We start from the raw sequence: 72089 nt of genomic DNA on the forward strand, positions 1-72089 counted from the left end.
CCAACGCCGGACTGTATCCAAGCTCCAACGCCGGACTATGTCCGAGCTCCAACGCCGGATTGTATCCGAGGTGTCATAGATCACCTTGGTTCTAAAAAGTTGAAGGAGTTTAGCCGAGCTCAATGCCGGAAATGCCCTCTATGGAGCCTGCCACTGGCGCCCGAGCTTTATGCCGGACTGCTTCCGAGGTGGTGCACCACCCGACAGCGGGCTGATTTTTTGTGAAATTTTTTGATTGGTGCAATTTATTCTCTGCCGAGATATATAGCCAGTATATGTATACCAGTAGCCCTCAAGGTCTGTGTGTCGGTCTAAAATCCGAGATGCACCTGAAAGAAAATATGAAACCGCTCATCCTAGTAGCTTCTGAGACTCAGGTCGTGAAATCGGCCTGAGGATCAACTCCTAGCTCGGCAGCATACATAGGAATAAAGACGCAGTGTAATATATTAGAGATAATAGTGATCGGCGAACGGGCCCCTGAGAGAGGGTCATGAGAAGTCGCCGCAATATACTAGCTTGATGCCGGATAGGTCCATATGGTACCTATTATTGTCCGAAGACGCGTATGCGTGTAGTTCGCTCAAGCCGAACACTGAGCACTTTGAATTCTCTGCATTGAGTAAGCAATGCAGTAGCCCCCAAGACACTGGTCGGGTGGCAACACCAAATCAGGGGATCGATGTGCCCCTTTAATATTTATAAATAATGAGCACGAAGCCCAGTAGCCCCCGAGCCTTAATGTGGGCACGGGTGGCCGAATTAAGGATCGATCTCGAGAGTAAAATCACAGATTATGTGTAATGATTCTATGTGTCCAAGTACTTTACATCATTATTTTGACTCTATTGCGACCGTTTATCAGTTGAAAGTGGCCCATCGTCGGCTTCTACCCCTTGGTAGATACTACGCAGGGTGTTTCCGCACTAACAAAACAACCCTTAGCCGACGTCTCGGTGCCCGGAGGCGGTTGTGTTAGCAGAAATGAGGCAATCAGATATGCGGGCTTTATAACTTTCACTTAGTCGTAGGAGCTTAAATATGGAAGGCCAGTTACTAGCCTCCGATTAGTGTTCGGTAACAGTCGAGGTCAAGCCGTAAACACTTCGGCCAATATTATGAACGGCCCGTCATTTAACACAGTCATCGGATCGCTGACCAGTTTACGCTTATTGTGACAGTCAGTTTTCGGCTTTCTCCACTGAGGTGCTTAACCATGCTAGCTGGAAGCACAATCGCAGTGGTTCTCCCGTTGTGCACCTAGCTGAACAAAGCGGAATGTAGGAGGCAAGCATAGGAGCCGGGCAACCCAACTATTGACCAAAGACGCAATTCGAAACCGATGCATATACATCAATGTCCGAGAATGTTTTTGCAGAATCCCTAAAGGTGTCCGGCGCCGCACTACGAGACTAATGCTGGAAACACACAAATAGCTTAAAAGTGCCATAGGCTTGGAAAACCAAAAACTTCAGTAAAAACTGGACGCCCGAACTAGATCAAGTGTTTGGTGCCAAATCGGAAATTGGTCTTAGAAAAAGAAAATTGTGTTGCTGTCGTGCTTTACAATGACACATCCTATCTTAAGACTTCAAGCGGGTCAGCCTACGGCTTCAACCTCCTTATCCCGAAGGCGGAGTGCTTCTCCGAGGCTAGTTTCACAAACTAAGTTCGAGCGGCTTTAGAGAGAAGCAAGGCTATCTGGCTATTGACCACACACTTGCGTCGAGAAAGGAGTGATAAATAATAATAAAAAACTTTGCAACGACTAAGAAGAAGAACACTTATTATAAAACGGCTCATTTAAGAGTCCCCAAGTGACTTGGGTAATAGAATTCTATGTATAATGATTGTATGTACCGAAGTACTAATATCATATCTTTGTTCACCCGAACTTTAAACGCGTCTTAACCGACCGTCGGCTTCTCCCTCTTCGGTCAAGGACCGAAAAGTGTTATGTACTCCACCTGTCAAAAATATCGACGGTGTTTCCGATAACCAGGCAATTAGGCCATAAGGCTGTAACAGACAAAGCGCGCTCAGGGAACTTATGCTATATTACCGACGAAGTGTAAGAAGCATCTTCGAAGAAAATAGTACCCCCACCGGTACCTTTCTTCGGTTGCTCATTGTTACCATGAGACTTGTGCAATAGATTTTTTGTACTCATGAGTTCCGTTGTGTGCCGACCATAATTGGAAAGAATAAGAGCGCTAGCCTTCGGCTTCACCCAGTCTGAGGTCCGAGCTCGGATGACCCGATCGTGACAATCGCAGAGGTGCTCCCTTTACTCCCTAGCCGAACAATCGGGAACGTAGGGGTAAACACAGGAGCGAGGCAACCCAGCTTGCAAATCGCTTAAGTCAATATGGTGCACGTTGTGGCGTAATACACGAACAAGGAATGAAGCCGTACAAGTATAATCATATGCAAGAGGAAAGGCTTCATGAAGGAAGCCCCCAAGTGAACTGGGTATTTGAATTTGTGTGTCACAAACAAGGTTATGGCAAGGAATTTTTTCACAAACAACTTTTTGCCAAAAAGGTATAATGTGTAGGGCACGCGACAGAAAAAAAAAATCCGACCTACGCACCAGCCCAGGACCACTATGGAGACTGCATACATGGTTTGATCCTTTTCGTTACCGACTCGTAGCGCAGCGGGAAGTAGAGTCGATGACGATGGCGGTGCAGATCCCCGCAGCTAGGATTTACAACCTCCCAACCGCGAGGATGTATACCCTCATCTGCTCCTCAGACAGCCCTCTGGGAGGCGGTCGAACAGCCCCCCCCCCGGAGGGTGTCGCGGACAGCCCTTCGGGAGGACCTTCGAAACTCGAACGGTCACTCGGACAGCCCTTCGGGAGGACCTTCGAAACTCGGACGGTCACACGGACAGCCCTTCGGGAGGCACTCATGAACTAAGACCGAAACTATGATCTCTCTACAGAGTTGCACACATACGGTGTCATCTATCCGGCAGGGCTTCGCCGTCCAGAACTAGTTCCTGCCGGAACCCAGACAGCCTTACGGCCCTACGAAACTCTTTTCGTGGGAGGGAGAGAAGAAGCCAGATAATGCATGGCATGTGTATGAGAGCAAGGGATGAAGAGATGGCAGCCCTCACCTCCTCTATTTATAGGAAAACCAAGGGGTAGTGTGCCTCCACAAATTACCAAAAAACCCCATGCATTAGGTCACACATGAGGGTGTTAAGGACAAAATGGGATGCCATGTGGAGCTCCAAGGAGCTCCACCACCCATGGCCGGCCACCCCTAGGGGGCCCCCCAAATGGGGTTCCTTCCCTTGTAAGCCACTTCCTTCTAGAACTTTGACCAAGTCCAAAAAGGTGGCTCTCCAAAAATATCCCAAAAAGCACTTTCACTATTCATGACGACATTTTTCAGCGTCCGTTCGAACTGAAAATATTTATGTGGGCTTAGAACATTTCCAGTACCCACTAAAATGATTTTCAACGCGTTCCGAAACAATTCTGGTTTTAGTGATTTTCATCTGCGAAACGCATCTGAAGTGGCTCCGGCAGCTCCGGAACATTTCCGGTTTTTATCTCAGAAAATTCCAAAAAGCTTCCAGAATGATTCTGGCATCCTCCAAGAATTATCAGGCATGTGCCGAAACCAATTTGACTTAATGGTGTATCCCGAAACAACTTTTCAGTATCATCGAAACTTATCCGATGACCTCTCTCTGCGGTACGATTCCGCTGTCCGAAACTTTTTCGGTGATTTTCTCTCAGACTCCCTGTCTAGTATTCAGCAGATAGATGACCCTTAAGCGTGTGACCCTATAGGTTCGGTGAAGTATAGACATGACCCGGAACCCCTTCCGATCAATGATCAACATCAGAGCCGTGGACACCCATATTGACCCCTGTACCCACACGAATAAATATTCGAGTGAACCTCCAGCTGCCGTGTGCTATTCCTGTTGCTTCGCGATATGTTACAAATACCCGAGATGAGACATGTTGGCATTCCCGTGGATCAACAACTTGTCCACTATGCTAGTTACCTCGTTACTGGTTTTGTTCTCTTTTCTCGTTTCGTGTTCCGGCATCCCCGTGATCAAATCACAAAGTGTCTGGCCAGACGATGATGGACACCGTAACACCGAGAGGGCCCGAGTATATCTCTCCATCGTCGGAGGAGCAAATCCCAATCTCGAGCTGTCAAGTTAATTAACATACTTTCCCATGAACCCGTAAGCCGCCGTAATAGCCATCCAGTTACGGATGACGTTTAACAAACCCCAAAGTTCATGAAGCAAGCATGAAGAAACTCGATACTCTCATGGTCTAAGGAATTATGCAAACATTAACTATCTCTGTGTTATAAACCATTAACTTGTGACGAATGTATCTCATAGCATAACAACGAATGTATCTCATAGCATAACATCAATCCGGGTCGATTCAACACAAATGTTCTCTTAACATTGTGCCCTCAAAGTTGCTGGCATTGACATGCCCATGATCAGGAAAACAGAACCATCATGCAACACTTGAGCTAGTCTTAGAGGCCAGACTAAGAATACTTCTTACCGTTTATTATTCCACACGTGCATATGAGTCTTCCTCCGAGCCTCGTGTTATTGCAGACTCGAGAACCATAGTAGTTATATCATGGAACATAAACATAATTATGAACTTGGAGATAAATAATATCATTTATTATTGCCTCTAGGGCATATCTCCTACAGACTCCCACTTGCACTAGAGTCAATAATCTAGTTAATGCTAATCCACTTCACACCTGTGGCACACCGGTGTAAATATGCCTTGCTTGTGGTATAGCCTGATGTCCAACGGATCTGACGACTTCAGCTCCGTGTGTATCTTTGCATGTCCTCGTGTTTTCACGTTTTCACAAAATTCATATTTTGTGTGGACTTGGCTTTGTATGTATGTGAATCACAGGTCGAACCTGGATTCCTCAGACTGAGTTATGGAGCAACTACCTGCAGTAGTGTCCCATTGTCAGAAGCCATCTTGGAACCATACTAAGTTCATGAATGAACTATATGATTCAACATCTTCTTTGTCGCTTCTAAAGCGTCAACATACTTAGCCCTTGTTATAGAATTCGCCACAGTAACTAGTTTGAACAGATTCCAACTAACTGTGCCACCACATTGTGTGTTACACAAAACCCTTAATTTAAATCGAAAATCGCATGGAGAAAAGATGAAGACTGTATCGATGTAACATTTTACAACGAACTCTTCATGATCTCTGCTTGCGAGAAAACCATGTCATCAGTACTTACTCTAGTACTCTGTGACATCTTTCACTGTTGTCCCATGATCAGTAATTTGATCACTTTGGTATCCATACTCGCAACACCTTGGGAGTATCGGACATATCTGGTTGTTTTACATACCATGGAATACATGATTAATCCAAACACAAAAGTGTGTGGAATCTGCATCATGTATTTTGCTCATCAGTGTTTTGGGACACCGAGTCTTGCAAAAAACTCTTCCATGTGACTCCGGCAAGAATCACTCCCTGGAGGTTTTAAATGCTAAAAGGTTTTAGCATCTTGTCAATATGTATTCATTGCTTAGCCCTATTAGGTAAATCTATCTCCATAGATCATTATGCCTAATATTGAGGCTATTTAGCCTAAGCACTTCATCAAAAAACTATTTTCAAATGAAGTCCTAATTCGTGTCAAGAAATTTATTTCCAATTAACAATGTGTCAAGCACACAAGGTTTTTAGAAATATTATTATGCTCCCACTTACTTTCTTGAATTACAAGCATCTTCATTACCCATTGATGAAGTCAAACCCCTTTGACCATTTCATCAAAGCACGAAGATTCCAACTCCATTTTGCTCTCTTCTGTCCATCGCTGGAACTCTGAAGTTTGCACCCTTACTAGCATCCTCTGGATAGACAAAATGCCTTGGACTATAACACATGCAAGTCCTTGGTTTCATTTCCATCAGATGGAAATCCTATTGTCATCCATGTTTCATATCTCATGATTGAAATATGTATTAATTGCTAGTTCAACCCGAACCGACTTTAAGCATCGCTACGATGAAAACAACCTCATCGTAGTCAACTCTTGAACTTGTCATTTCAACAAGTCGAGCTTTATGGATAAATCATTTTCATCTGTATCAGTTTTAAGTTCCATAAATATTCCTTAGACTCTAAGTTTGCCGAAAGGTGTATCAAGGTTTTAATCTTGAATCACTTATATGGAAACTAACTCGGGTTGTATTGGTATTTAGCCAATTCCGGAGTCAGGGCCCATCAACGCTTCCTTGTGTATCGTAGGTATAATGTTGTCTAACAACAATATCTCGTTTGCGCACCTGAGAGGTTTGCACGAGCCTTGCCTACGTGGTTTAGCTGCAAGTTCGACCGAAGTTCATACATTTTATTGTAGAGACTTCTGTATCAGTCGCAGTAGGAAACTCTGGAATTTCTTCCAAGGTCTCTTTCCTTTGATCTGATGAAGATACTGTTTATCTTGTCGAGTTGCACTATTCTCCCACTCACCTTTTAGAAAGAACCATTCTCTTTTAAAGCATACCATTCTTTGTGGCAAACCTATTTGCCTCGGTATAGTGAGGGAGGAATACCCAATGACTTGGGATAATGGCAAATTTATTTATGTCATCTTTGATCTTACCATGTCATAAATGGTCCGATTACATCTTCACGGACTTTCCACTTGAAGTGGTGTTCCGGGAGGTGCAATTTTATGAAACCCCTTTCACAACTCATTAGACATTCGCTAAACTTGTAACTCAAACTTTCCTTTCTGCAATCGAATTGTAGAAACATAAACTTCTTGTTACAATAACTTCTACTTCATTTTTGAAAACCTTTCGAATGATTTCAAAAGATCCAGACTTACGTCTCATCAAGTAAATATCCATATATCTACTTGAGTCATTTCTGAAGATAAATAAATCCACCACTAACAACACTTATCGGACTACACACATCAAATGTATGATCACTAATAAGTTTGTTATTCATTCCTTATGGCCTGTGAACGGTATTTTAGTCACTTCACTTTTCGGAGGAAAGTTGCAAGTGTCAGATGATTCAAAATCAAAAAGACTTCAAAATCCATCATAATGGAATTTTCCATGCGGGTTTCTCCTATGTGACCAAATGTAGTGCCACACTTGTGTGGTATTCTTTTAGTCTTGCGACATTTAGCGTCAGTGTTATGGATGTATCATATTACCATCAATATTCATAACATACATGCCATCTTGGATGGAAGCATGGCCCTTCATGTTATTCATAATACTTAACAACAATTGTTGTTTTTATGAACAACTCTTTTGCAACAAACATTGTGCAATGGGCTAGAGTGTATGAAACTCTAAAATGAATTATGAAAGTAAACCCAGAGGTATTGTATTATTATCAATATTCATAACATACATCTCATTCATAATGAAAGTATGGCCCTTGAGTTATTCATAACATCGAACATAAAAGGTTCTCTTATGAACAACCTTCTTGCAAGATACCTTATGCAATGGGCTAGAGTTTGTAAAACTCTAAATGAATTATGAAAATAAATACAGACGGCAATACACCGATGGAAGGTATAGTAACATTTACTATGTTCCCTGTGTATACCTTAACCTCATTTCTGGCTAGTCTTTTTAGGCCATAGTAGCTCTTACAGTGATTCACAATTGAATGCAATCGAGCAGGTATCTTTGTGATTAACTCACAATACCCAAGAATTAGTGATTAACATGTTTAACCGTAATTCCCAAGAACTATATCTTTGACCAGCCTACTATACATCAAAAACTTGTATGACATTCATACATGAGCTGGATATTCCATTCATCTTTCTTTCTGCCTTTATACTTCTAACAGTTTAACTTTTAGTATTTCTCCTACTCGCAAAAGAAGCACCCAACTTAAGAGTGGCGTTAGCCCCGGACTTCCTAGGCGTGTAAGTCATACTAACACCGTTTGGACACTTCCTTTCTCTTTAAGTTGTTGTTTTATTCATCTTTCATTATATGACAGGCGCTCTTCTGGATCCCTTTCCTAACAGTCAAATGCATAGTAAACACTTTTACTAATACTTGCAAACAAACATTGCTTTGTTTGTATCTGAAAATAATTTTCAGTTCCATGAATATCATATAACTATCCCAACTTTCGAAGTTTGGGTTTCATGGAAGCAAACATATTCTACTTGACCGTAACAGAATTCTAGCTTTTGGATCGAAGGACGAGAGTCACATGATCCATAGCATTAGCGAGAGGATACGGAAAGCATGCGATAGGACAAAGTTCTTCTCGGCACTTTTGAGGACAATCCTCATATTACGTTACCAATCATAAAGTTTTAACCAGATATTTAACAGCTATTCAATTTTAACAGGGAAGGTGGAAACGCGAGCCATTATTCTACAACTATTTTGCAAGAAACACTTAGACAGTGTTCATAATTAATTGCACTGAGAATTAAACATGTTAATTCAACAGTGCGCTCCCACTCAAATCAATATCTCTCATAATTAATTTTGAGTGATACAAGATCCATATTTCTATTCGATGCCATTGACGGGTTCATCACTGATGACACGAATTTCAATCAGTAGGCCAACTTGCCGATCACATCTCTATGTGATTCTTGTTCATCTTTCGATGGGCGTGCTCCGAGCTCGGGACTCTCCTGCCTGAACGTCAAAGACAACCAAGTGATCTTGCTGCGAGGTCTGACCTCACCCGCCTCATTCCTCTCGATTCGTTCGTGCTCATGTGTACATGGCGCACCCCAAAAAGATACGAATTTCAGACGGTGCTACACTTGGGTGAACACTAACTACTTTGATATTTTAAGTGAGAGATCACCCTAATCAAAAGAGACTACCGCGCAATCAAGAAGGGTGCATCATAAGGGATAAAGATCTCAGGCAATTCATAATAGCATGATATAGTATAGCCCTTCCTGACGGAGAAGTATTTCATTTCTTCGTCTTCGGCATTCGCGTCAGTGTTCACCTTCACGAAGATTGCCACCACCCTGTTGATGCACCAGATAATATTGCTATCTCTATAGCTAATAAAATAAGTGCATTACTTAAGGTTGACACGCAGGTCATTAAAGTGACAATCATATGGCTCCAGCCATCATGCCGAATCATGACACGCAGGTCATGTTAATTACATCATATAGTCATCTCATACATAATCAAATTGAATATGAGCATTGCTATACCACATCACATGCATATCCTGCAAAACCAAGTTAGACGCCTCTAATCGGTTTATGCAAAATTTTATTTTTCGTGGCTTCTAAGGTTTTGACTTAAACCACAGCTACCAACGTTTTATCATCAAGTATGATTATTCAAGTTGCTAGATTAACATCTCGGAGTGTATGAAACACGAGATAATTAAATCTCGAGCCCCATACTAAACTTCGTCATACGCATGACCCCCGTGCAGATCATATCTGCAATGCCCTTTCATCTGCGAATTTCATCTTTCTTTTGACTACGGCAGAACCCAAAGAACTGATAGCACTTCCATGATCAATCAGGATCACGGATTGCCAGAACTTTGTCAAATTCCACCATGCTGTCTCGAGATTGAGCAAACGCAAATTCTAGGGAAGCAACAAGAACATCGGGTAACAAATTTCATCTGTCACCCGCATAAATAATTTTCAGCAATAGATCTCATCTACTACCTAATTATATTATGCAATACCCATACATCTCTATGTATTCTAGATCGCAACCTGCATCTACGCATAGCACGGCTCATGATGCCACTGTAGGGCACGCGACAGAAAACAAATTTTTTCCGACCTATGCACCAGCCCAGGACCACTATGGAGACTGCATACATGGTTTGATCCTTTTCGTTACCGACTCGTAGCACAGCGGGAAGTAGAGTCGATGACGATCGGCGGTGCAGATCCCCGCAGCTAGGATTTACAACCTCCAAACCGCGAGGATGTATACCCTCATCTGCTCCTTAGACAGCCCTCCGGGAGGCGGTCGAACAGCCCCCCGGACGGTGTCGCGGACAGCCCTTCGGGAGGACCTTCGAAACTCAAACGGTCACTCGGACAGCCCTTCGGGAGGACCTTCGAAACTCGGACGGTCACACGGACAGCCCTTCGGGAGGCACTCACGAACTAAGACCGAAACTACGATCTCTCTACAGAGTTGCACACATACGGTGTCATCTATCCGGCAGGGCTTCGCCGTCCAGAACTAGTTCCTGCCGGAACCCAGACAGCCTTACGGCTCTACGAAACTCTTTTCGTGGGAGGGAGAGAAGAAGCCAGATAATGCATGGCATGTGTATGAGAGCAAGGGATGAAGAGATGGCAGCCCTCACCTCCTCTATTTATAGGAAAACCAAGGGGTAGTGTGCCTCCACAAATTACCAAAAACCCCCATGCATTAGGTCACACATGAGGGTGTTAAGGACAAAATGGGATGCCATGTGGAGCTCCAAGGAGCTCCATCACCCATGGCCGGCCACCCCTAGCCCCCCCCCCAAATGGGGTTCCTTCCCTTGTAAGCCACTTCCTTCTAGAACTTTGACCAAGTCCAAAAAGGTGGCTCTCCAAAAATATCCCAAAAAGCACTTTCACTATTCACGACGACATTTTTCAGCGTCCGTTCAAACTGAAAATATTTATGTGGGCTTAGAACATTTCCAGTACCCACTAAAATGATTTTCAACGCGTTCCAAAACAATTCCGGTTTTAGTGATTTTCATCTGCGAAACGCATCTGAAGTGGCTCCGGCAGCTCCGAAACATTTCCGGTTTTTATCTCAGAAAATTCCAAAAAGCTTCCAGAATGATTCTGGCATCCTCCAAGAATTATCAGGCATGTGCCGAAACCAATTTGACTTAATGGTGTATCCCGAAACAACTTTTCGGTATCATCGAAACTTATCCGATGACCTCTCTCTGCGGTACGATTCCGCTGTCTGAAACTTTTCGGTGTCCGAAACTTTTTCGGTGATTTTCTCACAGACTCCCTGTCTGGTATTCAACAGATAGATGAGCCTTAAGCATGTGACCCTATAGGTTCGGTGAAGTATAGACATGACCCGGAACCCCTTCCGATCAATGATCAACATCGAGCCGTGGACACCCATATTGACCCCTATACTCACATGAATAAATATTCGAGTGAACCTCCAGTTGCCGTGTGCTATTCCTGTTGCTTCGCATATGTTACAAATACCCGAGGTGAGACATGTTGGCATTCCCGTGGATCAACAACTTGTCCACTATGCTAGTTACCTCATTACCCGTTTTGTTCTCTTTTCTCGTTTCGTGTTCCGGCATACCCGTGATCAAATCACAAAGTGTCTGGCCAGACGATGATGGACACCGTAACACCGAGAGGGCCCGAGTATATCTCTCCATCGTCGGAGGAGCAAATCCCAATCTCGAGCTATCAAGTTAATTAACATACTTTCCCATGAACCCGCAGACTCGAGAACCATAGTAGTTATAGCATGGAACATAAACATAATTATGAACTTGGAGATAAATAATATCATTTATTATTGTCTCTAGGGCATATCTCCTACATAATGCTAGGTCGAACCGAACACAAGTGAAAAATTTAAAACTTTGAGCATGAAGGCAACTTAGCTGGTTAATGTGTTTGACATTGATGACGCGGTCCGAGCTTGATGCGGGACAAGGTTCCATCCCCCAAGCCGGTCCTGAGGTGGCGGAGCGAAGAGCTCGGCACTCCGAAGTGGTGACATAGCACGGCCAATGCAGGCCGACAGAGTGACGCCGAAGTCCCCGGCGTGGGGTAATGAAGTGTTGACGAAGCCCCCCGTCCAGCCAAGGTGACGTGGTATGTCAGTACACCGAGTTGACGATACTGCCCGACCCAGATCATTTTCCTGTGCACAAAAAATAGTGCAAACCGGAGATAATAGTAATAATAATAATTAAAAAAATCGTTGCATAATAAATAATTTATGCAAAGTGAGTAATAAAAGAAAATATGGCCTGCGCGCCGAAGTGAATGTCGATGCAGGGAGTCAGCGTGATGCGGTAAAGGCGTGGCAAAGCCTGAATTCATAGGTCGGTCTGAGTTCTGACTATGTACGAAACCTGACCGAACCCCTATGCGACCGTCGTTAGTGCGAACATCATTCGATAGACCTGTCTACAGATGATGGAACAAACTAGAGTAATAATTTCTTGGGAAAAATAAACCCAAACAAGCAAAATTTACTAGGATTAATAGCACCTGGTTTATTTGTTGTAGCAATCCGAAGAAAGGTGACTCCCAAAATTGGGAATCGATCCGCACACCCATTGCCTGATGGGCGATAAAGCGACGGCATGGCGATGCTGGCAAAGGTTGGCTTGCTGAGGCAAAGCCCTCGGTCCAGCTAATGTGACGAAGCTGGTCGGCTAGTGACGCTGAAGTCTCCGGAGTAGGTTAATGAAGAGATGGCGAAGCCCCCGGTCCAGCCGAGATGTCGAAGCCTCGATGTCAGCCAATGAGTCGAAGTAGGTCGGCGTGATGGACATCGGCTTGAAGAAGCAACAGTGCGGCCCCGCCGATGCCGGTCGTGACGTGGTCAATGCCGGCTTGATGAAGTGACCGTGCGGCGATGCCGGTATGCCTGCTCCGTGTAATCCGTGGGGCGGCGATTTTGGTGACGATTTATCCTTCGCGATGCTGAACTCTTGTTTGGCTTGCCGAGATGATGATCCGAAGAAGTTGAGCTTGGCTCAATAAAGTGACAACGTGTCTAGCGCAGGTCAGCAGCCGTAGAGCAACGTTGTCGGGCTGGTTTGACACCAGCGCGATGGTGAAGATCATATTGGAAAAGACTTCAAAATTAGCAGGATGTGTTTGGGAACAAAACACAATACCCCATACAAAACTTCCTTCAAAAAGGATGTCCGAAATCCCGTTCATAAAAAAGATGAATTCGGGTCGGATTCATTCTCGCGCAGAAAACAGATCCGAAAAGTGATGCACTAATCGGAAGGTTCCCGGAGTTTGGACGGTCAGATCGAGCTGAAATTTTGAGGGGTGCTAGATATAGGAATTCCGCAGCCGATCAATGGTTGGATCTTCCAAAGGACGTCCGAGCTAGAAGCTGGACAGCACGCCCTAAACTCGTCTAGATTTGACAGGGCTCTGGTATATCGTGGACCGCCAGAGATTCCTCCATCGGAACTCGACGAAATTTTCCAGGGTTGTTGTAGACTCAATTCCGCACAATTCCATCAAAGCAATCGTTAAAACGACACTTGAGGAGGCGGTGGCGGAGGATAGAAGTTCGCTGTCCAGAAAAACAGCACGGTCGCCTGAGGGCAATGTTGACGTTGAGCCTCCGGGCTCCCTGGATGATTCCTCCATGATCTTGATAGAGATCGGAGTTGATGTTGATGAAGGCCCTCCTCCGAACATGACGATCGGAGGTAGGGCGCAGTCCTCGGTCCAGCCAAGGCAACCAGTCGAGCTGGTGACGAAGAAGCCGACGTCGCAGTTGATCTGCAGTCGAGCCATTGATCCTTTTGCCGATCACACAGCGGAACTCTCAATGAAAGCACCAATGTAGGTGTCAAAACCGGAGGATCTCGGGTAGGGGGTCCCGAACTATGCGTCTAAGGCTAATGGTAACAGGAGGCGGGGGACACAATGTTTACCCAGGTTCGGACCCTCTCGATGGAGGTAATACCCTACTTCCTGCTTGATTGATCTTGATGATATGAGTATTACAAGAGTTGATCTACCACGAGATCGTAGAGGCTAAACCCTAGGATCTAGCCTATGATTATGATTGTTTATATCTCTATCGACTAGCCTGGCCTTGGTTTATATAATGCACCAGAGGCCTAGGATAACAAGAGTCCTAGCCGAATACGCCAGTGGGGAGGAGTCCTTGTCTTGATCACCAAGTCTTGTGGAATCTTCCTTGTATGCGGCAGCTGTCCGAACTGGCCCATGAGTATACAGCCATGGGGGTCCTCGGCCCAATCCAACTGATCGGGAGACGACGTGATGAGTACCCCCTAGTCCAGGACACCGTCAGAGCCCGCCACCCCCAAGTCCAACCTTTGGTCGGCCTGCCCGATCACTTTTGATCGCAGAGATCACCCGACTAGTATCCGGCACAGAGGATCGGCTGCCTTGGTACTAGACCCAATAATTGACGGATACCATCTCACCCGAGTCCATATGGACGGCGGCAGTAGTCTTAATCTGATATATCAGGACACAGTCCGCAAACTGGGGATAGACCCGACAAGAATCAGCCAAAGCAATACTATCTTTAAAGGAGTAATACTAGGCCCAGAGGCCCGCTGCACGGGCTCTCTAGTACTAGAGGTTGTATTCGGCTCTCCCGACAACTTCCGAAGTGAAATGTTAACCTTCGACATCGCTCCATTCCGAAGCGGCTATCAAGCACTACTCGGAAGAATGGCCTTTGCTCGTTTTCATGCAATACCGCATTACGCTTATCTTAAGCTTAAGATGCCCGGTCCACGTGGCATCATCATAGTTAACGGAAACACAGAGCGTTCCTTACGTGCGGAAGAATGTGTGGCGGCTTTAGCAGCCGAACACTGAACGACCTCTCCAACCAGAGCAAATGACCGGCCGTCAAGACCGCGGACACGGCTAGACGAGTCCGGCGCACCACTAGTTGTAACAGCTCAGATAAACCTGAGATTGGGTCGATGGATATACCCCCATAGGTGGTGCTAGGGGCTTCCCGCATGTAAAAAGAACTACAGTTCAGCTATAACTTATTTAGATTGAATTTTAACGGTTTATTAAGAATAACCAATTTTTCGCATGAAAACTTTTACCTGGGTTTTTTTTCTTTTACAGATGATAATCGTGCTACACCCTTCCAGTATACGGCACAACGGAGACACAGGTGCAGACGTGCAGCAGGGCCCCGCTCAAAGGTTTCTTTTTAGAGTAAGACCCTGTGTAAACCTTTTTTACTGTCTCTTGTTGCTTCACACCCTCCGGATACTCAACATAGCCAAGAGGGATGCTGGTGTTATTGGCATTTCATCACGTCAGACTAATGCACGTACCTGGAGATTTAGGGCTTATTATCGAGGGCGTCACTCAGCCCAGTATAAGTTGTAAAGACCGAATACCTTAGGGAGTGTTCGGCGTCGCGAGTTTGGCCTTATATGCATCAGCTCTGAATCATGTCTTTGGTCAATAGTTGGGTTTGCCCGGCTCCCGTGTTTTGCTACCTTATGTTCCGCTCTATCGGCTAAGGTGGCACCGGGAGAACTACTGCGATTGTGCCCTCGTTCATCTGGACGAGCACCTCAGTAGAGAAAGCCGAAAACTGACTGTCATGATAAAGCACGAGACTGGTCAACCACTATATAGTAGCCCCACCGTCAAACTCCTATGGCTAAGTGAAAGTGTTAAAGCTATATAGTCTGATTGCCTTGTTCGCCGCGCCATCACCTCCTTAATGGACCAAGACGTTGGATCAAGTGTGAATACGCGCTTTTCCGAACACCCCCGCATTATATGTATGGGGGCTGAAGCCGACGACTGCAAACTTTCAGGTTATATACATACATAAACGGCCGCACAGGAGGCATCATAATACTTTCAGGTAAAAGTATAAACACATCCTTTATAATCCAAATAGCATTGTTTTTACAATTGGGATGCATGTCACTCGAACATGATACTCTTCGAGCACTGAGCCTCTATTAAACGAGTGCCTTCTAGGACTTCTTCAAAATAGTGCTCGGCCAAGACCTGGCCTACGGCCGGACCCCGGGTTGCAATAGCGGTGGCATCCATCTCTGCCCAGTATGTCTTAACACGGGCAAGAGCCATCCGCGCACCCTCTATGCACGCCGACCTCTTTGCAGCGTCGATATGCGGCACATCACCAAGGAATCGTTGCACTAAACCAAAATAACTATTCGGCCTTGGCCCTTCCGGCCAAAGATGATCCACAACAGACCTCATGGCAAGCCCGGACAACCTATGGAGCTCAGCCCACTCGGCCATTTGCTCATTTAATAGCAACGGACGCGTTGGAGCACTGAACTGTGACCAGAAGAACTTTTCCACTTCGTGATCTTTTTGATCTTTGAAAAAATCAGTCGCATCAGCAGCACTCGTTGCCAAGTCCAAGTACGCGTCTGCAGCACTCCATAATTGATCTAGAGGGGCATACTTCGGATCTCCAAACTTCGTCCGCAATAAAAAGGGCTTCCCAGCCGTGATATCTCCGGCTTGACGAAGCTCCTCCTTCGCCGCTCTGATTTTAGAACGGGTTTCCTTGGCGGCTACCATGGCTTTCTTCAGGTCCACCACCTTCGCTTGGCTTTCCTTTTCAAGAAGCTCATACCGGTCGGTGGCATCCTTCAGCTCAACAGCCATCTTGGCTATTTTATCTTCGCTCTGGCGATGAGCAGCCTGTTCGGCTCTTAACTCTTCAGCCGCCTTTAGGGCGGCCGCATCACTTCTCCTGGCTTGTTCCTTGGCTCGGGCAAGTTCCGCCCGAAGGATCTCCACGGCAGCAGCTCCATCTGCAATCACAGCATATGACAGATACTAGCATCATGCTCCTCTTAATATCTGTTGACCACTGGAGAATACATACCCTGTGCCTCATCAAGCCGCTTGTTTACAAGCACGATGTCGGCATCTGCCGCATCAAGTTGCCGCCTCAGTTCGGCAAACTCACCAGTCCGGCCAGCCACCGGACCCTCAGCCACCTGCACATGAAAGCAGCATGATCATTACCTGGGACTATGATCCTCTATTTGCTGCCTTTGGACAGCAACCAGAGTCTTAGGGGCTACTATCTGTATAGGGCACATCTAGCGTGTGTGGTACCGTCAAAAATATATATATTTCTTTGCGTACCTCAAAGCCTTTTAGCAGGCTCATAAAAGCTTCATGCAACCCACTTTTGGCGGATGAAATCCTTTCAACCACCGTACCCATTAAAGTACAATGCGCCTTTGAGATAGCCGCTTGCTCCAGAAGACCCATCAGTGCGTCCGGTCGTGCACCGGACAGTCCCGGACTCTTTCTGTTGCTCTCCTTAGGAGCCGAATACTCCGGACTTCGGGTGGCCGAAGGGTTACCTTCCGGCCTTGGCGGATCAGGAGAAATCCTCCGTGACGACACCTCAGGGTCGTCCACCTCATGAGGCGAGGAGATGGGGGGAGGCGTTTCGCTCTCCATCATCTCCGGAAGAAGATCCCGCGAAGACGAACTCTGTCGAGAAGGGCTACGATCCGAACTGCAAGACATACGTCTCGGTTATTATCCTCGGAGATGAAGCAGGATATATTTACCAAAAGTACTCTTGTTCACTTACAGCTCGGTGGAAGGGCTGATCCCCTTGAGGGCACTGTGCGGTAAGGATGCCCTCCGGGGCAGGGCCCCCTGGCGAAGGTTTCTTCCCTCGTTTCCAAGTCTTCAGAGGCGGTCCTCTTCCTTCCTTGGGGAGAGGGAATTTTAGATTCTTCTCCCCGGTTATCCTCCTTCGTAGAGACACTAATTCCCCTGGTTTGAATGAGTAATGCGTGAGGCCCGCTTTCGGCTTCTTTATTCCTCCCTTTATCTTCCTCTGATGGCACTTGATAAGGTGCATGCTCAAGCATCCTGGTTATTACAGGATCCTGCGAGCCTTCGGGAAGGGGGGCCGAACACCTGATCATCTTCGCCTTTTTTATCCAGTCCTGGTCAAAGAGCGATTTTTCAGAATGATGTTGTGATGAATAAAAAGACAGCATTTTCGGCCGCAGAATTACTTACGTGGGTATCTGGACGATTGCAGTTCAGGCCCGCATCCTCGGTGGTGTCCGGACACTTTATTCGTGATCCGAAGAACAATCCATACATCTCCTCGAGCGTCACGCCAAAGAATTGTTGAATAGTTTGCGGTCCTTCCGGGTTGAACTCCCACATACGGAGAGGTCGACCTTGGCATGGCAGGACCCGACGAACTAGCATGACTTGTATTACCTTGACAAGGCTGACATCTCTCTTGAGGAGATCTTGGATACGACTCTACAATGTCGGCACGTCATTAACTGGCCCCCAGTCCAGCCCCTTGTTGACCCATGACGCCAGTTGTGGCGGGGGGCCCGAACGGAAGACGGGGGCAGCTACCCACTTAGTACTTCGGGGAGCTGTGATGTAAAACCACTCCCGCTGCCATAAGTTGGACATCTCCGGGAAGGAACCCTTTGGCCATGGAGCATCGGCGCCTTTGCTTATTATGGCACCTCCGCATTCTGCGTGTCGCCCATCGATCATCTTCGGCTTCACATTGAAGGTCTTGAGCCATAAGCCGAAGTGTGGGATGATGCGGAGGAAGGCCTCACACACGACGATGAACGACGAGATGTGAAGGATGGCATCCGGAGCCAGATCATGGAAATCGAGCCTGTAATAGAACATAAGCCCTCTAACAAAGGGATCAAGACTAAAGCCTAGCCCTCGGAGGAAGTGGGAAACAAATACGACACTCTCGTTGGGTTCGGGAGTGGGGATGACCTGCCCTTGAGCAGGCAGCCTGTGCGAAATTTCGGCGGTCAGATACCTGGCTTCTCTTAGCTTCTTGATGTCCTCCTCTGTGACAGAGGAGGCCATCCACCGGCCTTGAAGGTTGGATCCGGACATGATTGAAGGTCCGACGCGCTTAGCCTGAGCCTTGGGTGTTGGAATTCGAGGTGGGGGAAGGGAAGGATTCGATTGAGCGCGAGAAGAAAAGGACATGCCTTGGCCCCTTTATAAAGAGGGTGAATATCAAGCGTCCTCCGCGTGGCCGTTTGGAACTTGCCCAAAATCGAGGAGTCATACCAGCGGGCATGATTGGGGTACCCACACCCGTATTGATGAGAATCCCGTGATAAGGGGAACACGATCTCTGCTTCGACAAGGCGTGCCAAGAAAACTGCCCCGCAACACGTGCGGTGGCAGGCTGGTTGAGAAAATGGTTCGAATAATGACCGGGCCATGGTGTGATGTCACGTTATGAAAAGTTGTCAGCAGATTAGATTTGTGGAAATATTATACTCTCTATGTTGGTATGTGGAATTTGTTTTGCAGAGCCGGACACTATCCTTGTGTTCAAAATCTTCTATGGTGTATTCGGAGGAAGAACCCGCCTTGCAATGACGAAGACAATCTGCGCGCCGGACTCATCGTCATTGAAGCCTGGTTCAGGGGCTACTGAGGGAGTCCTGGATTAGGGGGTCCTCAGACAGCCGGACTATGTACTTTGGCCGGACTGTTGGACTATGAAGATACAAGATTGAAGACTTCGTCCCGTGTCCGGGTGGGACTCTCCTTTGCGTGGAAGGCAAGCTTGGCAATTCGGATATGTAGATCTCCTCCCTTGTAACCGACTCTGTGTAACCGTAGCCCCCTCCGGTGTCTATATAAACCGGAGGGTTTAGTCCGTAGGACAACAACAGACAGAATCATAGGCTAGCTTCTAGGGTTTAGCCTCTACGATCTCGTGGTAGATCAACTCTTGTAATACTCATATCATCAAGATCAATCAAGCAGGAAGTAGGGTATTACCTCCATCGAGAGGGCCCGAACCTGGGTAAACATTGTGTCCCCCGCCTCCTGTTACCATCCGCCTTAGACACACAGTTTGGGACCCCCTACCCGAGATCCGCCGGTTTTGACACCGATAGTAACCCTTTACGACGAACTTTTTGTCACCTCCATAACCGAGAAACATGTCCTTATTCCACTAAGGATAATTTTGACCGCTGTCCAGTGATCCACTACTGGATCACTATTGTACCCTCTTGCCAAACTCATGGTGAGGTACACAATAGGTCTGGTACACAACATAGCATACTTTATAGAATCTATGACTGAGGCATAGGGAATGACTTTTCATTCTCTTTCTATTTTCTGCCGTGGTCGGGTTTTGAGTCTTTACTCAACTTCACACCTTGCAACATAGGCAAGAACTCTTTCTTTGACTGTTCCATTTTGAACTACTTCAAAAACTTGTCAAGGTATGTACTCATTGAAAAAATTTATCGAGCGTCTTGATCTATCTCTATACATCTTGATGCTCAATATGTAAGCAGCTTCACCGAGGTCTTTCTTTGGAAAAATCCTTTCAAACACTCCTTTATGCTTTCCAGAAAATTCTACATCATTTCTGATCAACAATATGTCATGCACATATACTTATCAAAAAGGTTGTAGTGCTCCCACTCACTTTCTTGTAAATGCAGGCTTCACCGGAAGTCTGTATAAAACTATATGTTTTGATCAACTTATCAAAGCATATATTCCAACTCCGAGATGCTTGCACCAGTCCATAGATGGATCGCTGGAGCTTGCATATTTTGTTAGCGCCTTTAGGATTGACAAAACCTTCTGGTTGTATCATATACAACTCTTCTTTAAGAAATCCATTAAGAAATGCAGTTTTGACATCCATTTGCCAGAATTCATAAAATGTGGCAATTGCTAACATGATTCGGACAGACTTAAGCATCGCTACGAGTGAGAAAATCTTATCGTAGTCAACCCCTTGAACTTGTCGAAAACTTTTTGCGACAATTCGAGCTTTGTAGATAGTAACACTACTATCAGCGTCCGTCTTCCTCTTGAAGATTCATTTATTCTCAATGGCTTGCCGATCATCGGGCCAGTCAAATCAAAGTCCATACTTTGTTCTCATACATGGATCCCATCTCAGATTTCATGGCCTTAAGCCATTTCGTGGAATCTCGGGTCATCATCGCTTCCTCGTAGTTCGTAGGTTTGTCATGGTCTAGTAACATGACTTCTAGAAAGGATTACCATACCACTCTGGTGCGGACCATACTCTGGTTGACCTACAAGGTTCGGTAGTAACTTGATCTAAAGTTTCATGATCATCATCATTAGCTTCCTCACTTAATTGGTGTAGGAATCACTAGAACTGAATTCTGTGATGAACTAATTTCCAATTCGGGAGAAGGTACAATTACCTCATCAAGTTCTACATTCCTCCCACTCACTGCTTTCGAGAGAAACTTCTTCTCTAGAAAGGATCCATTCTTACCAACAAATATCTTGCCTTCGGATATGTAATAGAAGGTGTACCCAACAGTTTCCTTTGGGTATCCTATGAAGACGCATTTCTCCGATTTGGGTTCGAGCTTATCAGGTTGAAACTTTTTCACATAAGCATCACAGCTCCAAATTTTAAGAAACAACAGCTTAGGTTTCTTGCTAAACCACAGTTCATATGGTGTCATCTCAACGGATTTAGATGATGCCCTATTTAACGTGAATGCAGCTGTTTCTAATGCATAACCCCAAAATGATAGTGGTAAATCGATAAGAGACATCATAAAACGCACCATATCCAATAAAGTGCGGTTATGATGTTCGGACACACCATTATGCTGTGGTGTTCCAGGTGGCGTGAGTTGCGAAACTATTCCACATTGTTTCAAATGAAGACCAAACTCGTAACTCAAATATTCACCTTCATGATTAGATCGTAGAAACTCTATTTTCTTGTTACGATGATTTTCCACTTCACTCTGAAATTCTTTGAACTTTTCAAATGTTTCAGACTTATGTTTCATCAAGCAGATATACCCATATCTGCTCAAATCATCTGTGAAGGTTAGAAAACAACGATACCCGCCGCGAGCCTCAACACTCATCGGACCGCATACATCAGTATGTATTATTTCCAACAAGTCAGTTGCTTGCTCCATTGTTCCGGAGAACGGAGTCTTAGTCATCTTGCCCATGAGGCATGGTTTGCAAGCATCAAGTGATTCACAATCAAGTGATTCCAAAAGCCCATCAGCATGGAGTTTCTTCATGCGCTTTACACCAATATGACCTAAATGGCAGTGCCACAAATAAGGTGCACTATCATTATTACTTTTCATCTTTTGGCTTCAATATAATGAATATGTGTATCGCTACGATCGAGATTCAATAAACCATTTACATTCAGTGTACAAAGAAGGCTTTATTCATGTAAATAGAACAACAATTATTCTTTGACTTAGATGAATAACCGTATTGCAATAAACATGATCCAATCATATTCATGCTCAACGCAAACACCAAATAACATTTATTTTAGGTTCAACACTAATCCCGAAGGTAAAAAAGGAGTGTGCGATGGTGATCTTATCAACCTTGGAATCATTTCCAATACACATCGTCACCTCGTCCTTAACTAGTCTCTGTTTATTTTGCAACTCCCGTTTCGAGTTACTACTCTTAGCAACTGAACCAGTATCAAATACCGAGGGGTTGCTATAAACACTAGTAAATTACACATCAATAACATGTATAGCAAATATACCTTTGTTCACTTTGCCATCCTTCTTATCCGCCAAGTATCTAGGGCAGTTCCACTTCCAGTGACCATTTCCTTTGCAGTAGAAGCACTCAATTTCAGGCTTGGGTCTAGCTTTGGGCTTCTTCATGGGAGTGGCAACTTGCTTGCCATTCTTCTTGAAGTTCCCTTTCTTTCCCTTGCCCTTATACTTGAAACTAGTGGTCTTGTCAACCATCAACATTTTATGCTTTTCTTGATTTCTACCTTCGTCAATTTCAGCATCACGAAGAGCTCGGGAATCATTTTCGTCATCCCTTGCATATTATAGTTCATCACGAAGTTCCAGTAACTTGGTGATAGTGACTAGAGAACTCTATCAATCACTATTTTATCTATAAGATTAACTCCCACTTGATTCAAGTGATTGTAGTACTCAGACAATCTAAGCACATGCTCACTGGTTGAGCGATTCTCCTCCATCTTGTAGGCAAAGTACTTGTCAGAGGTCTCATACCTCTTGACTCAGGCATGAGTCTGAAATACCAATTTCAGCTCTTATAAAATCTTATATGCTCTGTGGTGTTCAAAACGTTTTTGAAGTCCCGGTTCTAAGCCGTAAAGCACGGCGCACTAAACTATCAAGTAGTTATCATACCGAGCTTGCCAAATGTTCATAATGTCTGTTATCTGCTCCTGCAATAGGTCCATCACCTAGCGGTGCATCAAGGACATAATTCTTCTATGCAGCAATGAGGATAATCCTCAGATCACGGACCTAGTCCGCATCATTGCTACTATCATCTTTCAACATAGTTTTTCTCTAGGAACATATCAAAAAATAAACGGGGAGCTACATCGCAAGCTATTGATCTACAACATAGATATGCAAAAACTATCAGGACTAAGTTCATGATAAATTAAGTTCAATTAATCATATTACTTAAGAACTCCCACTTAGATAGACATCCCTCTAATCATCTAAGTGATCACGTGATCCAAATCAACTAAACCATGTCCGATCATCACGTGAGATGGAGTAGTTTTCAATGGTGAACATCACTATGTTGATCATATCTACTATATGATTCACGCTTGACCTTTCGGTCTCAGTGTTCCGAGGCCATATCTGCATATACTAGGCTCGTCAAGTTTAACCCGAGTATTCTGCGTGTGCAAAACTGGCTTGCACCCGTTGTATGTGAACATAGAGCTTATCACACCCGATCATCACGTGGTGTCTCGGCACGACGAACTATCACAATGGTGCATACTCAGGGAGAACAATTGTACCTTGAAATTTAGTGAGAGATCATCTTATAATGCTAGCGCCGTACTAAGAAAAATAAGATGCATAAAGCATAAACATCACATGCAATCAATATAAGTGATATGATATGGCCATCATCATCTTGTGCCTTTGATCTCCATCTCTAAAGCACCGTCATGATCACCATCGTCACCGGCATGACACCTTGATCTCCATCGAAGCATCGTTGTCGTCTCGCCAACTATTGCTATCACGACTATCGCTACCGCTTAGTGATAAAGTAAAGCAATTACATGGCGATTGCATTGGATACAATAAAGCAACAACCATATGGCTCCTGCCAGTTGCCAATAACTCTGTTACAAAACATGATCATCTGATACAACAATTTATATCATCACGTCTTGACCATATCACATCACAACATGCCCTGCAAAAACAAGTTAGACGTCCTCTACTTTGTTGTTGCAAGTTTTACGTGGCTGCTACGGGCTTAGCAAGAACCGTTCTTACCTACGCATCAAAACCACAACGATTTTTCGTCAAGTGTGCTGTTTTAACCTTCAACAAGGACTAGGCGTAGTCACACTCGATTAAACTAAAGTTGGAGAAACAAACACCCACTAACCACCTGTGTGCGAAGCACGTCAGTAGAACCAGTCTCGCATAAGCGTACGCGTAATGTCGGTCTGAGCCGCTTCATCCAACAATACCGCCGAATCAAAGTATGACATGCTGGTAAGCAGTATGACTATTATCGCCCACAACTCTTTGTGTTTTACTCGTGCATATAACATCTACGCATAGACCTGGCTCGGATGCCACTGTTGGGGAATGCAGTAATTTCAGAAAAAAATTCCTACGCACACGCAAGATCCATCTAGGTGATGCATAGCAATGAGCAGGAGAGTGTGTCCACGTACCCTCGTAGATCGAAAGCGGAAGCGTTTAGTAACATGGTTGATGTAGTCGAACGTCTTCACGATCCGACCGATCCAAGCACCGAACGTACGGCACCTCCGAGTTCTGCACATGTTCAGCTCGATGACGTCCCTCGAACTCTTGATCCAGCAAAGTGTCGAGGGAGAGTTCAGTCAGCACGACGGCGTGGTGATGGTGATGGTGAAGTAGTCCGCGCAAGGCTTTGCCTAAGCACTACGTGAATATGACCGGAGGCGTAAACTGTGGAGGGGGGCGCCGCACATGGCTAATAATGTTTATTGTGTGTTCTAGGCGCCCCCTCCCCATGTATATATAGGTGGGAGGGGGAGGGGAGCAGCAAGGGCGCGCCCAAGTAGGAGGAATCCTACTTGGGGGCCTTGTCCAATTCGGCCTCCCCCCTTCCAAAAGTGTTGGAGGGGGAAGGAAAGAGAGGGGGAGAGAAGGGAAGGGGAGGCCGAATCTTCCTCTTTCCTTTCTCTCTTCCCCTCCTTCCTTCTCCTCCTATTCGGAACATATGGGGCGCACCAGCCCACTAGGGGCTGGTCTGTCCCGCCCTTGGCCCAATAAGGCCCATATCTTTGCCGGGGGGTGCTTGGAACCCCTTCCGGTGACCCGATACGTACCCGGTACCCCAGAACAGTTCCGTGTCCGAATACTATCGTCCTATATATAAATATTTACCTCTCGACCATTTTGAGACTCCTCGTCATGTCCGTGATCTCATCCGGGACTCCAAACAACATTCGGTCACCAAATCACATAACTCATATAATACAAATCGTCATCGAACGTTAAGCGTGCGGACCCTACGGGTTCGAGAACTATGTAGACATGACCGAGACACATCTCCGGTCAATAAGAAATAGCGGAACCTGGATGCTCATATTGGCTCCTACATATTCTATGAAGATCTTTATCGGTCAAACCGCATAACAACATACGTTGTTCCCTTTGTCATCGGTATGTTACTTGCCCGAGTTTCGATCGTCGGTATCATCATACCTAGTTCAATCTCATCACCGGCAAGTCTCTTTACTCATTCTGTAATGCATCATCCCGTAACTAACTCATTAGTCACATCGCTTGCAAGGCTTATAGTGATGATCATTACCGAGTGGGCCCAGAGATACCTCTCCGATACACGCAGTGACAAATCCTAATCTCGATCTATGCCAACTCAACAAACACCATCGGAGACACCTGTAGAGCATCTTTATAATCACCCAGTTACGTTGTGACATTTGATAGCACACAAGGTGTTCCTCCGGTATTCGAGAGTTGCATAATCTCATAGTCAGAGGAACATGTATAAGTCATGATGAAAGCATTAGCAATAAAACTATACGATCATTATGCTAAGCTAATGGATGGGTCATGTCCAACACATCATTCTCTAATGATGTGATCCCGTTCATCAAATGACAACACATGTCTATGGTCAGGAAACTTAACCATCTTTGAGTAACGAGCTAGTCTAGTAGAGGCATACTAGGGACACTTTGTTTTGTCTATGTATTCACACATGTATCAAGTTTCCGGTTAATAAAATTCTAGCATGAATAATAAGCATTTATCATGATATAAGGAAATATAAATAACAACTTTATTATTGCCTCTAGGGCATATTTCCTTCATTAGCATACAAACAACTCTCCATCATATGTCTTCGTGAAGAGAGTGGGATCTAGAGAACCAGGTTTGAAGCCGCTGCTCTTCAGGAAGTCTTTGAGCGTGTCATACCAAGCATGAGGTGCTTGTTTGAGGTCATACAGTGCCTTGTTGAGTTTGTAGACCATATCAGGACGCTTTGGATCTTCAAAACCGGGTGGTTGAGCTACATACACTTCTTCAATTTGATACAGAAGAATGTTGTTGTGGTTAGCATAGGCTAGCAGTATACGAATAGCTTCAAGCCTAGCCACAGGAGCAAAGGTTTCATCGAAGTCAATTCCTTCCACTTGTGTGTAATCTTGGGCAACAAGACGAGCTTTGTTTCTGACAACTTGACCATGCTCATCTTGCTTGTTGCGATAGATTCATTTGGTGCCAATAATATTATGCTTGCGAGGATCAGGACGTTTGACTAGCTCCCAGACATTGTTCAGCTCAAACTGTTGAAGCTCTTCTTGCATAGCTTGAATCCATTTAGGTTCCATGAAGGCTTCATCTACTTTCTTGGGTTCAGATATTGAGACAAATGCAAAGTGTCCAACAAAAAATTGCTAGTTGCGTAACTCTTGATCGAGTAAGAGGACCAGGTGCATTGATGTTATCGAGAATCTTCTCAATTTGAACTTCATTGGACATGTGAGGATGAGCAGGGCGAAGACTCTGCTGTTGCTGATTGCTATCTTCATCTTCAACATTGTCTTCAGGCTGAGCATTGTCTTCATGTTGATTAGGTGCTGAAATGATGATTTCCTCTTCAGCATGTTCCTCGGTGGGTATGATTTCTCTAGTACCCATTAGCTTGATAGATTCACTAGGAGAAGCTTCATCTAGCACATTTGGCAGGTGCTCTCTTTGCGAGCCGTTAGTCCCATCGAACCGCACATCTACAGTCTCAACCACTTTATAGTGAAAGAGGTTGAAGACTCTGTAGGTGTGTGATACGTCTCCAACGTATCTATAGCTTTTGATTGTTCCATGCTATTATACTATCTGTTTTGGATGTTTTATATGCATTAATATGTTATTTTATATGGTTTTCGGGACTAACCTATTAACCTAGAGCCCAGTGCCATTTTTGTTTTTCCTTGTTTTAGAGTTTCGTAGAAAAGGAATACCAAACGGAGTCCAAACGGAATAAAACTTTGGCGGTGATTTTTCTTGGACCAGAAGACACCTAGGAGACTTGGAGTGCAAGTCAGAAGAGCCACAAGGCAGCCACAAGGGTGGAGGGCACGCCCAGGGGGGTAGGGCGTGCCCCCGACCTTGTGGGCCCCTTGGTGACCCCCTGACCTAGATCTTCCTCCTATATATATTCTCAAATACCCCAAAAACTTCCAGGAGAGCCACGAAACCACTTTTCCACCGTCGCAACCTTCTGTACCTGTGAGATCCTATCTAGGGGCCTTTTCTGGCATCTTGCCGGAGGGGGATTCGATCACTGAGGGCTTCTACATCAACACCATTGCCTCTCTGATGAAGCATGAGTAGTTTACCACAGACCTACGGGTCCATAGCTAGTAGCTAGATGGCTTCTTCTCTCTCTCTTTGATTCTCAATACAAAGTTCTCCTCGATGTTCTTTGAGATCTATTCAATGTAATACTCTTTTGCAGTGTGTTTGCCGAGATCCGATGAATTGTCGATTTATGATAGCTTATCTATGAATATTATTTGAATCTTCTCTGAATTCTTATATGCATGATTTTATACCTTTGCAAGTCTCTTCGAACTATCGACTTGGTTTGGCCAACTAGATTGGTTTTTCTTGCAATGGGAGAAATGCTTAGCTTTGGGTTCAATCTTGCGGTGTCCTTTCCTAGTGACAATAGGGGCAGCAAGGCACGGATTGTATTGTTGCCATCGAGGATAAAAAGATGGGGTTTTCATCATATTGCTTGAGTTAATTCCTCTACATCATGTCATCTTGATTAAAGCGTTACTCAGTTATTTATGAACTTAATACTCTAGATGCATGCTGGATAGCGGTCGATGTGTGGAGTAATAGCAGTAGATGCAAATCGTTTCGGTCTACTTGACACAGACGTGATGCCTATGTTCATGATCATTGCCTTAGATATCATCATAACTTTGCGCTTTTCTATCAGTTGCTCGTCAGTAATTTGTTCACCCACCGTAATAATTCCTATCTTGAGAGAAGCCTCTAGTGAAACCTATGGCCCCCGGGTCTATTTTCCATCATATAAGTTCTGATCTATAATTTTAGTTTCCTATTTACTTTCATTGCAATCTTTTACTTTCCGTTCCATAAACCAAAAATACCAAAAACATTACTTTACTGTTTATCTATCTTTATCAGATCTCATGTTGCAAATAACCGTGAAGGGATTGACAACCCCTTTATCGCGTTGGGTGCAAGTTGGTGTTTGTTTGTGCAGGTATTCGGTGGCTTGCGCATTGCCTCCTACTGGATTGATACCTTGGCTCTCAAAACTGAGGGAAATACTTACTCTACTTTGCTGCATCACCCTTTCCTCTTCAAGGTAAAAACCAACACAAGCTCAAGAGGTAGCATGAAGAATTTCTGGCGCCGTTGCTGGGGAGATCTACGCCAAGCTAAGACATACCAAGTACCCATCATAAACTCTCATCCCTCGCATTACATTATCCGCCATTCGCCTCTCGTTTTCCTCTCCCCCACTTCTAAAATGATTTTCGAAAAGATTCGCCTTTTCTTCACCCCTCTTCCGTTTGTTTCTTTTGTTTGCTTCTTGTGTGCTCGTATGTTGGATTGCTTGCTTTGTCGCGATGGCCCAAGATAATACCAAATTGTGTGACTTTTCCAACACCAATAACAGTGATTTTATTAGTACTCCGATTGCTCCCGATGCTAATACGGAATCTTGTGAAATTAATACCGCTTTGCTAAATCTTGTTATGAAAGATCAATTTTCCGGCCTTCCCAATGAAGATGTCGCATCCCATCTTAATAATTTCGTTGATTTGTGTGATATGCAAAAGAAAAAAGATGTGGATAATGATATTTTTAAATTGAAGCTATTTCCGTTCTCACTTCGAGATCGTGCTAAAACTTGGTTTTCATCTTTGCCTAAAAATATTATTGATTCATGGAACAAGTGTAAAGATGCTTTTATTTCCAAGTATTTTCCTCTCGCTAAGATCATCTCCCTTAGGAACGATATTATGAATTTTAAGCAACTTGATCATGAACATGTTGCACAATCTTGGGAGAGGATGAAATTGATGATTAGAAATTTCCCTACTCATGGTTTGAATTTGTGGATGATTATACAAAATTTTATGCCGGATTGAATTTTGCTTCTAGAAATCTTTTAGATTCGGCCGCGGGAGGCACTTTTATGGAAATTACTTTAGGAGAAGCTACTAAACTCCTAGATAATATTATGGTTAATTATTCTCAATGGCACACCGAAAGATCTTCCACTAGTAAAAAAGTGCATGCAATTGAAGAGATTAATGTTTTGAGTGGAAAGATGGATGAGCTTATGAAATTGTTTGGTAATAAGAGTGCTCCTATTGATCCTAATGATATGCCTTGAAAACAATAATGAATCTATGGATGTGAATTTTGTTGGTAGGAACGATTTTGGTAATAACGCGTATAGAGGTAATTTTAATCCTAAGCCGTTTCCTAGTAATTCCTCTAATAATTATGATAATTCCTACAAGAATTCTTATGGAAATTATAATAAGATGCCCTCTGATTTTTAGAATAGTGTTAAAGAATTTATAAGTTCACAAAAGAATTTCAATGCTTTGATTGAAGAAAAATTGCTTAAGATCGATGAATTGGCTAGGAACGTGGATATAATTTCTCTCGATGTTGATTCTTTGAAACTTAGATCTATTCCACCTAAGCATGATATCAGTGATTCTCTCAAAGCCATGAGAATTTCCATTGATGAGTGCAAAGAAAGAACCGCTAAGATGCGTGCTAAGAAAGATTGGTTTATAAAAGCGTGTTCTTCTAGTTTCCGTGAAAATAATGATGAAGATCTTAAAGTGATTGATGTGACTCCTATTGAATCTTTTTTTTCCAATGTAAATCTTGATAAAGATGGGACTAGAGATGAGTCAACTTTAGTTATAAGGCGTCCCAATGATTTGGAGTTTTTAGATCTTGATGCAAAAGTTGATAAAAGTGGGATTGGAGAGGTCGGAACTTTAAATAGCAATGAACCCACTCTTTTGGATTTCAAGGAATTTAATTATGATAATTGTTCTTTAATAGATTGTATTTCCTTGTTGCAATCCATGTTGAATTCTCCTCATGCTTATAATCAAAACAAAGCTTTTACTAAACATATCGTTGATGCTATGATGCAATCTTTTGAAGAAAAGCTTGAATTGGAAGTTTCTATTCCTAGAAAACTTTATGATGAGTGAGAACCTGCTATTAAGATTAAGATCAAAGATTATGAGTGCCATGCTTTGTGTGATTTGGGTGCTAGTGTTTCCATGATTCCAAAAACTTTATGTGATGTGCTAGTTTTCCGTGAATTTGATGATTGTTCCTTAAATTTGCATCTTGCGGATTCCACTATTAAGAAACCTATGGGAAGGATTAATGGTGTTCTTATTGTTGCAAATAGGAATTATGTGCCCGTAGATTTCATTGTTCTCGATATAGATTGCAATCCTTTATGTCCTATTATTCTTGGTAGACCTTTCCTTAGAACGATTGGTGCAATTATTGATATGAAAGAATGAAACATTAGATTTCAATTTCCGTTAAGGAAAGGTATGGAACACTTCCCAAGAAAGAAAATTAAATTACCTTATGAATCTATTATGAGAACCACTTACGGATTGCATGCCAAAGATGATAATACTTAGATCTATCATGTTTTATGCCTAGCTAAGGGCGTTAAACAATAGCGCTTGTTGGGGGGCAACCCAATTTTTTTTGTTTTTGCTTTTTAGGTTCTGTTTTGCAATAAATATATCATCTAGCCTCTGGTTAGATGTGGTTTTGTGTATAATTAGTGTTTGTGCCAAGTAAGACCTTTGGGATAGCTTACGGTGATAGTTGATTTGATCTTGCCCAAAAACAGAAACTTTTGGGCTCAGGAAAACAATTCTCAATTTTAGAAGAAGCGTGATAAAATATCGATTCTTTTTCCAAAAGATTGATAAACAAATTTCTTAGGTTGTCCTTATTTTTCAGAATTTTTGGAGTTACAGACGTATTTGAAATATCCAGATTGCCACGGACTGTTCTGTTTTTGACAGATTCTGTTTTCTATGCATTGTGTCCTTATTTTGATGCATCTATGGCTAGTATCGGGGGGGTATGAACCATGGAAAAGTTGGAATACAGTATATATTACACCAATATAAATAAATAATTAGTTCACAACAGTACCAAAAGTGGTGATTTATTTTCTTATACTAACAGAGCTTACGAGATTTTCTGTTGACTTTTGTGTTGTGAAGTTTTCAAGTTTTGGGTAAGGATTTGATGGACTATGGAATAAGGAGTGGCAAGAGCCTAAGCTTGGGGATGCCCAAGGCACCCTAAGGTAATATTCAAGGAGGACAAAGGGCCTAAGCTTGGGGATGCCTTGGGAAGGCATCCCCTCTTTCGTCTTCGTCTATCGGTAACTTTACTTGAGGCTATATTTTTATTCACCACATGATATGTATTTTGCTTGGAGCGTCTTGTATGACTTGAGTCTTTGCTTTTTAGTTTGCCACAATCATCCTCGCTGTACACACCTTTTGGGAGAGACACGCATGAATCGTGATTTATTAGAATGCTTTATGTGCTTCACTTATATCTTTTGAGCTAGGCAATTTTGCTCTAGTGCTTCACTTATATCTTTTTAGAGCACGACGATGGTTTTATTTTATAGAAATTGATGAACTCTCGTACTTCACTTATATTATTTTGAGAGTCTTTAGAACAGCATGGTAATTTTCTTTGGTTATAAAATTAGTTCTAATATGATAGGCATCCAAGAGGGATATAATAAAAACTTTCATATAAAGTGCATTGAATACTATGAGAAGTTTGATTTCTTATGATTGTTTTGTGATATGAAGATGGTGATATTAGAGTCATGCTAGTAAGTAGTTGTGAATTTGAGAAATACTTGTGTTACGGTTTGTGAGTCTCGTAGCATGCACGTACGGTGAACCGTTATGTAACGAAGTTGTAGCATGAGATGTTTTTTGATTGTCTTCCTTATGAGTGGCGGTCGGGGATGAGCGATGGTCTTTTCCTACCAATCTATCCCCCTAGGATCATGCGCGTATTACTTTGTTTCGATGACTAATAGATTTTTGCAATAAGTATGTGAGTTTTTTATGACTAATGTTGAGTCCATGGATTATACACACTCTCACCTTTCCGCCATTGCTAGCCTCTCTAGTACCGCACAACTTTCACCGGTACCATAAACCCACCACATATCCTTCCTCAAAACAGCCACCGTACCTACCTATTATGGCATTCCCATAGTCATTCCGAGATATATTGCCATGCAACTTTCCACCATTCCGTTTATTATGACACACATCATCATTATCATATTGTTTGCATGAACATGTAGTTGACATCGTATTTGTGGCTAAGCCATCGTTCATCATTTTTTTATACATGTCGCTATTGATTCATCGCACATCCCGATACACCGCCGGAGGCATTCATATAGAGTCATATTGTTCTAGTATCGAGTTGTAATTTTCAAGTTCTAAGTAAATAAAAGTGTGATGATCTCCATTATTAGATCATTGTCCCATGTGAGGAAATAAAAAAAGAAAGAGAAAAGGCCAAATAAAAAAAGGAGAAGGCCCAAAAAAAGAGAAAGAAAAAAAGAAAAAAAATGAGAGGAAAAGAGAGAAGGGACAATGTTACTATCCTTTTGCCACACTTGTGCTTCAAAGTAGCACCATGATCTTCATGATAGAGAGTCTCCTATGATATCACTTTCATATACTAGTGGGAATTTTTAATTATAGAACTTGGCTTGTATATTCCAACGATGGGCTTCCCCAAAACGCCCTAGGTCTTCATGAGCAAGCAAGTTGGATGCACACCCACTTAGTTTTCTTTTTGAGCTTTCATAAACTTATAGCTCTAGTGCATCCGTTGCATGGCAATCCCTACCCACTCACATTGATATCTATTGATGGGCATCTCCATAGCCCGTTGATACGCCTAGTTGATGTGAGACTATCTCCTTCCTTTTGTCTTCTCCACATCCACCGTCTATTCCACCTATAGTGCTATGTCCAGGGCTCACGCTCGTGTATTGCGTGAAAGTTGAAAAGGTTTGAGAACATCAAAAGTATGAAACAATTGCTTGGCTTGTCATCGGGATTGTGCATGATTTGAATATTTTGTCTAATGAAGATGGAGCATAGCCAGACTATATGATTTTGTAGGGATAAGCTTTCTTTGGCCATGTTATTTTGAGAACACATAATTATTTTGTTAGTATGCTTGAAGTATTATTGTTTTTATGTCAATATTAAACTTTTGTTTTGAATCATACGGATCTGAACATTCATGCCACAATAAAGAGAATTACATGGATAAATACGTTAGGTAGCATTCCACATCAAATATTCTGTTTTTATCATTTACATACTCGAGGACGAGCAGGAATTAAGCTTGGGGATGCTTGATATGTCTCCAACGTATCTATAATTTTTTATTGTTACATGCCATTATATTATCTGTTTTGGATGTTTTATATGCATTAATATGCTATTTTATATGATTTTTGGGACTAACCTATTAACCTAGAGCCCAGTGCCAGTTCCTGTTTTTTTAGAGTTTCGCAGAAAAGGAATACCAAATGGAGTCCAAACGAAATAAAACTTTCGCGAAGATTTTTCTTGGACCAGAAGACATCCAGGAGACTTGGAGTGCAAGTCAGAAGAGCCACGAGGCGGCCACAAGGGTGGAGGCCGTGCCAAGGGGGGTAGGGCGCGCCCCCCGACCTTGTGGGCCCCTCGGTGACCCCCTGACCTAGATCTTCCTCCTATATATATTCTCAAATACCCCAAAAACTTCCAGGAGAGCCACGAAACCACTTTTCCACTACCGCAACCTTCTGTACCCGTGAGATCCCATCTAGGGGCCTTTTCCGGCATCCTGCCGGAGGGGGATTCGATCACGGAGGGCTTCTGCATCAACACCATTGCCTCTCCGATGAAGCGTGAGTAGTTTACCACAGACCTACGGGTCCATAGCTAGTAGCTAGATGGATTCTTCTCTCTCTTGGATTCTCAATACAAAGTTCTCCTCGATGTTCTTCGAGATCTATTCGATGTAATACTCTTTTGTGGTGTGTTTGCCGAGATCCGATGAATTGTGGATTTATGATTAGCTTATCTATGAATATTATTTGAATCTTCTCTGAATTGTTATATGCATGATTTGATATCTTTGTAAGTCTCTTCGAACTATCGATTTGGTTTGGCCAACTAGATTGGTTTTTCTTGCAATGGGAAAAGTGCTTAGCTTTGGGTTCAATCTTGTCGTGTCCTTTCCTAGTGACAGTAGGGGCAGCAAGGCATGTATTGTATTGTTGCCATCGAGGATAAAAGATGGGGTTTTCATCATATTGCTTGAGTTAATTCCTCTACGTCATGTCATCTTGCTTAAAGTGTTACTCCGTTCTTTATGAACTTAATACTCTAGATGCATGCTGGATAGCGGTCGATGTGTGGAGTAATAGTAGTAGATGGAGAATCATTTCGGTCTACTTGACACGGACGTGATGCCTATGTTCATGATCATTGCCCTAGATATCGTCATAACTTTGCTCTTTTCTATCAATTGCTCGTTATTAATTTGTTCACCCACCGTAATAATTCCTATCTTGAGAGAAGCCTCTAATGAAACCTATGGCCCCTGGGTCTATTTTCCATCATATAAGTTCCGATCTACAATTTTAGTTTCCTATTTACTTTGTTTGCAATCTTTTACTTTCTGTTCCATAAACCAAAAATACGAAAAACATTACTTTACTGTTTATCTATCTTTATCAGATCTCACGTTGCAAATAACCGTGAAGGGATTGACAACCCCTTTATCGCGTTGGGTGCAAGTTGGTGTTTGTTTGTGCATGTATTCGGTGGCTTGCGCGTTGTCTCCTACTGGATTGATACATTGGTTCTCAAAACCGAGGGAAATACTTACTATACTTTGCTGCATCACCCTTTCCTCTTCAAGGAAAAAACCAACGCAAGATCAAGAGGTAGTAGTGTGTGAATCCTTTCCGTAACCAAGCATAAATCCTTCATGTGCTTTCGGTGCAAAATTTAGAAGTGTGATGTGGATCCTTGATCCAGCACCTGGTACCGAAGACTTTGAAATAGCTAAAGTTTGGCTTCTTACCAGTCAGGAGTTCATAGGATGTCTTCTTGAAGAACTTATGAAGATAAACTCTGTAGATGATGTGGCAAGTAGTATCAATGGCTTCAGGCCAGAACTTTCTTGCAGTCTTGTACTCATCAAGCATCGTACGTGCCATCTCAATGAGGGTTCTGTTCTTGCGCTCCATGACGCCATTCTGCTGAGGTGTGTATGGAGCAGAGAGCTCATGAGTGATTCCCAATGTATCAAGATAAGTGTCGAGGCCAGTGTTCTTGAATTCTGTGCCATTGTCACTCCTGATGTGCTTGATCTTGATGCCATAATTGGTCATGACACGGTTGGCGAAGCGACTGAAGACATCCTGCACTTCAGTCTTATAGAGAATTATGTGCATCTAGGTGTATCTCGAATAATCATTAAGAATAACGAAGCCATAGAGATGTGCAGTGGTAGTAAGGGTAGAGTACTGAGTAGGGCCAAATAAGTCCATGTGTAGCAGCTCGAAGGGGCGTGATGTAGTCGAGGGATGCTTGGCCCTAGTCATCTTCCCAGCTTCACAAGCACCACATAGATGATCCTTCTTGAACTTGACGCCCTCTATGCCAATGATATGCTTCTTCTTGACGAGAGTGTGCAAGTTCCTCATGCCCGCATGTCCTAGCCTTCGATGCCAAAGCCAACACTCTGAAGCTTTTGCTAGAAGACATACGTACATCAAGTTGTGGTCCTGCGGAGAAATCTACCGTATACCGATCACCTCTTCGATAACCTTCGAAGACTAGAGATTTGTCAGTTTCCATTAGCACAAGGCAACAATATTTTCCAAATATCACAATCATGTTCAGATCACAAAGCATTGAGACAGACATTAAGTTGTATCCAAGGGATTCAACAAGCATCACTTTATCCATGTATTTATCCTTTGAGATAGCAACTCTACCTAGGCCCAATACCTTGCTTTTACCAGTGTCAGCGAACGTGATGTGGCTTTTAGTGGATGGACGTAGGGTTGAATCCGTGAGAATACCTCGATCACCAGTCATGTGGTTAGTGCATCCACTATCCATTATCCACTCAGTAGCTTTCGGAATCGTACCCTACAGTGCAGTTAGCAGGATAGGCTTCACCAAGAGTATTGTGAAGCACAAACATATAACGAAACAAGCATATTATCAAAGTTAAGATTCTTGTTTGGTAAGATATGATGCTCGTCAAGAAACCCTGGGACGAAATACATGGTAAGACCATTTTGGCACTTCATCTTGCATCCCATAAGATGTTTTAGGTCCCCAGCATTGTCTTCAGAAGTCTATGATTTCTGGCTGGAGACCTTTCCCTGCAAGAGAATTTAATTCTTCTTTACCACCCACATCTTAAGGGGTGGCTTAGAAGCAATAAGTCTAAGTGCAGCATCTGATAATTTTGGCTTTGAAGCCCTAGCAAATAGTTTTACAGGAGGTGTATAGTACTCAAAAGAATATGCAGAAAAATTCTTTGATCTGTGAACATAGCGGTTAGATGAAATACACTCATATTCAGGAGTCTGATGATAATTTCCCTGCAAAACATTGGCGTTAGAGTGACCTTGTGAGGTCCTCTATCAGTATGAAGCCTTTGGGCCATATGAAGCCTTTGGTCTGGGGTTTGTCTTCTTCCCTGGTGGTGTCATGATGAAATTCACAGGAATCTTCTCAAGACAACTTTTAGGGACCCAGATCTTCTTCAAAGGTGGCCTATTCCTGCAGTTAGTACCAATAAACCTGGCAAACACTTCACCATTCTGATTCTTAAATAGCTTACAATTGGCATCAAAGGACTCATCAACGATAATGGGATTAGCACAAGTGAAGCCAGATAAAGTCGATGAGTCCACTAAAGGGGCCTTTGCAGCAACCCATGTGGTTTTGGGGTACTGCTCAGGCTTCCAGTAAGAACCATAAACATTCATTTTCCTCTCGAAACCAACACCCTCTTTCCTAGGGTTTGGGTTCAGAATCTGTTTCTTGAGGACATCACATAGTGTCTGATGCCCTTTGAGGCTTTTGTACATGCCTGTTTCAAGCAATGTCTTCAATCTAGCATTTTCATCAGCAATAGTAGTGGTATCCTCAAAAGAGGGGTTAGTTACCACATCAGCAGTTGAAGATATTGCAACATCAGAGGCAGTAGAACATTCAGCAATAGAGACAGTATTGTCACGCTCAAGGAATTTCAAACATGGTGGCACAAAATCTTCCTGAGCGGAACTGATCTATTGAGCGAGTAGTGAATCCTTCTCTTTTTGAAGATCTTCATGAGATGCTCTCAGTTTCTCTAGATCTTGCTTCCTTTGAAGATAATCGTAGGAAAGCTTCTCATGAGTGGCTGAGAGGGCTTCATGACGACTTTCAAGTTCCTCATACTTAACACGAAGATTTTTTATGTCTTCGATTAAGGACTGAGTTCAATTCATTTCCTCGTCCAACATGTCATCACTTTTGTCTAGCAACTTTTGAATATGTTCCATAGCAGTTTGTTGTTCAGTTGCAATTTTAGCACGAGTCTTATAGCTAGGTTTGGATTCACACTCAGAGTCGTCTTCACTAGAGGTTTGAAAGTAAGCATCGCGTGAGTTTACCTTGGCACCTCGTGCCATGAAACAGTAGGTCGGAGCAGAGTCATCCTCATCATCGGCTTCAGCGTCAGCGGCGTGACCGTTGTCTTCAGTGTTGAAGATGGACTTGGCGACGAATGCCAAAGCTAGAGCTAGGCTTGCCACACCTGAATCAGATTCCTCCTCAGACTCCACCTCCGCTTCCTTAGAAGCAGATTCCTCCTCTGAATCCATCTCCTTGCCAATGAATGCACGAGCCTTGCCTGTCGTGGACTTAACACGATAGATGTCCTAGCGAAAGGACTTAGTCATGGAGCCATCGCAACTAGGTTATCTTGAAGGGGTTAAACGGGACAAAAGGACACACAGAGTTTACCCAGGTCCGGCCCCTCTCAACGAGGTAAAAGCCTACTCCTACTTTGTGTTGTATTGCTAGGGTTTCGATTACCAGGGAGTGAATACGCTTGACCTAGCTCTCGATTGTTTGTTACTTGTCCCTAAACCGCCGCCGGGTCGTCCCTTTAAATACACAGGTTGACGCCCGGCGGCTCACAGAGTCCCGGCCGGCTCATACACAGCTTGTCCGGCTCGGTGACTAACTACGCTTGCCTTACAAAACAAGTTACACATATGGCGGTTCATCCTCTTGGGCCTCAAGTCGCCTCTGAGTCTTGGACCGTCAACGGGCTTGTATGAGCCACCATCTTCATTGATAAGTCGCCAGTGGTATGACCCGGCCCCTCCTGGGCGGTTCATACGCAGTAGTTATATCCCCAACATTAGGCCCCAGGTTGATTTGAACTTGTTCATATCAATCTTCAATACCTGACTTGTCAACATCTTGCATCGCTTGTTTGATAAACCTTGCTGTAACCCGCCATGACGTCAGCTCACAGAATCTTCTTAAACCGCCATGACGTCATTTCGTATTTATTTCGCACGGGGCCCAGAATATCTTTAACTGATCCTTATCTTAATGACCATCCCAAAAATCGAGGCATCCATATAGCCACATGATGATTTCGGCCTCCTCAATTCCCGCGCATGCCTTGTATCCATCCTCTTATAAATAGGGGCGGGGGTCTTTTTCATTTTTCCCCCTTGCCTCATCGCCTTCGTCTTCCTCTTGCGTCTCCTCTGCCGCGCGAGCTCCGCTGCCGCGACCTCCGACCGCTGCATCAATCTAACCAAACCAGAGAACTCCGGCGCGCCACCACTGTCCCTCATCACCTGTAAGTGCTCCTCTCGTTTTACCTCAGATCTGCATTAGGGTTTCCTCTATTCGTCGGTGTTCTTCGCTGTTCTTCGTTTTATCCTTCAACTCAAGTAGCTTTTAATCTGAGTAGGTCATGAACCTTGTGCGGTAGTAGTTTAGCATTCATTTTTATCATCAGAATAGCATATCTCCATAGAAGATCTCATGGGAGCACCCAAACTTTTCTGCTGCTGCCACCTTAGGTTTTAGAATTTCTTGCCTTTTCTGAACTGTTGTAGATCCAAAATTATAGCTCTAGTCTTTGAAATATGTTTGTCCCTTAGCAAAAAATTTGCTGATAAATTTGAAGTACCATAACTGCCATGGCGGCTTATAGCATAAACTATGGTCCATCATATACCATTAGACCCTGTTTAAGCCGCCATCATTTGCTTCATCACTTATATAACCCAAAAATGTTCTCCGGCTTAACCATGCTTGCTTATTCATCTTCACAATTTAGTTCTGCACAATGTACTTTGACTTTTAAACTCTGGCCGGCTTAACAGCATAATCTTAACCCGGCTGGCATCATTAGTCCTCGTTAAACCGCAAATATGAATATGCACTTAGTTTAGTATTCATCTTTCGGCTTAACACATTAACCGTTCATAACACTTTACTTTTGAACCATTGCCCCGGCTTGTCAGTTGAATCTTAAACTGGGAACATTTCTTTCTTTCAGGCTTTTCCCCTCAAAAATGGGCAAATCTTTCACAGCCTGCAACTGGGTCGTTTCCCGGGTCACCGAGGAAGATCTGAACGGATATGTTCAGACTGGCGTCCTAGCCAAAAAAGATGTCATTCACTGGAGGGTCCCAGGCACTGAATTTCCTCCTGAGCCCAAGGATGGTGAAGTTGTTGTTTTTACTGACCATATGGTCCGTAGCTTCAGCCCTCCCGGCTCAAAATTCTTTCGTGATGTGCTGCACCTTTTCAAACTCCATCCACAAGACACCGGACCAAATTCCGTTTCAAACATCTGCAACTTTCAAGTATTCTACGAGGTGTACCTTCAACAGGAGCCCACCGTAGAACTATTTACGGAGTTTTATTATTTAAACCGGCAGAATGAATTCACAAATGGGCCCAGTCTAGAGTTAGGCGGTATTTCTATACAGCGACGGAAAGAAGCCACTTTCCCAGCCGCCTCTCCGCCCAGTCATCCCAAAGACTGGAATCAAACTTGGTTTTATTGCAACGATACTTCTCCAGAAGGAGAAAATCCTATGCCTGGCTATCGTTCTAGCCGGCTCAGCAACAAACATCCTCTTCCGGACCACATCAGTGCAGTAGAACGAAAGAAGTACATGCCAGTCTTTTCAAAGATCCAGGCCTTGATGGCCAACAGCTTAACTGGAATTGATCTGGTTCGATGATGGGTCGCCTGGAGAATCCTACCCTTAAGCCACCGTCCCGGCTTGATGTATGACTACACTAGCGAATTGAAAGATCCTCAACGCCATTGTCAAATTGAAATGACTGACGAAGACATCAATAACATGACCAAATCTCTGTTAAATGAGAGCATGCAAGATTGCAGTAAAGTCGGATTGAATCCTTTCTACGTTCTGAACAAGCCGCCAGCTGTAAGCTTTTAATCAAGTTCACGCTTGAATCATGTTTTTCACTTGTACTGCCTGTTCACACTCATTCAATTTTCGCAGGCCAATTCACCTTTTTGGACCAAGAAGCTGCAGGATAAACCGGTCAAGAAGACCCCGTCAAAGAGTAAAGTTATCAAGAAGCATGCCAAGAAAAAGACCAATCCCGCCGAGTTATTTAACTTGGATGATAATGATGATGATGAGTCGGAGGTAGAACTTGATTCCCTTGGCTTGTTTTTTGTACATCTTATTGACAATGACCATTATCAGGATGATGCGGAGGCCAGCCGTGTAGATGATGAAGAGGTAATTACTCTTTCCTCCGGCTCAGAACCTCTGCCAACACAGAAAACTCGACAAGCAAGCCGGAAAGTAAGATTTTCTCACCCTTTAGCTTACTTGGATCCCAACTTTCTTTTGAAGAAGCAGCAACATGAAGTTCGCCGCACAACCCGGAACAATGGCGGTGGAGTTTTATCCTCCAGCTTACCGAACACCTCAGCACCTTGCTACCTCTTGAGCACTGCGTTGGTTTTCCCTTGAAGAGGAAAGGGTGATGTAGTAAAGCAGCGTAAGTATTTCCCTCAATTCTTGAGAACCAAGGTATCAATCCAGTAGGAGGCCACGCACGAGTCCCTCGCACCTACACAAACAAATAAATCCTCGCAACCAATGCAATAAAGGGGTTGTCAATCCCTTCACGGTCACTTATGAGAGTGAGATCTGATAGATATGATAAGATAATATTTTTTTGGTATTTCTATAATAAAGATGCAAAGTAAAATAAAAGGCAATAAAAATAGCTAAGTGTTGGAAGATTAATATGATGGAAAATAGACCCGGGGGCCATAGGTTTCACTAGTGGCTTCTCTCGACAGCATAAGTATTACGGTGGGTGAACAAATTACTGTTGAGCAATTGATAGAATTGAGCATAGTTATGAGAATATCTAGGTATGATCATGTATATAGGCATCACGTCCGAGACAAGTAGACCAACTCCTGCCTGCATCTACTACTATTACTCCACACATCGACCGCTATCCAGCATGCATCTAGAGTATTAAGTTCAAAAGAACAGAGTAACGCTTTAAGTAAGATGACATGATGTAGAGGGATAAACTCATGCAATATGATATAAAACCCATCTTGTTATCCTCGATGGCAACAATACAATACGTGCCTTGCTGCCCCTACTGTCACTGGGAAAGGACACCGCAAGATTGAACCCAAAGCTAAGCACTTCTCCCATTGCAAGAAAGATCAATCTAGTAGGCCAAACCAAACTGATAATTCGAAGAAACTTGCAAAGATAACCAATCATACATAAAAGAATTCAGAGAAGATTCAAATATTGTTCATAGATAAACTTGATCATAAACCCACAATTCATCGGTCTCAACAAACACACCGCAAAAGAAGATTACATCGAATAGATCTCCACAAGAGAGGGGGAGAACCTTGTATTGAGATCCAAAAAGAGATAAGAAGCCATCTAGCTAATAACTATGGACCCGAAGGTCTGAGGTAAACTACTCACACATCATCGGAGAGGCTATGGTGTTGATGTAGAAGCCCTCCGTGATCGATGCCCCCTCCGGCGGAGCTCCGGAAAAGGCCCCAAGATGGGATCTCACGGGTACAGAAGGTTGCGATGGTGGAATTAGGTTTTTGGCTCCGTATCTGGTAGTTTGGGGGTACATAGGTATATATAGGAGGAAGAAGTACGTCGGTGGAGCAACGTGGGGCCCACGAGGGTGGAGGGCGTGCCTAGGGGGCAGGCGCGCCCCCCTACCTCGTGCCTTCCTGGTTGATGTCTTGACGTAGGGTCCAAGTCCTCTGGATCACGTTCGTTCCGAAAATCACGTTCCCGAAGGTTTCATTCCGTTTGGACTCCGTTTGATATTCTTTTTCTGCGAAACTCTGAAATAGGCAAAAAACAACAATTCTGGGCTGGGCCTCCGGTTAATAGGTTAGTCCCAAAAACAATATAAAAGTGTATAATAAAGCCCAATAATGTCCAAAACAGAATATAATATAGCATGGAACCATAAAAAATTATAGATACGTTGGAGACGTATCAAGCATCCCCAAGCTTAATTCCTGCTCGTCCTCGAGTAGGTAAATGATAAAAACAGAATTTTTGATGTGGAATGCTACTTAGCATAATTTCAATGTAATTCTTCTTATTGTGGCATGAATGTTCAGTTTTAATATGATTCAAGATAAAAGTTTAATGTTGACATAAAAACAATAATACTTCAAGCATGCTAACCAAGCAATTATGTCTTATCAAAATAACATAGCCAAAGCAAGTTATCCCTACAAAACCATATAGTCTGGCTATGCTCCATCTTCCCCACACAAAATATTCATATCATGTACAACCCTGGTTTTAGCCAAGCAATTGGTTCATACTTTTTAACGCGCTTCAGCCTTTTCAATTCTTACGCAATACATGAGCGCAAGCCATGGATATAGCACTATGGTGGAATAAGGTATAATGGTAGGGGTTATGTGGGAAGAGAAAAAAGGAGAAAGTCTCACATCAACAAGGCTAATCAACGGGCTATGGAGATGCCCATCAATTGATGTTAATGCAAGGAGTAGGGATTGCCATGCAACGGATGCACTAGAGCTATAAGTGCATGAAAGCTCAAACAAAAGAAACTAAGTGGGTGTGCATCCAACTTGCTTGGTCATGAAGACCTCGGGCATTTTGAGGAAGCCCATCATTGGAATATACAAGCCAAGTTCTATAATGAAATTTCCCACTAGTATATGAAAGTGACAAAATGAGAGACTCTCTATCGTGAAAATCACGGTGCTACTTTGAAGCACAAGTGTGGAAAAAGGATAGTAACATTGTCCCTTCTCTCTTTTTCTCTCATTTTATTTTTTATTTTTTATTTGGGCCTTTTCTCTTTTTTTATGGCCTCTTTTTTTTTAGTCCAGAGTCTCATCCCGACTTGTGGGGGAATCATAGTCTCCATCATCCTTTCCTCACTTGGGACAATGCTCTAATAATGATGATCATCACACTTTTATTTACTTACAACTCATGAATTACAACTCAATACTTAGAACAAAATATGACTCTATGTGAATGCCTCCGGCGGTGTATCGGGATATGCAATGAATCAAGAGCGACATGTATGAAAGAATTATGAACGGTGGCTTTGCCACAAATACAATGTCAACTACATGATCATGCAAGGCAATATGACAATGATGGAGCGTGTCATAATAAACGGAACGATGGAAAGTTGCATGGCAATATATCTCGGAATGGCTATGGAAATGCCATAATAGGTAGGTATGGTGGCTGTTTTGAGGAGGATATAAGGAGGTTTATGTGTTATAGAGCGTATTATATCACGGGGTTTGGATGCACCGGCGAAGTTTGCACCAACTCTCAAGGTGAGAAAGGGCAATGCACGATACCGAAGAGGCTAGAAAATTGCGGAAAGGTAAGTGTGCGTATAATCCATGGACTCACATTAGTCATAAAGAACTCATATACTTATTGCAAAAATTTACTAGCCCTCGAAGCAAAGTACTACTACGCATGCTCCTAGGGGAAGGGTTGGTAGGAGTTAACCATCGCGCGATCCCGACCGCCACACAAAGGATGACAATCAATAAATACCTCATGCTCTGACTTCGTTACATAACGGTTCACCATACGTGCATGCTACGGGAATCACAAACTCCAACACAAGTATTTTTCAATTCCACAATTACTCAACTAGCACAACTATGATATTACCACCTTTGTATCTCAAAACAATTATCTAGCATCAAATTTCTCATGATATTATAATTAAAGCAAATTGCCATGTTATTTTAAGACTCTCAAAATAATATAAGTGAAGCATGAAAGATCAATAGTTTCTATAAAACAAATCTACTGCCGTGCTCTAAAAGATATAAGTGAAGCACTAGAGCAAAACTATATAGCTCAAAAGATATAAGTGAAGCACATAGAGTATTCTAACGATTTCCGAATTAAGTGTGACTCTCTCAAAAGGTGTGTACAGCAAGGATGATTGTGGCAAACTAACAAATAAAGACTCAAATAATACAAGACGCTCCAAGCAAAACACATATCATGTGGTGAATAAAAATATAGCTCCAAGTAAAGTTACCGATGGAAGTAGACGAAAGAGGGGATGCCTTCCGGGGCATCCCCAAGCTTTGGCTTTTAGGTGTCCTTAGTTTATTTTGGGGTGCCATGGGCATCCCCAAGCTCTTGTCACTCCTTGTTCCATAATCCATCAAATCTTTTACCCAAAACTTGAAAACTTCACAACACAAAACTCAGCAGAAAATCTCGTGAGCTCCGTTAGCGAAAGAAAACAAAAAACTACTTCAAGGTACTGTAATGAACTCATTCTTTATTTATATTGGTGTTAAACCTACTGTATTCAAACTTCTCTATGGTTTATAAACTATTTTACTAGCCATAGATTCATCAAAATGAGCAAACAACACACGAAAAACAGAATCTGTCAAAAACAGAACAGTCTGTAGTAATCTGTAACTAACGCAAACTTCTGGAACTCCAAAAATTCATCAAAAATAGGAAGACCTAGACAATTTGTTTATTGATCAGCAGCAATTAGAATCAATATTTATCACGTTCTGGTGATTTTTAACAATTATTTTCGTGAACAAAAAGTTTCTGGAATTTTCCGCAAGATCAAATAACTATTATTCAAGAAGATCCTATAGGTTAAACTTGGCACAAACACTAATTAAAACATAAAAACACATCTAACCAGAGGCTAGATCAAATATTTATTCCTAAACAGAAGCAAAAAGCAAAAAAACTAAAAATAAAATTGGGTTGCCTCCCAACAAGCGCTATCGTTTAACGCCCATAGCTAGGCATAATAGCAAGGATATATCTAGGTATTGCCATCTTTGGTAGGCAATCCATAAGTGGATCTCATAATAGATTCATAAGGTAATTTTATTTTATTTCTAGGGAAGTGTTCCATGCCTTTCCTTAACGGAAATTGGAATCTAATATTCCCTTCCTTCATATCAATAATTGCACCAATCGTTCTAAGGAAAGGTCTACCAAGAATAATAGGACATGAAGGATTGCAATCTATATCAAGAACAATAAAATCTACGGGCACATAATTCTTATTTGAAACAATAAGAACATCATTAATTCTTCCCATAGGTTTCTTAATGGTGGAATCCGCAAGGTGCAAGTTTAAAGAACAATCATCAAAATCACGGAAACCTAACAAATCACACAAAGTCTTTGGAATCGTGGAAACACTAGCACCCAAATCACACAAAGCATAGCATTCTTTATTTTTAATTTTAATTTTAATAGTAGGTTCCCACTCATCATAAAGTTTTCTAGGGATGGAAACTTCCAACTCAAGTTTTTCTTCATAAGATTGCATCAAAGCATCAACGATATGTTTGGTAAAGGCTTTATTTTGACTATAAGCATGTGGAGAATTTAGCACGGATTGCAACAAGGAAATACAATCTGTCAAAGAGCAATTATCATAATTAAATTCCTTGAAATCCAAAATAGTGGGTTCATTGAGATCTAAAGTTTTAACTTCTTCAATCTCACTTTTACCAATTTTTGCATCAAGATCTAAAAACTCCAAATTTTGGGAACGCCTTCTAGGTAAAGGTGGATCATATTCAGTCCCATCATTATCAAGATTCATATTGCAAAACAAAGATTTAATAGGGGACACATCAATAACTTTTAGATCTTCATCTTTAATTTCATAGAAACTAGAAGAACACGCTTTCACAAAACAATATTTCTTAGCACGCATCCTAGCGGTTCTTTCTTTGCATTCATCAATGGAAGTTCTCATGGATTTGAGAGACTCATTGATATCATGCTTAGGTGGAATAGATCTAAGTTTCAAAGAATCAACATCAAGAGAAATTCTATCAACGTTCCTAGCCAATTCATCAACTTTAAGCAATTTTTCTTCAAGCAAAGCATTGAAATTCTTTTGCGAATTCATAAATTCTTTAACACTAGTCTCAAATTCAGAGGGCGTCTTATTAAAATTTCCATAAGATTTGTTGTAGGAATTACCATAACTATTAGAGGAATTACTAGGATACGGCCTAGGATTAAAGTTTCCTCTATACGCGTTGTTACCAAAATTATTCCTACCAACAAAATTCACATCCATAGATTCATTATTATTCTCAATCAAAGTAGACAAAGGCATGTCATTAGGATCCGAAGGAACACTCTTAGTAGCAAATAATTTCATAAGTTCATCCATCTTTCCACTCAAAACATTAATTTCTTCTATCGCATGCACTTTTTTATTAGTGGATCTTTCGGTGTGCCATTGAGAATAATTAACCATGATATTATCTAGGAGTTTAGTAGCTTCTCCTAAAGTGGTTTCCATAAAAGTGCCACCCGCGGCCGAATCTAAAAGATTTCTAGAAGCAAAATTCAATCCGGCATAAAATTTTTGTATAATCATCCACAAATTCAAACCATGTGTAGGGCAATTACGTATCATTAATTTCATCCTCTCCCAAGCTTGTGCAACATGTTCATGATCAAGTTGCTTAAAATTCATGATATCGTTTCTAAGAGAGATGATCTTAGCGGGAGGAAAATACTTAGAGATAAAAGCATCTTTGCACTTATTCCAAGAATCAATACTATTTTTAGGCAAAGACGAAAACCAAGCTTTAGCACGATGTCTAAGCGAAAAAGGAAATAGCTTCAATTTAACAATATCATTGTCCACATCTTTCTTCTTTTGCATATCACACAAATCAACGAAGCTATTTAGATGGGTAGCGGCATCTTCACTAGGAAGGCCGGTGAATTGATCTTTCATGACAAGGTTTAACAAAGCAGCATTAATTTCTCAAGATTCAGTATCGGTAAGAGGAGCAATAGGAGTGCTAAGGAAATCATTATTGTTGGTATTGGTAAAGTCACACAATTTGGTATTATCTTGAGCCATCGTGACAAGCAAGCAATCCAACACACGAGCAAACAAGAAACACGTGAAAAAGAGGCGAACGGAAAAGAGAGGGCGAATAAAACGACAAGGGTGACGTGGGGAAGAGGAAAACGAGAGGCAAATGGCAAATAATGTAATGCGGGAGATAAGGGTTTGTGATGGGTACTTGGTATGTTGACTTTTGCGTAGACTCCCCGGCAACGGCGCCAGAAATCCTTCTAACTACCTCTTGAGCACTGCGTTGGTTTTCCCATGAAGAGGAAAGGGTGATGCAGTAAAGCAGCGTAAGTATTTGCCTTAGTTTTTTAGAACCAAGGTATCAATCCAGTAGGAGGCCACGCACGAGTCCCTCGCACCTACACAAACAAATAAATCCTCGCAACCAACGCAATAAAGGGGTTGTCAATCCCTTCACGATCACTTACGAGAGTGAGATCTGATAGATATGATAAGATAATATTTTTGGTATTTTTATAATAAAGATGCAAAGTAAAATAAAAGGCAATAAAAATAGCTAAGTGTTGGAAGATTAATATGATGGAAAATAGACCCGGGGGCCATAGGTTTCACTAGTGGCTTCTCTCGAGAGCATAAGTATTACGGTGGGTGAACAAATTACTATTGAGCAATTGATAGAATTGAGCATAGTTATGAGAATATCTAGGTATGATCATGTATATAGGCATCACGTCCGAGACAAGTAGACCGACTCCTGCCTGCATCTACTACTATTACTCCACACATCGACCGCTATCCAGCATGCATCTAGAGTATTAAGTTCAAAAGAACAGAGTAACGCTTTAAGTAAAATGACATGATGTAGAGGGATAAACTCATGCAATATGATATAAACCCCATCTTGTTATCCTCGATGGAAACAATACAATACATGCCTTGCTGCCCCTACTGTCACTGGGAAAGGACACCGCAAGATTGAACCCAAAGCTAAGCACTTCTCCCATTCCAAGAAAGATCAATCTAGTAGGCCAAACCAAACTGATAATTCGAAGAGACTTGCAAAGATAACCAATCATACATAAAAGAATTCAGAGAAGATTCAAATATTGTTCATAGATAAACTTGATCAGAAACCCACAATTCACCGATCTCAACAAACACACCGTAAAAGAAGATTATATTGAATAGATCTCCACAAGAGAGGGGGAGAACCTTGTATTGAGATACAAAAAGAGAGAAGAAGCCATCTAGCTAATAACTATGGACCCGAAGGTTTGAGGTAAACTACTCACACATCATCGGAGAGGCTATGGTGTTAATGTAGAAGCCCTCCATGATCGATGCCCCCTCCGGTGGAGCTCAGGAAAAGGCCCCAAGATGGGATCTCACGGGTACAGAAGGTTGCGGCGGTGGAATTAGGTTTTTGGCTCCGTATCTGGTAGTTTGGGGGTACGTAGGTATATATAGGAGGAAGAAGTACGTCGGTGGAGCAACATGGGGCCCATGAGGGTGGAGGGCGCGCCCAGGGGGTAGGCGCGCCCCCTACCTCATGCCTTCCTGGTTGATGTCTTGACGTAGGGTCCAAGTCCTCTGGATCACGTTCGTTCCGAAAATCACGTTCCCGAAGGTTTCATTCCGTTTGGACTCCGTTTGATATTCTTTTTCTGCGAAACTCTGAAATAGGCAAAAAACAGCAATTCTAGGCTGGGCCTCCGGTTAATAGGTTAGTCCCAAAAACAATATAAAAGTGTATAATAAAGCCCAATAATGTCCAAAACAGAATATAATATAGCATGGAACAATAAAAAATTATAGATATGTTGGAGACGTATCACACCTCGCAAACGTCGACCGGAGGTTTCAAATACTTCTGACATATCTTATCCAAAGGCGGGTCTTTTTCGACAACCTCTTAACCCGTCCGATTCAAACTATCAGGGGACATCTCATTCTTCCTCTGGCGACTCAACTAGGACTCAAATCCCGGCCTTCAAAACTGTGCCTGGGTGAGAACATTAAATCTTATCCACTTTTGAATTATGCACTTAATTGTCATATTAACTCTATCTCATGCTTCCTTTTAAGCGTTATGGCCAAGCCCAGCAAGAAGTAGAAAATCGACAAACCGGTTGAAGAGCCAAAAACTGTTGATCCGGAGCAACATGCCACAACTGAGACTTTGCACCAGGTGTCAGAAGCTGCCATGGACGACACCTCTCCAGAAGACCACCCCCTCACTCAAGACGCCATGGACGCTGATCCAAAAAATGATAAACCGCCCTGTCCTCCTCAGCCGGCTCATGAGACTAATGATATAATGATTACCGGGATAGATTATCAGGCCCCAGGCAACCCCATTGCCCTGTCCAAGCACAACGCCAAGGAGGAGTTCTCTGCTGTTGACAAGGGAAAATGGAAAGTTGATTTGGAAGGCTATGCTCAATTTAGCGCTCAAGAAATTCACTCTGGTTATTTGAACCGCCTTCACACCAGCCGTGACTTTGAAGCCGACTTGGTCAACCTGATGAAGGAACATTTTGAGGCAATCCAACACAATCCTCTTCATAAATATATCTCTATCAGCCGCCAAGTCTATAGAATATGATAGAATTGAATATACTGTAGACTTTTAGATGGTCATAAATGGATGAAGATCAGAACTAGTAGCCCCCAAGGGCTGGCTTAAACTATCAAGTTAAGCCGGGACTTCAATTAACAGTGATCAACTTTGCATCTGTAGCCCCCAAGGGCCGGTTTAATCAGTATGAATAAATCGGGACTTATCACCATGGTTGAATAAATCCAAGTATGTAAACTTTATAAACCGGATCATATCATTTTGCCCGGGCCATCATATAAACTTGTCTTAAAAAGAACAATAGGCATTAGCCCCCAAGTGCCAAGGAAAATACTTGTATTGTGCTTGGGACTTTTTACAAAAATAATCATGATTATAATACCTTCCATATTGTTCATGTCGCAGGCTGAACTAAATGAGAAGGAATCCCAAGTCAAAGATCTGAGGGCCAATATTCAAACTCAGCAATCCGAGACTTCAAAAGCCAAATCAGAGCTGAAGATTGCATTGGAAAACATTGAGCAGTTGAAACAAAACTTCAACACTGATAGAACTAGCTGGGAGAACGAGAAGGCGGCTCTATTAAAAAGAGCAGAGGATGCCGAGGCAGCCCTTAAACCGGTGACTGACGAGTTGTCTGGTTTAAAGCATCAGATCAATAGCATGACGTCAACCATCTTCGGTAAGTAGTAAAAATGACTCCGTTACACCAATAGGCATATCATAATCATCTGTCGGTTTATCAATAATTTTACTAATGTAGGCTCCTGAAGCATCAAGTTGGGCTCAGACATGCGCATCAAGCTTAAGGCTGTCTATACTCTTGGAGAACAGCTATACACTGGTGCTCAACGGACCATTGCTGCTGCTATTCATAAGAAACATCCGCTCACCCTCATCAAGGAAACATTGGAGAAGTTATCGGTGCTGCCCCAAAGGATCGACGAGTTAAAGCGAGCATCTGCCCGAGCCGGCGCCATGACTGTCTTAAGCCGGATTGGCAAGCAAATCTTGATCCAGAAGACTTGGCCAATGGTTGCCCGAGTGTAAAAGAAGACGAGTCTCCCTTCAACGCGAATGATTTTGCACAAATAGCAAGGGAAATGCGTCCATTAGCAAGCAAGCTGGCTGAAGAAACAAATCTATCCCAATACCAGGCGGCTTATCATGCTGATAACAAGAAGATAAAGGCGTCGGTTCATCAAGAGGTGGATCTCATCCCACCGACGCGTAAGCACACCTTCGCTCCTGACATTGATCTATCAAATCTTATTGATGACGAGGCTGTGTTTAGAGCTTTGACTGGTATCAACTGGGCTAAGCCTGACTTCCAGCCAATGGATAACCAAGGAGATGAAGATGAAGAAGCGCAGGATGATCCGGAGGCTTCAACCCGCCAAGACTAGAAGTCTTAATTCATGAGCCGGTTTACCAGCCATAGCATATGGATGCTATGTATCAAAAACACTTATCTTTTTGGGCCGTCAGATGCCTTGTAATAAGCTAGTCAAAAATAATGATCTGCCGTGCCATCGTGAACGTTTATTTGCATAGCACTGCCGATCCATTATCCAAAGATCTACCACTTATGCTTATAATATCATCAATTATGTAGACCATGCTTATCATTTTTCCTGCACATAAGCAGATAACAGGTACCCTGGTGGTTTACCCCAGGGCCGGTCATAATACCCTATATAAAGACCACTGATGACTAAATAGTCCATAACCAGGGCCGGTTTATCAAAATCTCAGATAATCATAACAGAATAAATATCATACATGTGATATTTGTTCACACTGCCGGCTTACCATGCCTCGTGCAGTAAGGGTCACAGCCCATAGATGAGAGCACAACGCTCTCTTCAATTTATTCATACCGCCGGCTTATCATGCCATATGCAGCAAGGGGTAACATCCCAAAGCTTAGAGCCAGAACTCCAAGCACAAAATCATCATATACTGGCGACTTAAAGTCCAAAGCCAGGTCGGGTTAACAAAACTCCGGGTAGATTCATATATGAACCATAAGGCAACGTGGCCCTAATCAATCTTATATATGGCAACAAAAGATGAATCGTAAGAAATTTTTACAGCAAAATAAATCAGAAAACAAGACTTTCATAGGCTGCCAAGCCTCAATGTCAAGTGCTATTCAAGGGCTGCACAGCCACTAAGTTAAACCTTAATTCAAACCCGTAAGCTGGACCTCACATGACCAATCACCATTTTAACTTTGACAAATTCAGGGTCTATATAAGATTGATTGTCATGAGTATGGTGAGTCATTCCAGGATTATCTGGTCGGAGTGGCAGGCAAACAAAGGCAGGATAACCCGGATTTTTGGTGAATACACCTGGCATCCAAGCCTATTACAAGGGACAACAAAGCTCTTGTTCATTAACAAGGAGCCCCTAAGTAATATTTTATTCCAGGTGTATAAGCCAGAATAGTAGGGTAGTCATAGTATGCTCAATGAGCAGGAAGCCCCCAAGTATTTTGTACTCATGGCATACAAGCCGGATCAAGAGGGTAGTCATAGCTATGCTGAATAAGCAGGAAGCCCCCAAGTGATCGTATGAAGTGACAATAAAGACTCATATTCTCAGAGATGAAACGACAGAGGCCCTAAATTATCAGGGATGTCAGCTTTATTATATTCATCATAGCATATACATTTGATAAAGTATGTACATCACAAGAGCCGGTGGCTCAGGTGTAATAAGGCTGAAGATGAGCAACATTCCACGGCCGTCGGGTCTCCTCCTCCGACGTGCGTGAGTCCTTGTGGTCTCGAACATCGATAAGGTAGTATGACCCGTTGTTCAAATTTTTGCTGACCACAAAGGGCCCTTCCCAAGGTGGGGATAACTTGTGCATGTCAGTTTGATCCTGGACGAGCCGAAGCACCAAATCTCCTACTTGAAAGGTCCTGGTTTTAACCCAGCGGCTATGATAACGACGCAGATCTTGCAGGTAAATCGTCGAACAGCCGCCGCACGGTCATGCTCCTCATCCAACAGGTCAAGAGCATCCTGACGTGCTTTTTCATTATCAGCTTCAAGATAAGCCGCTACACGAGGCGAGTCGTGACGGATGTCACTAGGGAGAACCGCCTCTACTCCGTAAACCATGAAGAAAGGCATGTAACCCGTAGATCTGTTGGGGGTAGTATTGATACTCCATAACACTGAGGGTAATTCCTCCACCCAACAACCCGGCGTCCTCCGCAAAGGGACCATAAGCCGGGGCTTGATGCCTCTCAAAATTTCTTGATTGGCTCTTTCAGCTTGGCCATTGGATTGGGGGTGAGCCACGGACGACACATCAAGACGAATATGCCCCCGTTGACAGAACTCTTTCATAGCACCTTTGGACAGATTAGTGCCATTATCAGTTATGATGCTGTCAGGAAAGCCAAACTGGAAAATCACCTTCTTGATGAACTGAACCGCTGTTGCCGCGTCACACTTACTAACTGGCTTTGCTTCAACCCACTTTGTGAACTTGTCAACCACCACCAAAACATGGGTCTTTTTTTCTTTGGACCTTTTGAAATGTCCAACCATATCCAGCCCCCAGACTGCAAACGGCCAACTGATTGGAATCATCCTCAACTCTTGAGCCGGCACATGAGCCCGTCTTGAACATTTCTGACAGCCATCACATTTACTGACCAAATCTTCTGCATCAGCATGAGCCGCCAGCCAATAAAACCCATGATGGAAAGCCTTGGCTAGAAGAGACTTAGAACCGGCATGATGACCACAATCTCCTTCATGAATCTCTCGTAGGATCTCACGGCCTTCTTCAGGAGAAACACAATGTTGAAACGCCCCTGTGACACTGCAATGATGCAACTCTCCATTGACAATAGTCATTGACTTAGACCGCCGGGTTATCTATCTGGCTAAAGTTTCATCTTCAGGTAACTCGCCCCGGGTCATATAAGCCAAATATGGAACTGTCCAATCAGGAATAGCATGAAGACCCACCACCAATTGTGCCTCCGGGTCAGGAATAGCAAGATCTTCCTCCGTAGGCAATTTGACTGAAGGGTGATGCAGAATATCAAGGAAAACGTTAGGTGGCACCGGCTTACGCCGGGACCCTAACCACCTCAAAGCATCAGGCGCCTCATTTTTCCTGCGATCAACATGTTCCACTTGATAACATTTGAAATGACCAGCAATAGCATCAACCTCACGGCGGTAAGCTGCCATGAGTGGGTCCTTAGAATCCCAAGTGCCTGAAACTTGCTGAGCCACCAAATCTGAGTCACCAAAACACCTCACCCGGCTTAGATTCATCTCCTTAGCTATCCGAAGACCATGGAGTAAGGCTTCATACTCAGCTGCATTGTTAGTATAAGGGAACATCAACCTTAAAACATAACAAAATTTATCACCTCGGGGGAAGTCAAAACAACTCCAGCCCCCGAGCCCTCCAACTGCCTGGATCCATCGAAGTGAATAGTCCAATATGTGCTATCCGGCTTCTCCTTAGGCATCTGCAGCTCAGTCCAGTCATTGATAAAATCCACAAGTGCTTGAGACTTGATAGCTGTCCAAGGCATATACTTCAAACCATGGGGTCCAAGCTCAATGGCCCATTTGGCTACCCGGCCTATGGCCTCTCTTTTCTGAGTAATATCCCCTAAAGGAGCAGGACTAACCACAGTGATGGGATGACCAAGGAAATATTGGTTGAGCTTTCGACTAGCCATGAACACCCCATATACCAGCTTCTGCCAATGCGGATATCTCTGCTTGGATTCCATGAGCACCTCACTGATGTAATAAACCGGCCACTGAACCGGATATTCCTTGCCTGATTCCTTCCTTTCCACAACAATTGCCATGCTGACAGCTCGGCTATTGGCAGCCACATATAACAACAAGGGCTCTTTATCAATAGGAGCAGCAAGGATCAGCGGCTCAGCTAACTGTTTCTTCAAGGCTTCAAATGCCTGATCAACAGCATCACTCCAGACAAAGTGATCTGTTTTCTTCATCATCTGGTACAGAGGGATATCTTTTTCTCCCAACCGGCTTATAAATCGGCTTAAGGCCACAATATGGCCCGCCAAATGCTGAACATCATTAATGCACGCCGGTTTAGCCAAAGAAGTAATAGCCTTGATTTTCTTCGGGTTAGCTTCAATGCCTCGTTCAGAAACCAAAAAACCCAAGAGCTTGCCTGCTGGCACACCAAAAACACATTTGGCCGGGTTAGGCATCATCTTGTAAACTCGGAGATTGTCAAAGGTCTCTTTCAAATCATCTATCAAGGTTTCCTTCTTCCTGGATTTCACAACAATACCATCCATATAAGCATGAACATTGCGTCCAATCTGACCATGAAGGCAATTTTGAACACACCGCTGGTAAGTTGCCTGGGCACTCTTGAGCCCAAAGGGCATAGACACATAGCAGAAGGCTCCAATAGGAGTGATGAAGGATGTCTTCTCCTGGTCCTTAACTGCCATCTTGATATGATAATACCCGGAATAAGCATCCAAAAAACTCAAACGCTCACAACCTGCCGTAGCATCAATAATATGATCAATACGAGGGAGAGCAAAAGGATCAGCCGGGCAGGCCTTATTAAGGTTTGTGTAGTCCACGCACATGCGCCAAGTACCATTCTTCTTAAGCACCAGCACCGGGTTAGCCAACCATTCAGGATGAAAAACTTCAACAATGAACCCAGCTGCCAAGAGTCGGGCCACTTCTTCACAAATGGCCTTACGCCTCTCTTCGTTCAAGCAATGAAGGAATTGCTTGACAAGTTTACATTTTGGATCAGTATTGAGAGTGTGCCCAGTGAGTTCCCTCGGTACACCTGGCATGTCTGAAGGTTTCCATGCAAAGATGTCCCGGTTCTCATGGATGAACTCGATGAGCGCGCTTTCCTATTTTGGATCCAGATTAGCACTGATACTGAACTGCTTGGATGAATCGCCAGGAACAAAATCAACCAAATTAGTGTCATCCGCCGATTTAAACTTCAATAGAGGGTCATGCTCTCTAGTTGGCTTCTTCAAAGGTGTCATATCCGTCGGGTCAACATTATCTTTGTAAAACTTCAACTCTTCTATTGCACAAACAGACTCGGCATAAGCAACATCGCCCTCTTCACATTCCAAAGCTATCTCCCTGTTCCCATGCACTGTGATGGTACCCTTGTAACCCAGCATCTTGAGCTGCAGATAAACATAACAGGGTCTTGCCATGAACTTAGCATAAGCCGGCCGCCCAAACAAAGCGTGATAAGGGCTCTTAATCTTAACCACCTCAAAGGTCAATGTCTCAACTCTAGAATCGTGATCATCACCAAAAGCCACTTCCAAAGCTATCTTGGCCACTAGATATGCCGACTTACCAGGTACCACACTATTGGGGAACATAGTAATTTCAAAAAAATTCCTACGCACACGCAAGATCATGGTGATGCATAGCAACAAGAGAGGAGAGTGTTGTCCACGTACCCTCGTAGACCGAAAGCGGAAGCGTTATCACAACGCAGTTGATGTAGTCGTACGTCTTCACGATCCGACCGATCAAGTACCGAACGCACGACACCTCCGAGTTCAGCACACGTTCAGCTCGATGACGTCCCTCGAACTCCGATCCAGCCGAGTGTTGAGGGAGAGTTCCGTCAGCACGACGACATGGTGACGATGATGATGTTCTACCGACGTAGGGCTTCGCCTAAGCACCGCTACGATATTATCGAGGTGTAATATGGTGGAGGGGGGCACCGCACACGGCTAAGAGATCGTTGATCAATTGTGTGTCTAGAGGTGCCCCCCTGCCCCCGTATATAAAGGAGCAAGGGGGGGTTCGGCCGGCCAAGAGGAGAGGCGCGCCAGGAGGAGTCCTACTCCTACCGGGAGTAGGACTCCCCCCTTTTCCATGTTGGACTAGGAGAGAGAGGGGGAAGAGGTGGAGGGGAGGAAGGAAAGGGGGGCGGCGCCCCCCTCTCCTTGTCCTATTCGGACTGGGGGGAGGGGCGTGCGGCCCTGCCCTGGCCTCCTCTCCTCTCTTCCACCTAGGCCCACTAAGGCCCATTAAGTTACCGGGGGGTTCCGGTAACCTCCCGGTACTCCGGAAAAATCCCGATTTCACCCGGAATACTTCCGATATCCAAACATAGGCTTCCAATATATCAATCTTTATGTCTCGACCATTTCGAGACTCCTCGTCATGTCCGTGATCACATCAGGGACTCCGAACAACCTTCGGTACATCAAATCATATAAACTCATAATATAACTGTCATCGTAACGTTAAGCGTGCAGACCCTACGGGTTCGAGAACTATGTAGACATGACCGAGACACCTCTCCGGTCAATAACCAATAGCGGAACCTGGATGCTCATATTGGCTCCCACATATTCTACGAAGATCTTTATCGGTCAGACCGCATAACAACATACGTTGTTCCCTTTGCCATCGGTATGTTACTTGCCCGAGATTCGATCGTCGTATCTCAGTACCTAGTTCAATCTCGTTACCGGCAAGTCTCTTTACTCGTTCCATAATACATCATCCCGCAACTAACTCATTAGTTACAATGCTTGCAAGGCTTATAGTGATGTGCATTACTGAGCGGGCCCAGAGATACCTCTCCGACAATCGGAGTGACAATTCCTAATCTCGAAATACGCCAACCCAACAAGTACCTTTGGAAGCACCTGTAGAGCACCTTTATAATCACCCAGTTACGTTGTGACGTTTGGTAGCACACAAAGTGTTCCTCCGGTAACGGGAGTTGCATAATCTCATAGTCATAGGAACATGTATAAGTCATGAAGAAAGCAATAGCAACATACTAAACGATCGAGTGCTAAGCTAACGAAATGAGTCAAGTCAATCACATCATTCTCCTAATGATGTGATCCCATTAATCAAATGACAACTCATGTCTATGGCTAGGAAACATAACCATCTTTGATCAACGAGCTTGTCAAGTAGAGGCATACTAGTGACACTTTGTTTGTCTATGTATTCACACATGTATCAAGTTTCCGGTTAATACAATTCTAGCATGAATAATAAACATTTATCGAAATAAATAATAACTTTATTATTGCCTCTAGGGCATATTTCCTTCAGTCTCCCACTTGCACTAGAGTCAATAATCTAGATTACACAGTAATGATTCTTACACCCATGGAGTCTTGGTGCTGATTATGTTTTGCTTGTGGTAGAGGCTTAGTCAACGGGTCTGCAACATTCAGATCCGTATGTATCTTGCAAATTTCTATGTCTCCCACCTGGACTAAATCCTGGATGGAATTGAAGCGTCTTTTGATGTGCTTGGTTCTTTTGTGAAATCTGGATTCCTTTGCTAAGGCAATTGCACCAGTATTTTCACAAAAGATTTTCATTGGACCCGATGCACTAGGTATGACACCTAGATCGGATATGAACTCCTTCATCCAGACTCCTTCATTTGCTGCTTCTGAAGCAGCTATGAACTCCGCTTCACACATAGATCCCGCCACGACACTTTGCTTAGAACTGCACCAACTGACAGCTCCACCGTTCAATGTAAACACGTCCGGTTTGCAATTTAGAATCGTCCGGATCAGTGTCAAAGCTTGCATCAACGTAACCATTTACGATGAGCTCTTTGTCACCTCCATAAATGAGAAACATATCCTTAGTCCTTTTCAGGTATTTCAGGATGTTCTTGACCGCTGTCCGGTGATCCACTCCTGGATTACTTTGGTACCTCCCTGCTAAACTTATAGCAAGGCACACATCAGGTCTGGTACACAGCATTGCATACATGATAGAGCCTATGGCTGAAGCATAGGGAACATCTTTCATCTTCTCTCTATCTTCTGCAGTGGTCGGGCATTGAGTCTTACTCAATCTCACACCTTGTAGTACAGGCAAGAACCCTTTCTTTGCTTGATCCATTTTGAACTTCTTCAAAACTTTGTCATGGTATGTGCTTTGTGAAAGTCCAATTAAGCGTCTTGATCTATCTCTATAGATCTTGATGCCCAATATATATGCAGCTTCACCGAGGTCTTTCATTGAAAAACTCTTATTCAAGTATCCCTTTATGCTATCCAGAAATTCTATATCATTTCCAATTAGCAATATGTCATCCACATATAATATCAGAAATGCTACTGAGCTCCCACTCACTTTCTTGTAAATACAGGCTTCGCCAAAAGTCTGTATAAAACCAAATGCTTTGATCACACTATCAAAGCGTTTATTCCAACTCCGAGAGGCTTGCACCAGTCCATAAATGGATCGCTGGAGCTTGCACACTTTGTTAGCTCCCTTTGGATCGACAAAACCTTCCGGTTGCATCATATACAACTCTTCTTCCAGAAATCCATTCAGGAATGCAGTTTTGACATCCATTTGCCAAATTTCATGATCATAAAATGCGGCAATTGCTAACATGATTCGGACAGACTTAAGCATCGCTACGGGTGAGAAGGTCTCATCGTAGTCAATCCATTGAACTTGTCGAAAACCTTTCGCAACAAGTCGAGCTTTATAGACAGTAACATTACCGTCAGCATCAGTCTTCTTCTTGAAGATCCATTTATTTTCAATGGCTTGCCGATCATCGGGCAAGTCAACCAAAGTCCATACTTTGTTCTCATACATGGATCCCATCTCGGATTTCATGGCCTCAAGCCATTTTGCGGAATCTGGGCTCACCATCGCTTCTTCATAGTTCATAGGTTCGTCATGGTCTAGTAACATAACCTCCAGAACAGGATTACCGTACCACTCTGGTGCAGATCTTAATCTGGTTGACCTACGAGGTTCAGTAATAACTTGATCTGAAGTTTCATGATCATTATCATTAACTTCCTCACTAATTGGTGTAGGTGTCACAGAAACTGGTTTCTGTGATGATCTACTTTCCAATAAGGGAGCAGGTACAGTTACCTCATCAAGTTCTACTTTCCTCCCACTCACTTCTTTCGAGAGAAACTCCTTCTCTAGAAAGGATCCATTCTTAGCAATGAATGTCTTGCCTTCGGATCTGTGATAGAAGGTGTACCCAACAGTCTCCTTTGGGTATCCTATGAAGACACATTTCTCCGATTTAGGTTCGAGCTTATCAGGTTGAAGTTTCTTCACATAAGCATCGCAACCCCAAACTTTAAGAAACGACAACTTTGGTTTCTTGCCAAACCATAGTTCATAAGGCGTCGTCTCAACGGATTTCGATGGTGCCCTATTTAGAGTGAATGCAGCCGTCTCTAAAGCATAACCCCAAAACGATAGCGGTAAATCAGTAAGAGACATCATAGATCGCACCATATCTAGTAAAGTACGATTACGACATTCGGACACACCATTACACTGTGGTGTTCCGGGTGGCGTGAGTTGCGAAACTATTCCGCATTGTTTCAAATGAAGACCAAACTCATAACTCAAATATTCTCCTCCACGATCAGATCGTAGAAATTTTATTTTCTTGTTACGATGATTTTCAACTTCACTCTGAAATACTTTGAACTTTTCAAATGTTTCAGACTTATGTTTCATTAAGTAGATATACCCATATCTGCTCAAATCATCTGTGAAGGTGAGAAAATAACGATATCCGCCACGAGCCTCAATATTCATCGGACCACATACATCTGTATGTATGATTTCCAACAAATCTGTTGCTCTCTCCATAGTTCCGGAGAACGGTGTTTTAGTCATCTTGCCCATGAGGCACGGTTTGCAAGTACCAAGTGATTCATAATCAAGTGGTTCCAAAAGTCCATCAGTATGGAGTTTCTTCATGCGCTTTACACCGATATGACCTAAATGGCAGTGCCACCAATAAGTTGCACTATCATTATCAACTCTGCATCTTTTGGCTTCAATATTATGAATATGTGTATCACTAATATCGAGATTCAACAAAAATAGACCACTCTTCAAGGGTGCGTGACCATAAAAGATATTACTCATATAAATAGAACAACCATTATTCTCTGATTTAAATGAATAACCATCTCGCATCAAACAAGATCCAGATATAATGTTCATGCTTAACGCTGGCACCAAATAACAATTATTTAGGTCTAAAACTAATCTCGAAGGTAGATGTAGAGGTAGCGTGCCGACTGCGATCACATCGACTTTGGAACCATTTCCCATGCGCATCGTCACCTCGTCCTTAGCCAATCTTTGCTTAATCCGTAGCCCCTGTTTTGAGTTGCAAATATTAGCAACAGAACCAGTATCAAATACCCAGGTGCTACTGCGAGAATTAGTAAGGTACACATCAATAACATGTATATCACATATACCTTTGTTCACCTTGCCATCCTTCTTATCCGCCAAATACTTGGGGCAGTTCCGCTTCCAGTGACTAGTCTGCTTGCAGTAGAAGCACTCAGTCTCAGGCTTAGGTCCAGATTTGGGTTTCTTCTCCTGAACAGCAACTTGCTTGCTGTTCTTCTTGAAGTTCCCCTTCTTCTTCCCTTTGCCCTTTTTCTTGAAACTAGTGGTCTTATTGACCATCAACACTTGATGCTCCTTTTTGATTTCTACCTCCGCTGCCTTTAGCATTGCGAAGAGCTCGGGAATTGTCTTATTCATCCCTTGCATGTTATAGTTCATCACAAAGCTCTTGTAGCTTGGTGGCAGTGATTGAAGAATTCCGTCAATGACGCTATCATCCGGAATATTAACTCCCAGTTGAATCAAGTGATTGTTATACCCAGACATTTTGAGTATATGCTCACTGACAGAACTATTCTCTTCCATCTTGCAGTTGTAGAACTTATTGGAGACTTCATATCTCTCAATCCGGGCATTTGCTTGAAATATTAACTTCAACTCCTGGAACATCTCATATGCTCCATGACGTTCAAAACGTCGTTGAAGACCCGGTTCTAAGCCGTAAAGCATGGCACACTGAACTATCGAGTAGTCATCAGCTTTGCTCTGCCAGACGTTCATAACTTCTGGTGTTGCTCTTGCAGCAGGCCTGGCACCCAGCGGTGCTTCCAGGACGTAATTCTTCTGTGCAGTAATGAGGATAATCCTCAAGTTACGGACCCAGTCCGTGTAATTGCTACCATCATCTTTCAACTTTTCTTTCTCAAGGAACGCATTAAAATTCAACGGAACAACAGCACGGGCCATCTATCTACAATTAACATAGACAAGCAAGATACTATCAGGTACTAAGTTCATGATAAATTCAAGTTCAATTAATCATATTACTTAAGAACTCCCACTTAGATAGACATCCCTCTAGTCCTCTAAGTGATCACGTGATCCATATCAACTAAACCATGTCCGATCATCACGTGAGATGGAGTAGTTTCAACGGTGAACATCACTATGTTGATCATATCTACTATATGATTCACGCTCGAACTTTTGGTCTCCGTGTTCCGAGGCCATATCTGTTATATGCTAGGCTCGTCAAGTTTAACCTGAGTATTCCGCGTGTGCAACTGTTTTGCACCCGTTGTATTTGAACGTAGAGCCTATCACACCCGATCATCACGTGGTGTGTCAGCACGAAGAACTTTCGCAACGGTGCATACTCAGGGAGAACACTTATACTTTGATAATTTAGTGAGGGATCATCTTATAATGCTACCGTCAATCAAAGCAAGATAAGATGCATAAAAGATAAACATCACATGTAATCAATATAAGTGATATGATATGGCCATCATCATCTTGTGCTTGTGATCTCCATCTCCGAAGCACCGTCATGATCACCATCGTCACCGACGCGACACCTTGATCTCCATCGTAGCATCGTTGTCGTCTCGCCAATCTTATGCTTCTACGACTATCGCTACCGCTTAGTGATAAAGTAAAGCATTACAGGGCGATTGCATTGCATACAATAAAGCGACAACCATATGGCTCCTGCCAGTTGCCGATAACTCGGTTACAAAACATGATCATCTCATACAATAAAATTCAGCATCATGTCTTGACCATATCATATCACAACATGCCCCTGCAAAAACAAGTTAAACGTCCTCTACTTTGTTGTTGCAAGTTTTACGTGGCTGCTACGGGCTTAGCAAGAACCGTTCTTACCTACGCATCAAAACCACAACGATAGTTTGTCAAGTTGGTGATGTTTTAACCTTCGCAAGGACCGGGCGTAGCCACACTCGGTTCAACTAAAGTGAGAGAGACAGACACCCGCCAGTCACCTTTAAGCAACGAGTGCTCGCAACGGTGAAACCGGTCTCGCGTAAGCGTACGCGTAATGTCGGTCCGGGCCGCTTCATCTCACAATACCGCCGAACCAAAGTATGACATGCTGGTAAGCAGTATGACTCATTTCGCCCACAAATCACTTGTGTTCTAGTCGTGCATATGACATCTACGCATAAAACCAGGCTCTGATACCACTGTTGGGGAACGTAGTAATTTCAAAAAAATTCCTACGCACACGCAAGATCATGGTGATGCATAGCAACAAGAGAGGAGAGTGTTGTCCGCGTACCCTCGTAGACCGAAAGCGGAAGCGTTATGACAACGCGGTTGATGTAGTCGTACGTCTTCACGATCCAACCGATCAAGTACCGAACGCACGGCACCTCCGAGTTCAGCACACGTTCAGCTCGATGACGTCCCTCGAACTCCGATCCAGCCGAGTGTTGAGGGAGAGTTCCGTCAGCACGACGGCGTGGTGACGATGATGATGTTCTACCGACGCAGGGCTTCGCCTAAGCACCGCTACGATATTATCAAGGTGTAATATGGTGGAGGGGGGCACCGCACACGGCTAAGAGATCGTTGATCAATTGTGTGTCTAGAGGTGCCCCCTGCCCCCGTATATAAAGGAGCAAGGGGGGGTTCGGCCGGCCAAGAGGAGAGGCGTGCCAGGAGGAGTCCTACTCCTACCGGGAGTAGGACTCCCCCCCTTTTCCATGTTGGACTAGGAGAGAGAGGGGGGAGAGGTGGAGGGGAGGAAGGAAAGGGGGGCGCCGCCCCCCTCTCCTTGTCCTATTCGGACTGGGGGGGAGGGTCATGCGGCCCTGCCCTGGCCTCCTCTCCTCTCTTCCACCTAGGCCCACTAAGGCCCATTAAGTTACCGGGGGGTTCCGGTAACCTCCCCGTACTCCGGAAAAATCCCGATTTCACCCGGAACACTTCCGATATCCAAACATAGGCTTCCAATATATCAATCTTTATGTCTCGACCATTTTGAGACTCCTCGTCATGTCCGTGATCACATCCGGGACTCCGAACAACCTTCGGTACATCAAATCATATAAACTCGTAATATAACTGTCGTCATAACGTTAAGCGTGCGGACCCTACGGGTTCGAGAACTATGTAGACATGACCGAGACACCTCTCCGGTCAATAACCAATAGCGGAACCTGGATGCTCATATTGGCTCCAACATATTCTACGAAGATCTTTATCGGTCAGACCGCATAACAACATACGTTGTTCCCTTTGTCATCGGTATGTTACTTGCCCGAGATTCGATCGTCGGTATCTCAGTACCTAGTTCAATCTCGTTACCGGCAAGTCTCTTTACTCGTTCCCTAATACATCATCCCACAACTAACTCATTAGTTACAATGCTTGCAAGGCTTATAGTGATGTGCATTACTGAGTGGGCCCAGAGATACCTCTCCGACAATCGGAGTGACAATTCCTAATCTCGAAATACGCCAACCCAACAAGTACCTTTGGAAGCACCTGTAGAGCACCTTTAAATCACCCAGTTACGTTGTGATGTTTGGTAGCACACAAAGTGTTCCTCCGGTAAATGGGAGTTGCATAATCTCATACTCATAGGAACATGTATAAGTCATGAAGAAAGCAATAGCAACATACTAAACGATCGAGTGCTAAGCAAACGAAATGGGTCAAGTCAATCACATCATTCTCCTAATGATGTGATCCCGTTAATCAAATGACAACTCATGTCTATGGCTAGGAAACATAACCATCTTTGATCAACGAGCTAGTCAAGTAGAGGCATACTAGTGACACTTTGTTTGTCAATGTATTCACACATGTATCAAGTTTCCGGTTAATACAATTCTAGCATGAGTAATAAACATTTATCATGATATAAGGAAATAAATAATAACTTTATTATTGCCTCTAGGGCATATTTCCTTCACACACCATGAAAAACAGAGTTAGACGGCTTAAGATCCTTGTTAGTCAAACTCATACGACGAAAAGTTTCGTAGTAAAGGATATTGATAGTGGTTTCTCCATCCATGAGCACCTTAGTGAACTTGTAGCCTCCAACCTGAGGTGCGACCACCAAAGCCAAATGACCCGGATTGTCAACCCGGGGTGGGTGATCCTCACGGCTCCAAAGGATAGGATGTTCAGACCATGATACGTCCATTTTGCATCATGCTTTTATATCGATATTTATTGCATTATGGGCTGTTATTACACATTATGTCACAATACTTATGCTTATTCTCTCTTATTTTACAAGGTTTACATAAGGACGGAGAATGCCGGCAGCTGGAATTCTGGGCTGGAAAAGGAGCAAATATTAGAGACCTATTCTGCACAACTCCAAAAGACCTGAAACTCCACGGAAGTTTTTTTGGAAATAATAAAAATACTGAGCGGAAGAAATACAAAAGGGGGCCCACACCCTGGCCATGAGGGTGGGGGGCATGCCCTACCCCCTGGGCGCGCCCCCTACCTCGTGGGCCCCCTGCTGGCCCTCCGATGTCCATCTTCTGCTATATGAAGTCTTTTGTCCGAAGAAAAATCAGAAGCAAGCTTTCGGGACGAGACTCCACCGCCACGAGGCGGAACCTTGGCGGAACCAATCTAGTGCTCTGGCGGAGCTGTTCTGCCGGGGACACATCCCTCCGAGAGGGGGAAATCATCGCCATCGTCATCACCAACGCTCCTCTCATCAGGAGGGGGCCAATCTCCATCAACATCTTCACCAGCACCATCTCCTCTCAAACTCTAGTTCATCTCTTGTATCCAGTTCTTGTTTCTAAGTCTGGGATTGGTACCTGTAGGTTGCTAGTAGTGTTGATTACTCCTTGTAGTTGATGCTAGTTGGTTTATTTGGTGGAAGATCATATGTTCAGATCCTATATGCATATTAATACTCCTCTGATTATGAACATGAATATGCTTTGTGAGTAGTTACGTTTGTTCCTGAGGACATGGGAGAAGTCTTGCTATTAGTAGTCATGTGAATTTGGTATTCGTTCGATATTTTGATGAGATGTATGTTGTCTCTCCTCTAGTGGTGTTATGTGAACGTCGACTACATGAAACTTCACCATTATTTGGGCCTAGAGGAAGGCATTGGGAAGTAATAAGTAGATGATGGGTTGCCAGAGTGACAGAAGCTTAAACCCTAGTTTATGCGTTGCTTCGTAAGGGGCTGATTTGGATCCATATGTTTCATGCTATGGTTAGGTTTACCTTAATACTTCTTTTGTAGTTGCGGATGCTTGCAATAGGGGTTAATCATAAGTGGTATGCTTGTCCAAGTAAGGACAGCACCCAAGCACCGGTCCACCCACATATCAAATTATCAAAGTACCGAACGCGAATCATATGAACGTGATGAAAACTAGCTTGACGATAATTCCCATGTGTCCTCGGGAGCGCTTTTCTCTATATAAGAGTTTGTCCAGGCTTGTCCTTTGCTACAAAAAGGATTGGGCCATCTTGCTGCACTTTATTTACTTTTGTTACTTGTTGCTCGTTACAAATTATCTTATCACAAAACTATCTGTTACCTATAATTTCAGTGCTTGCAGAGAATACCTTGCTGAAAACAGCTCATCATTTCCTTCTGCTCCTCGTTGGGTTCGACACTCTTACTTATCGAAAGGACTATGATAGATCCCCTATACTTGTGGGTCATCAAGACTCTTTTCTGGCGCCATTGCCGGGGAGTAAAGCGCCTTTGGTAGGTGGAATTTGGTAAGGAAAAATTTATATAGTGTGCTGAAATTTACTGTCACTTGTTGCTATGGAAAGAAATCCTCTGAGGGGCTTGTTTGGGGTATCTTCACCCCGACCAATAGAGCAAAGAGTTGCTCCTCAACCTACTGAACCTACTGAAAATGAAAATGTCTACTTTGAAATTCCTTCGGGTATGGTAGAAAAACTGCTAGCTAATCCTTTTGCAGGAGATGGAACATTACATCCTGATGAGCACCTAATCTATGTGGATGAGGTTTGTGGATTATTTAAGCTTGCAGGTATGCCCGATGATGTTATCAAGAAGAAGGTCTTCCCTTTATCTTTGAAGGGAGATGCATTGACATGGTATAGGCTATGTGATGATATGGGATCATGGAACTACAAGCGATTGAAATTGGAATTTCATCAGAAGTTTTATCCTATGCATCTTGTTCATCGCGATCGTAATTATAAATATAATTTTTTGCCTCGCGAAGGAGAAAGCATCGCTCAATCTTGGGGGAGGCTTAAATCAATGTTATATTCATGCCCCAATCATGAGCTCTCAAGAGAAATGATTATTCAAAAATTTTATGCTCGGCTTTCTGATAACAATTGCACCATGCTCGATACTTCTTGTGCTAGCTCTTTTATGATGAAGACTATTGAATTCAAATGGGACTTATTGGAAAGAATTAAACGCAACTCTGAAGATTGGGACCTTGACGAAGGTAAGGAGTCAGGTATGACACCTAAGTTTGATTGTGTCAAATCTTTTATGGATACCGATGTTTTCCGTAAATTTAGCACTAAATATGGACTTGACTCTGAGATAGTAGCTTCTTTTTGTGAATATTTTGCTACTCATGTTGATCTCCCTAAGGAGAAGTGGTTTAAATATCATCCTCCCATAGAAGTAAAAGTAGCTGCACCTATTAAAGTTGAAGAAAAGACTATCACTTATAATGATCCTATTGTTCCTACTGCTTATGTTGAGAAACCACCTTTCCCTATTAGAATAAAGGATCATGCTAAAGCTTCAACTGTGGTTCGTAAAAGCAATATTAGAACTTATACACCTCCTGAGCAAGTTAAAGTTGAACCTAATATTGCTATTGTTAAAGATCTCTTGGCTGATAACATTGATGGGCATGTTATTTATTTCTGTGATGAAACTGCTAGAATTGCTAAACCTTGTGCTAAAGATAAACATAGACCTGTGGTAGGCATGCCTGTTATTTATGTTAAAATAGGAGATCATTGTTATCATGGCTTGTGTGATATGGGTGCTAGTGCTAGTGCAATACCTATTGACTTATACAAAGAAATTATGCATGATATTGCACCTGCTGAGTTAGAAGATATTGATGTTACCATTAAGCTTGCCAACAGAGATACTATTTCACCAATGGGAATTGTTAGAGATGTTGAAGTCTTGTGTGGGAAAACTAAATATCCTGCTGATTTTCTTGTTCTTGGTTCCCCACAAGATAGCTTCTGTCATATTATATTTGGTAGACCCTTCTTAAACACTGTTAATGCTAAGATAGACTGCGAAAAGGATGTTGTCACTATTGGTTTGGGTGATATGTCTCATGAGTTTAATTTCTCTAAGTTTCGTAGACAACACCGTGAAGAGGAATTGCCTAGTAAAGATGAAATTATTGGTCTTGCTTCTATTGTCGTGCCTCCTAGTGATCCTTTAGAACAATATTTGCTAGACCATGAAAATGAGATGTTTATGAATGAAAGAAGGGAAATAGATGAAGTGTTCTTTAAACAAGGACCTATTCTGAAAAACAACTTGCCTGTTGAAATCTTAGGGGATCCTCCTCCACCCAAGGGTGATCCCGTGTTTGAGCTTAAACCATTGACTGATACTCTTAAATATGCTTATCTTGATTAGAAGAAGATATATCCTGTTATTATTAGTGCTAACCTTTCAGAGAAGGAGGAAGAAAAATTATTGAAAACTCTGAAGAAGCACCGTGCTGCTATTGGATATACTCTTGATGATCTTAAGGGCATTAGTCCCACTCTATGTCAACATAAAATAAATTTGGAGAAAGATGCCAAACCAGTTATTGATCATCAACGACGGTTGAATCCTAAAATGGAAGAAGTGGTAAGAAAGGAAATACTAAAGCTCCTTGAGGCAGGTATAATTTATCCCGTTGCTGATAGTCAGTGGGTAAGTCCTGTCCATTGTGTCCCTAAGAAGGGAGGTATTACTATTGTTCCTAATGATAAAGATGAATTGATTCCGCAAAGAATTATTACAGGTTATAGGATGGTAATTGATTTCCAGAAATTAAATAAGGCTACTAAAAAAGATCATTACCCCTTACCTTTTATTGATCAAATGCTAGAAACATTATCCAAACATACACATTTTTGCTTTCTAGATGGTTATTCTGGTTTCTCTCAAATACCTGTGTCAGCTGATGATCAAGCTAAGACCACTTTTACTTGCCCTTTTGGTACTTTTGCTTATAGACGTATGCCTTTTGGTTTATGTAATGCACCTGCTACCTCTCAAAGATGCATGATGGCTATATTCTCTGGCTTTTGTGAAAAGATTTGTGAGGTTTTCATGGACGATTTCTCCGTTTATGGATCCTCTTTTGATGATTGCTTGAGCAACCTTGATCGAGTTTTGCAGAGATGTGAAGAAACTAATCTTGTCTTGAACTGGGAAAAGTGCCACTTTATGGTTAATGAAGGTATTGTCTTGGGGCATAAAATTTCTGAAAGAGGCATTGAAGTTGATAAAGCTAAAGTTGACGCTATTGAAAAGATGTTGTGTCCCAAGGACATCAAAGGTATAAGAAGTTTCCTTGGTCATGCCGGGTTTTATAGGAGGTTCATTAAGGACTTCTCAAAAATTTCTCGGCCTCTGACTAATTTATTACAAAAAGATATACCATTTGTCTTTGATGATGATTGTGTAGAAGCATTTGAAATACTTAAGAAAGCATTAATTTCTGCACCTATTGTTCAGCCACCTGATTGGAATTTACCCTTTGAAATCATGTGTGATGCTAGTGATTATGCTGTAGGTTCTGTCCTAGGGCAAAGAGTTGATAAGAAATTAAATGTTATTCAATATGCTAGTAAAACTCTAGACAATGCCTAGAGAAATTATGCTACTACTGAAAAAGAATTCTTAGCAGTTGTATTTGCTTGTGATAAGTTCAGACCTTATATTGTTGATTCTAAAGTAACTATTCACACGGATCATGCTGCTATTAAATACCTTATTGAAAATAAAGATGCTAAACCTAGACTTATTAGATGGGTTCTCTTGCTACAAGAATTTGATTTGCATATTATTGATAGAAAGGGAGCTGAGAACCCCGTTGCAGACAACTTGTCTAGGTTACAAAATGTTCTTGATGACCCACTACCTATTGATGATAGCTTTCCTGATGAGCAATTAAATGTCATAAATGCTTCTCGTACTGCTCCTTGGTATGTTGATTATGCTAATTACATTGTTGCTAAATTTATACCACCTAGTTTCACATACCAGCAAAAGAAAAAGTTTTTCTATGATTTGAGACATTACTTTTGGGATGACCCACATCTTTATAAAGAAGGAGTAGATGGTGTTATTAGACGTTCTGTACCTGAGCATGAACAGGAACATATCCTACGCAAGTGTCGCTCCGAGGCTTATGGAGGGCACCACGCTGGAGATAGAACTGCACATAAGGTATTGCAATCCGGTTTTTATTGGCCTACTCTCTTCAGGGATGCCCGTAAGTTTGTCTTATCATGTGATGAATGTCAAAGAATTGGTAATATTAGTACACGTCAAGAAATGCCTATGAATTATTCACTTGTTATTGAACCATTTGATGTTTGGGGCTTTGATTATATGGGACCGTTTCCTGCCTCTAATAGATATACACATATTTTAGTTGTTGTTGATTACGTTACTAAGTGGGCAGAAGCTATTCCAACTAGTAGTGCTGATCATAACACCTCTATTAAGATGCTTAAAGAAGTTATTTTTCCGAGGTTTGGAGTCCCTAGATATTTAATGACTGATGGTGGTTCACATTTTATTCATGGTGTTTTCCGTAAAATGCTTGCTAAGTATGATGTTAATCATAGAATTGCATCTCCATATCACCCTCAGTCTAGTGGTCAAGTAGAATTGAGTAACAGAGAGCTCAAATTAATTTTGCAAAAGACTGTTAATAGATCTAGAAAGAATTGGTCCAAGAAACTTGATGATGCATTATGGGCCTATAGAACTGCATATAAAAATCCTATGGGTGTGTCTCCGTATAAAATGGTTTATGGAAAAGCATGTCACTTACCTCTCGAACTAGAACAAAAGGCTTATTGGGCTATTAAAGAGCTCAATTACGATTTCAAACTTGTCGGTGAGAAGAGGTTATTTGACATCAACTCACTTGATGAATGGAGAACCCAAGCCTATGAGAATGCCAAGTTGTTTAAAGAAAAAGTTAAAAGATGGCATGACAAAAGAATACAAAAGCGTGAGTTTAATGTAGGTGATTATGTATTGCTATACAACTCTCGTTTAAGATTTTTTGCAGGAAAACTTCTCTCTAAATGGGAAGGTCCTTACGTTATCGAGGAGGTCTATCGTTCCGGTGCCATAAAAATCAACAACTTCGAAGGCACAAATCCGAAG

The sequence above is a fragment of the Aegilops tauschii genome, chromosome 2, assembly GCF_002575655.3.
Source record: "Aegilops tauschii subsp. strangulata cultivar AL8/78 chromosome 2, Aet v6.0, whole genome shotgun sequence".
NCBI classification, from domain to species: domain Eukaryota; kingdom Viridiplantae; phylum Streptophyta; class Magnoliopsida; order Poales; family Poaceae; genus Aegilops; species Aegilops tauschii.